Genomic DNA, 62,421 nt, shown 5'->3' on the forward strand with positions numbered 1-62,421 from the left:
GCGTTTCTGGGCAACCTGTGCCAGGACCTCACCACCCTCACAGGGAAGAATGTTTTGCAAATATCTAATCTAACCTCCTCTCTTTCAGTTTGGAGCCATTCTTCCTCTTCCTGTTGCTCCAGAACCTTGTCCAAAGTCCTTTTCCAGCTCTCTTGTAGCCTCTCTCAGCATGGGAAGGGGCTCTAAGGTTTCCCTGGAGCCTTTTCTTCTTCAGGCTGGACAGCTCCAACTCTCCCAACCTACCTCCATTGGAGAGGTGTTCATCCCTCTGAGCATCTTTGTGGCCTTCCTCTGGACTGGCTTCAAGAGGGTCACATAAACCTGTGGAAAACCAGGGAAACCCCTCATCTCTAGACCTGCACAGGTGGGAGGGTTGGTTAAACCCACGCCACTAATCTTTCCTCGCTCCAGTCTTGTGAGACAAAAGTATTCCCAAGCCCATGGCTCAACCCTCAAGCTGAGACGTGCTCTGTGAAATGTCAGGATTTGGGTGACCTCTTTCATTTCACCTTGGATGCTGCTGCAGTTCAGTGCTGCACCGAAACAGGAGAAGAGGAGGTGTCCAAGCAAGTGGCAGGGACAAACAGCTTTAAAAAAGCCCTGCCTTTGCAGAGTGCTGTTTCTTTTAACCTTTAAAGACTCTGCCTTGCTTCTTTTCAAATCTTCCTGCTTTGATTTCCCGTTCACAGTTGTCTTTCTGGCAGCCCGTGGTAGAAAGGAGACACGGATGAGGGTTAAAGAACAGCTGCAGGAACATAATTAATGCTTTGCAACATTTCTGAAGGCCTTTAGCACCTTGCCGTGACCCAGCCTGTAACATCTGTGCATTGGCAGCAGCCAGGCTGTAAAACTCCCCTCCTCCAAGTACTGCACAGAGCAACTGCGGCCCGCCCGAGGCGTGCAATCAGGGCAAAAACGTAACAAATCAGTACAAAAGGCAGGCTGCCACACAGATGGCAGCTCCTTGGCTGCTGGGCTTGGCAGTGCTAAGGGGCCTCCAGCTGTTGATCCTTGTTAGGTGTCCAAGGGGGGAGGTGGAAGGATGCTGCTGTTGCAGAGATTTGATAGGAGAAATAGGACACGGCCAAGTGTGAGCATCCCTGCTCTGTCCTGTGTTGTCCCCACAGAATGGGTGTGGGCCAGAGGCAGAGCCCCAGCCCTGTCAGGGACATTGCCTGTGCAGCTGGCACCTACCCCAGGGATGCTGAGTGTGTCCCCGTTTGGATGGTGTTTTATCAAGGTCTGTCTTTTGCAGCACTTTTCCCTTTATGTGGCTAAAGGGCACCTTCAGGGCTTGCCACCCTCATTTTTATGTGAGCTGTAAGTCAGTACAAAGAAGACACACAAGTGACTTCTAACCCAATTCCCTAGGGTCCCAGCTGGCATCCTCCTTTCTGTCCCAGACCCAAGGCACAGCTGGAGCTAACTTGGTGACCAAAGAGAAGATGAACAAAACCATTTTGGTTTTGAAGATTAACTTTTTTTTCTTCTTCCATATCTCCCTTTTCCTCCCAGTTTTGCTGCAGCCAGCCCTGCTGAGTTTCCAGCCTTCAAAGCCCCTCGTATCCAGCTGGACAGGAGCGAGCTTGCCAAGGGGAACTGTTCATCCTTTGCTCTTTTTGGTTCTCTGAGAGGCCTGGGACTCTAGTGGATGCCAAGCAGCCCTGACCTTCACCTGACTGGAGTTCCCAGCTGCTGCAGTGTTATTACAGCATCTCTGCCTGACAAAAATTCAGCTTTGTTCCTTGTACCTGGAAATTTTATATGACAAATGTGTCTAATTTCTAATTCTAGCCTCCTTTAGGTGGACCAGAATGTCTGCTGCCTGGGAGAGGTTTGTTGATCCGAAAGGCTGGAAGGAAGCACTACATTTCTCTCCTTTGCCTCCTGTTAGAAATGTGCCAGAGACACTAATCCAGCATTTGAATTTCAGCCAGGTAGCTGGAAGGGATTGCATCTCCTCAGCACCTTCCTCTGATGGACTGCCCAGCTCTGCTTCTCGTCACGCTTCCCTGTGCTTCTCTTCCTTGGGGCAGGAGGGAGGTGTTGCTGCAGAGACCGACTTTCCTTGAAGAAATCTCTTGCTTCACAAGTCAGATGGGGATGTTTTGCTGCATCTCTGATGAATTTTTCTCCCTTTTGGAAGGAAAAGTGGCTGGGTTTGCAGCAGGCTCCCTCCTGGTAATAAAAATGATGGGATTACTTCAGGGACTTCAGCTGGGGAATTAGGCCTGAGTAACAGCATATCCTAACATCTCAGACATCTTTGTTTATGCAGCTTAACCAATGCCCGAGCCACGACATCCCTGTGGGCCTGGTGAGCCCCATCAGCTCTGTGGGCACCAGGGCACCTTGGAGGCAGATCTCTGCTTTTGCAGCAGCTGTGGGTTTAACTCTGTGTCTGTAGCTACATGCCTATGCACTACTTTCCTTGGTGGGGAGGAATACAAATTACTGCCTCGCTGAGATGGCTTGGCTATGTTTAGATTTCTAGTGCTGGATTATTTTTCCTTTGGCTGGCATTCATAAGGAGGTACTGTGTGTTTTTTTCTTCCTGGTGTTAGTGCCCTAGGGTCCTAATTCTTGACCAGCTCCTTTTGCTGGATGCTGTGCAATCACCTCCTCACTCTGCAATCAGGGTGTTCTTTAAGGGAGCTGGAAGAAGCCATAGAGTATTATTTTCATTTGGGAATTGCAGCTGAAATAGAAGCTGCCTTGCTCTGTTGGTCAGTCCAGTATCAGATGTGTCCAGCTGTGCTGGCTGGAAAATGGTAAGCAAGTTGTTGCAGGTTACATGAAGGAGAAAAGGAGAGAGAATAATCATGGGGGAGCAAAAGCTGAAATGCTCTGAAGATCTGGTACCAACAGTCAGGAGTATGAGGGAACACTTTGGGCTCTGCAGCCACATCAAAGGCAAAAAGGAAATAAATGGCATGCCAGAGAGGAAAGGGCAGTGGATTAATAAGTTACACAAATAGAATTGCCATCACTCCTGCTCTTGGTTTTATTCCTCTCAGCTCCAAGACAGTGATTTAAAAAAAAAAATTAATGCCAAGACTGTGTGTGGAACATACATTAAATCCCAAGCATTTGGTTAGGAAGCTTCTTGTTTCTCTCAAGAATATTCTTTCTCTCTGTGCAAATGTATATGCTCTGGGCAAATCCCCTTAAAGTTACTCTGTGGTGAAGGCCCTTGAATACTGGTGGTTGAATGAGAGCATATTTCACTTTTGCACTGGAATTTCTAATTGTATGGGGAAAAACCTATGTTTCTACCCAATTCTCCTGAAGCAGGGAAGCGTTACGTTCTTCTGTTCTGCCTCTTATTAACAGAGCTTCTAGAGGTGCTGAGCTCCTGCAGTACCCAGTGACGTGAGCAGGGCAAAGCAACCTCGGAAACAAGATGTGAGAGCTCTCCAGAGAGAGCTTTCCTTGCAATCCCAGTGCATCCTGCAAGATCCCAGATGTGGGATGTGGTGCGTTTGCCTTAGGATTCTCACCTGCTTTATAGCCCTGTGTGCTGGGATACTCAAACCAGGGAATGATGGGACCTGATCTGAGCACTATTACTTTTGGGTGGTGGTTGTTTCCCTTTGATTGCTGGGCATAAATCACCTGGGGGTTTGTCATAAACATGTCAGTGAGACCCTGGCTGTAGAGTCAGTGTCTGAGGCACTGCCTGTGTGTTTGTCCCCAGTCCTGTTGATGTGGCAGGGTGCAAAGGACCAGTTAATCAAGCTGCAGAAATTAGGTGCCACCTGGCCATTTCTCAGTTGTCACCTGGTGATCAGACAGAGCAGCTGCTCCAACAGCCCCAAGCACTCAGCCTGTGGTGTTTGACAGTGAATTAAACAGCAGGACCAAACTTTCTGCTCCTTTGCTCTTACAAATGGGGACTGAGTCCTCAAAGCAACCGTTCACCTGTGGAGGGGAGGAGGAAGAACGGGGATTGTAAAATAAAACAGACCGGTCAAGTAATTTAATTCTTAAATCTAGTCTCCCTTGGGCTAATCTACTCCAAGCCATTCTTTGCTCAGGTCAACTGCTTTTAATTAGCAAGCTTCATTGATCAGGGCAGGAGTGGGAGCTGGTGGGTTGCTGTCCAGGTCTTTTTAATTAGAAGCTTTTCTTGCTTGCTGGAGGAATGGTATTACCCAGAGAGGAACCTGGCAAGAAGGCCTGCAATTGTTTGAAGAAGGCTGACCTACGACTGCCTCCACGGCATCTCTCCTGGCAGTGTCAGGGGTTAGCAAGTTTTCAAGTGGAGAAAGAGGGAGGAAAAAGAACCAAGCCTGAAAGAAAGTTGTGGTAGCACTGGGACTTACTGCAGAGATATAGTTGCAGGCGGGAGTGTGGGAGTGTGTTTTTTGTCCTTCCTAGGGAAAAGCAGAAAAAACCAAAGGTCATTGCAGACACCTCGAGTTTCTCCAGCATCTTCAGTCTGCTTTCTGAAATGTTGCTGCCCAGCAACAGGAGCAGTGGAGCACCTTTGTGGGAAGGAGAGTGAAGAATACTTGCTCCCTGCCTTGGGGAGGAATGCCCTGCAGTCCAACAAGGTAGAGGTTGCTAGCACAGTTTTCCCTCTCACAGTGGTTCTTTGGGGCACTAATAGTAGTGGGGTGGGGTTTTTTTGCCCTTTTACAGTGGTTCTCTGGGGCATTAATAGTAGGGATGGGGCTCACCATGTAACTGCAGCTTTGGGCAGGGGTGGTGATGCTGACTGGCTTCTCTAGCTCTTGTACCCTTCTTAAGGCACAAGACTGAAAGTGAACCCCTAAAATCTTCCATCTTCCTGAAGGATGACACTTTACTCCTCTTCCCTGTAAATGGGAAACAACTGATATTACCTGATTTTAATCCTTCTTTACTCCATTACCAGAAGTGGTAATTTCTATTAAGTGTAGATGCCCACACTTCAAGCATGTGGATGCACCTGTACCTCTGTGGTATGTGTCCTGAATTTTGGATTGATTCTGGCACAGGTGGTTGGCTGTGTGGTGACTGCAGGTGCAAATCTATGGGCTGTCATGATCTGGTTTCTGGGTGATAATGCTCTCAGCCTCTGGGCCTCTGCAATTCATGGTTAAGGAAAATACATCTAAAATTAATTAATTAGCACAAATTTGCTATTTTATGTATTTGATCAACTCAGCCATTAAAATTCTGAAATGCAGTTAAATCAAACAGAAAGGAAGTGGCTTTGTATCAGACGACTGAATTAATATAATTATCTTATTGATTAAATCATCAAATCAACCTGCAGCTCCTTTATCTGCTTTCCTTGGCCATTTGGGAAAGCATCAGCTCTCAGTCCCTGAAGCCCCATTCTCAGTGCCAATGCCTGCCTTTGTATTCCAGTCAGAGAGCTGATCTGCAGGTGATCCCCAGCTGAATCTCCCCTGGAGAGCAAGGCTCTGATGTCCATTACAGCTGTCAACCAAAATTATATATATTTCGGCAAGAGGTGATCGCTTGTATACCCTCTCTTGTGAATCATAGAATGGTTTGTGTTTCAAAGGACCTTAAATATCATCTAGTTTGTTGTTCCAGGGGTGGAAAGGCTGGTGAGCCATGACTTTTTTAGGGTTCTTTGTGCCATGGGAACACAGGTACTTGTCTTGCAGGCCAAGGGCTACTTCAGGGGCTGCTTTTGGAGCTGGGGAGGTGCCCTTGAAATGTCTTATCTGATACTTTGTGTGACTCTTTCTTGCAATGGGCTTCCTGTTCTTGCATCTTGAGGGACAAGTGCATGAGTGCAAAGGTATTGGTGTTAATATTAATAAATACTAACGTGGGCTAGCTTAGGGAGACCTCCCCACAGGACTGATGTTCTGCTGCAAGTAATTTTAGCCAGTGGGTATAGTTGCTCAGCTATTTAATGTATCACACTGGTTTCCTGGCTGGAGGTTGCTGTCTTAGTCCTGTCAACTACGAGACCTTGCTAATAGCCCTGATTCTTGGTGCCTCACCAGAAGTGTGAGAGGAAACAGCAATGTCATGAAGGAGTTATGTCAGGGAGAGCCTGGCAGCTGCAACTTGGAGCTGTAAAATGTGGGCTGAAATTTAAATGAGGGTCAGCTTCCCATTGGAGCAATCCAAGTTTTAACCAGGCAGCCAGCCAAGAGCTGGCAGTGATTAGTCAGAGCCATTATGATCTGTGAGCCCACTTCTGTTGACCCTGCAGGACTCCCAACTTGAAAACATTAAAAACTTGACACAATTTGGTCCTAAAATTATCATTGAGCCCCTCAAAGTTTTATCTTCCATAGACATGTGCAAGAGCCAGTCGCTGCCTCTGCAAGCAGATAAGTTTAAGTTGGTTTTAGGCTTTGAAGCAATGCTGAGCTTTGTGTAGGAGTTGGACAAAAGGTTAGGTCTTTTGAGGAAGTCCCTGCTTTGGGCTCCGTTTCCTAGTCCCAATCTGTGGCTGTCTCAGTGGTCCTGCAGCCACCTCATTGCTGATAAGCGATGCCATTTCATCCTGAATCATTCCAGCTGACAGCAGCGAGGATGACTCACGCACAGCGCTGTTGTTGGAGTGTGAGTTTAGCCTCCAGTTGTGCTCTGAGGAGAGAACAAGCAGGAAGGGCTCCCAAAGAGGCTCTGTTGTTCCTGCCAGCTCAGGGCTGCTGGCAGGGGGCTCAGGCACTGACAATATTGCTGGGCTCTCTGAAATTTCACTCCTGACACGCCTCAGTAGGGGGTGAAAGGGTAAAACAAAAAAAAAGGGGACACGATCCAGGTTTGGCTTTGTGCTGTGCTCAAACTTCTCCATGGTTCCTCCTTCTCCAGGAAACAGTCGCTCTGCAGGTGAGGCGTGAAATACATCCACTGAAGAAATTGAAAGAGACTGCCTCAGCAGGGGAGGGATTCGAATTCTGTCAGATTTGGGGGGGAGGTTTCCAGCCTTCCTTGGATGCAGATTTCCCAGGGGTGATGCTTTTTGTCCTGCATGTGATTTTTGCTTTTGGCAAGCTGCCCTTTGGCGCTGTGTGTTGCTTGAGATGAAAGGCTGGAGCGAAGCATGTTCTTAACACTTAGGAAACCAGCTGCGTTGTCAGATTCACCTTGAAATACTGATGAACAGCTTTGCAGGGGCCAGCCCTTGTGTTACCCTGCCTTGTCCAGGCTGCTGCCTTGGCTGGAATCCATAGATCTGAGGAAGACCATGGCCTCCCTTTCTGGTGGAGACAGCAGCAGGAGAGATGAGTTGATTCAGGACACAAAGAAGGAATGGTTTGGTTCTAGCCTCTGATTCTGGAAGTCTGGTTCAGCCTTTGAGCTTGCACCCTGTGCTGATGTCCCCTCTGTGATAAGCCAGTCCTACCTGGGCTGTCCATGAGCGACACCATTTGTCCTGGTTCCCTCCTGGAGAGCTGTCACATTCACCCATCAGTGTCAACTGATGGGACCTTCCTCTTGTTGTCAGGATTTGCTTTCTTCTGATAATGTTGAGACATGGGAGCTTCACCTTGGAGAGGTACTTTCAAGTGGATGGGATTAATAATTTCTAGGTGGATGGAAATAGCTGAAGAAGCATCACTTGGAAGTGTGTGCAGGTCAGGCACTGAGAGCATCCTTGGCCTGACATTAAAGTCAACATTTCTGGCTGTGTACAGCAAAGTGATGATGGGTTGTTATTACAAGTATCTGCAGTGCAAGGGAGACCCCTCTGCTGGAGAAGGTCACTCTGTAGCAGGTGTGTGTGATTCTGATGGTGCCTGGTGTGATCCATACAGTCACTCTGGTGTCAGTGCTCTGATGTATAACCCTTACAGTGCCATGGTGCCTGCACTGCAGTGTCAGAAACCTCACCTCCCCTTCTCCAATGCCTTGCTTGCTTTGTGCTGATAAATTTTAGGAGCAGCTCCTGTAGATTTGTGTAAGATCAGATGCCTTCTCTTCTTCCTCCTTCCTTCCAGTATGCCTGAACAGCGTGCATCTGACAGGTTGATGTGCCCCAGGAAGATCTGTCTGTTCCCTGTTGGACATCACAACCCTTTTCTCTCTTTGCTTCTCTCAACCAGTCAAGGTTTCTGACAGGGGAACTGTTTCTGACTGCTGGACCGTGCTGGTGTTTGAGCATCACTGGGCTATGCATGAGTTGCAGGTGGGAGGGTGCCCCAGGTGCTTGATGCCTTTGTTTTCCTTGTTTATCCAAGGAGGGTGCCATGGGGGTTTGCTCCCCTTCCCCCTCTGTATTCCCTCACCTGAGAGTAGATGCTCCAGCACAGGATTGGTGTCAGTGCTGGCACAGCTCACGACACTGCACATGGTAGCAATTCCAAACTGTTCCAGCCCTGCAGCATCTCCCTCCTCTCCTCTTTCCCTTCCTTGCCCTCCTTGGACTGCCCACATGTCTGCATAGGGCCATGGCCACTCACCCTGTGGACAACTCTGAGTCTGGACTACTCTTTTTTGGCAGAACAACAATCTGTGCTTAGGTCAGCTGTAAATGTAATCGAGCGGCACAAAGGATTTAGAGCACCTTGTGGATAAAAATTGCCTTGGGCTGGACAGAAGAAACGCACATGGCATTCCCTTTCTCTCTTCCTGTGGCTGCTTAGGCTGTGGTTGTTTTTTTCCCTTTTGTCTCCCACTCCATGACATACAACGCAGATGTTGTTTGCATCTTGGTGTGTCTCAAAACACTATGAGGCTTCTTACTAGCAATGATGAATTCAGTGTACGCAGCAGAGAGCTGTGATTTCCCTCAGGGTCCTTTGTAGTAATAATTTCTGTAAATAAAGGCTGGAATTGGGATCTCTGTTGTAATAGGATTTTATTTGTGCAAGGGCTGGTAGCCATGTCCCCCTGATGCTGCCCTGTATTAGGATTATGACAGCTTTGTGTGTGGGATGGGAAGGGTGGGCAGGCACAGAATACTCTTGAAGGGAGGGAGAGGAGTAGGATTCATCTGTGGGAAGTGCTGGGAAGTTTGTGGGCCAGAAACACAGTGCTTGAATTGCTGGATCTTACCAGACTGGCTTTCTGTAAAGACCCCATGGCCAGGGTAAAGTCTCCATCCTGCGTAAGGTGCCAAAGCCTGGGAGTCTTGGAGGAGAAGGAAGAACCAGAGAGGGTAAGGTCTGACAGGCTCCAGCAGCTCTTGCTGCTGCTGCTGTGGCTGCATTGATGTGTGGAGCAGAGCTGCAGCCTCTCAGTTTGTCTCTGGGCTCACAGAACTGGCGGTTCCGTGAGCCGGTGGCGGCGGTGACCCGCATCCCGAGGCAGCTGCCTTTCCGAGAAGCTCACCTCCATAAAACACTCACCAGTGCTGAGAGAGCAGTTTGTCATCCCCCCGGAATGGAGAGTGCAAGGAAAGGGTGCCTTTAATTATGGCTGCTTGGGAGGGAGGCGAGCGAGGAGCGCGTGCGATCGCAAGCCTTGGGGGCTGCTAGATTTTCTTCTCACCTGTTCTGTCAGCAAGAGGCGCATGGGGGAAGCACATGCCTGTTCACACATTCACTCTGCTACCCCTGCTGGGTGCAGTAACTCTTCCTGTGCTGCTGAAAGGATGCTGATGGAAACTTCTCTTCAGTGGGAGGACTGGTGGCTGTGCTGGAAGTGATGGGGGCTTTTGTGCCTGGGCTGCTGCAGCACTGCAGAGCATCGTTGCTGCAGGATCCTGAGCAGCTGTGGGCGAATGCAACATGCTTTGAACATACCTCAGACATGTTGGTTAATTAAGATTTCTATTCTTGTGCTGGCTGTATCTCATCCTGAATTGGTCCTGTACCCAGGTTAGGTGGGCTCAGTACACCCAGTGATGTGAAGCTGAGCTGTAGCTCTACTGCACTATGGAGGTGAGAGGCTTTTCCTCAGGCAATGATGGCAAAGGATGCGTGCCAGGTTCTGTGTCAGCAGCACAGAGTTGTGCTGTTCTCAAAAATAACCAGGTGCCAGAATTGTTTGTCACGTGCAAAGGTGTGCTGGCGCTTCATCCCTCCCTGGCATCACCCAGAAGGCTCAAGTGAGTTCTGACAAAGCCTGCACACCATTCACAGTGTAATTAGCACCACAAGTCTTGCTAATTGCTGAGGGTTATTTCTTTTCCCCCTCCCTTTTTCCAGCGCAAAATTTTTCTTGTTATCTGGGGTTATCATCATGGTAGACAGTGTGCTAAGCCTGGATGCTCCTTCTGAGGGCTGGTGTCAGGAATAATTACTGCCATAGTAAGCTGATCAGCCCTTCCTTATTAGCTGCTGTTGTTGTTACTCGACATTGATTAGTAATTTGTAGCTGCCAGTGCTTCCCTCTGCCCTCAAAGCCCAGGGTTTGCTGGTGCTGTTCTGCCAAGGAAAAATGAATGTTTTCCCCCCTTGCCACCCCGGAGCCTGCCTGTCTAGAGTGTGGTTTTTAAATCTCCAGCTCATGGCTGGGAGAGCAGCAGCAGCCCTGTCTGAATGCTGACTTTGCAGGTGAAAATTGCTGAAGGTCCCAGCTGGCTGCACTGGTGAGTGACTCAGTGGTGGGACACTGTTTGTAGTTTTAGGCTGAGAGCTTTGCAGAGATGCCCTCAAGTCCTGCATCATCCTGCTGGTTGGAGAGGTCAGTGGAGTTGCCACCTGAAATATCAAATGGCTCCAGAGAGATCTGTGATGTTTGTAGGTGGCTGCTCACACGTGTTCATGTCTGAGCTGGTGAGCCGTGGTGAGGGCAGGTTTTGGAGGGGAATGAGGAGAAAACACACCTGCAGCCTCTATCCTGTTGTGAGGTGTTCAGTTTGTTCTGAAGTGAGGCCACTTAGCAACTTGAAACTGCAAATGCTGGGAGAGGGGGAGCCTCCCAAGCAAGGCCTGGGGTCAGGGGTCCTTGCTCACAGTGCTGGCTCTCTCTGTGGCTGGCTCTGTCTCTCGTGTCTTTCAGCTGTTCCGTGCTAGCTCCGAGAGCCACGTGCCATCCCTTGTTTGTGTGACCTGCTGCTCTGTGGGCCAGCTGTGCCTGTCAAAGCAGGGTCAGGGAGCAGGAGGCAGGCCTGCAAGCCTTTGCTGGGATGGAGAGGGAACTTTGGGGAAAGGAATAAGGGAATGCAGGTGCCTTTTGTGTAATCTGTGTCTCTTGTGTCAGCATGTAGCCATCTCACATATTGTCTCAGGACCTCAGCAGCGAATCTTGTGAGCATTTTGGCTTGTCACCCTTGCAGAGTGACATCCCAGGAGATGCTCTCCCATGCAAACAGTAATCTACCCCGGGCAAGCCCTCTGCGGGGGGGACGTGGAGGAAGGCTGGTGCTGGCCTGGAGCAGAGCAGTGCCCCATCCATCTCTGCCAGCCGTGCCGCCAGCGCCGGGAGGCAGCGTGTGCCATCGCTGTCCGTCTGTCGCTGTCCGTCGGACGCAGCAGGTATAAATCACGCACGGGCAGCACAGGCGGCGGGGAACGCGCCTCCTCTCGCCGCTCCTCTGCCCAGCATCCCCGCGATGCCGCGGGGTGGCAGGGGGCAAAGCCTGATGTCACATCTTGGCACCGTGCGAGACGGTATTCAGAGAGACGCTGACCTCTCCTGGCACGCCGAGCGCCGCCGGGGACCTCGGGCCCCGCGTCTGCGGCAAATCAAATGATGTGCTGCGGGAGGGCAGGGCCGGCGCTCGCACATCCATCACCGGCCTCCCGACCGGGGAGGGGAGGGAGGGAGCTGCCACAAGCCTCCCCTCCATCACTCCTCGCGGCTTAAATCCCGGGCTGTCCTCTTACTCAGCCATTAGTGGGCACTGGCCACAGCTCCCGGTGCAAGCACCTTAATGGCTGCCTCATCTGGACAAGCCCTAATTAAGACTGAGGAGTGGTTTCTTTTGAAAATCCGTGCTCAAGTGTGTTTTGCTAGTTTCTCACCTTGCCAGATGAGATTTCCAGGGCTCAGGCTAGGTGATTTTTCTTTTCTTTAGTAGTTCCAGTGATTCACCAGTTTAAGAACGTGAGAGGACTGCAGGACACCCGATCAGGCTTCCCTTCTGATCACACATTCAGGGGATTTTATTATCTTTTCTTTTCCTCCCCAGAGAGCTCAAGCTCCGAGGTAGCTCAGGTAGAAACCTGCAAACCACAGAAATTAATCTTTGCTGACAAAAGCTTTCTGACTAAGCAGTGGTCTGGATTTGAGGATGTGCTGGATGCTCCCAGGTGAGCTTGCAAAGGTGGAGGGAGCAGTGGCATGTGGCAGTGGATCACAACAGGCTGTGCACTGACCATGGGGCAGAATCAGGGGTTCCAGGCCACTCTCTGTATGTGACAGTGACTGTGCAGTGCTGTTGCTGGGGATCTTGGAGGCTGAGACCAGTGAAGTGCTAGAGATCTGCATCTTGCTTGCAGGCTGCTCTGTAGGGCTGAGAGCTTTCTTCAGCTTGGAGGCTGCATGCTCCAGCTCCTGTTCTTCTAGACTGGTGCAACCCAGTCTACATCAGTGACTTCAATGGGCCAGCCTCAGTTTACCTAGCACGAGGATGTTACCTTTGAGCTCAGCTGCAACCCCTGGCTGATCCTCTCCCTTGTGATCTACCCAGCTTCTTGTCCAGCTTGTCCCTGCTGTGGAGGCCACCATGTCAGCCACAGGACCAATGCTGGGCCTTGGCTGCTGGTTCATGTACCACTGGAAAGGGTTGGGGCTGCTGTGCTCTCCCCCTTCCTTGGGCTTTGGGGTAGGTGTGGTTTCACAGCACTGAGCACACCAGTGGGGGACACTGCAGAGAGCCCTGTGAGTGTCCCATGTGTTCACGGCCTGAACCGTGCCTCTCTGTGGAGGACCAGCCTCCCTCTGCTGATGAGGAGGTGCTGGTGATGTGACACTCTGCTCCTGTGTGATAGAGGCAGCAGCATGTGAGAGGCTGTTGACTTGGAGAGCAGCATGGGCAAAACAATGCGGTGGAGAATGTGTGTGGTTTGAAGTGGTGTCTGCTGGGATCTGAGCTGAGACATCCCAGTGGTGTCTGCCTGGGGATCTGAGCTTTACAGAGCACTTTGGGTGGCTGGCACTTTATTGTGTGCAGAAAGAGTCTGAGATGCTCAGCTGAGCCAGCTGCTTTCAGACCCATTTCCATTTCTCAGGCACTGCAGAGGTGCTGCCTTGGTGTCTCCCCACAGCACAGTTCAGCCCCTCAGCATGGTCTGCCCAAGGGTGCAAAGACCCTTCTCCAGCTCACATCTCTCCAAGTGGCATGCTGAGGGCAAGACAAGCTTTCAAACACCCCAAAGCAGAAGGAACAATTGTTACCCAAGCCCTGGCCAAGCTCTCCTAAGGAGAAAAGAAAGACCCAAGTGTAGCAGCATCCCTTAAAGCTCTCTGAGCAATGACGGCTGCGATCTCCCGGAGCCTGGCCCCCGCTGTGCTCCCAAACGTCAGGCTCCTGTCCCTTCTGACAGCTCTCTGCCGCACAGGTGCCTGGGGAGTGTGGGAACTCCTGCCCGGTTTCCCCAAGCCCGTTCACAGGCCAGGCAGGGGCTCTAGATGGCAGTGTTTCTGTTCAGGAGCCCAGCAGCGGCTCCCAGGCCAGCTCCATGGATCCCTTTCGTGCCAGGCTCTGGAGAAGCTCCGGGATTAACGCTGGGCTCAAGTGGGCAGCTTAGCACCCCGCTGCCTCTTATCGCTCCCTCAGTGAGAGTGGCTGGAATTCTGTGCCCTTAGGGGACCAGCGGCTTTAGCAGGCTGGACAGCACGTCCTGGCTGTCCTTCCCCACCAGCTGATGAAATTGGCTCAGGGTTGATTGCTTGGACAACTGCCTGTTGGTCAGGGAGGTAGCAGGGATGGTGGTGGTGGTGAGTGTCCTTTGCTGTGACAAAGCCCAGGTAGTTTTCTGTGTGTGCTTGAGGATGCAGGCAGGGGGATGTGCTCTTCCCAGTGCCTGTGTGGGACTAGGGCCTTGTCTTTGGCTGGAGGAGAGCTGGGAGCTTAGGGAAGGAACATGTTGCTGGAGAGAGGACTGCAATTGCTCCTGCACACTTGGAGCTGTCACTTGCTGTCACCTCCTCCCTGCACTTGTCTCTGCTCGCTGCCTGAGTGATGGGGATGCTGGGCTCAGTACCCTCCTCCTTTCCTTTCCCTGTGATGCTGAATGGAGACCACACCTCAGAGGCTGTGCCTGTGTTCATCTCCTCTCCTGGATGCCAGGGTGACAGGTACTTTCTCTGTCCATTTAAGTGTCAAGGGAGAAAGATGGAGGGAGCCTGGAGGCTGCTGTCCCTCACTGGCTGCACTTGATAGCTTTGCTTCAAGCTTGGGGCTGATCTCACTTGGCTTCTGACCACGTTTTATCATGGATTCAACCCATTTAGGGTCAAGAAAAGGAGAGGAAGACTCAGAAGACCAGGGGTGTGTTTCTGTCCCTAGGCACAGTGAAATGCAGAAGATGTAGATTGGGGTCCTGTAACTCTTCCCAATTACAGCCCCCCTGCAGCTGGCAGCAAAACCCAGCCCTTGCCAGGGCCCCCAGAGAGCTGAGCAGAGGGGAAGGCAAGCACCATGTTCAGCAAAGGTCTGGGTCATTTTACTCATGGTGCTCCTTGAGGTTTTGTGTAAGTGTACCCTCCTTGTGGGACAACTTGGTTTACTCTGTGGACCAGAAATAGAGGCTAGACCCAGATCTGCTTGAACCTGGCTGCTGTGGTGACAACAGCTGACCTGGCATCTAGGGCAGTCTCCACTTCAGCTAATTCCTGCCATTTTCACTAAGGGAAGCATTGAGATGGGTGGGACAGTGTTTCTTTCCTGTATGGCAAGGATGGAGGAGCAAGCCCTGCTCCTGAAGCTCTCCTCTTGTACTCCATCCCCTCCTTCTCCCCTCTGCCTGCCTGGCCTGGCTGCTCATGCTCCCCTGCAGCACGGTGGAGAGCCTGGAGCTGCTCCTGAGCAGCAGAACAGTGCTGCTGCTGCAAAGTGTGGAAGGGATACTGGATTTCAGGGGCTGCAGGAGATGCCAGTCGTTTCCCAGCTCTGCTACAGCAGAGGAGAAATCATTCCTATCTCCCTGTGCATCATCTCCCTCTGCATAAAGCAGTCAGTGATCCTTTTCTTGCCTCCTTGAGTCGATGCCAAAGGAGGGAGATTGGTTCCTCCTTGTTTTTCTCCAGCACAGATGACAGTCTCTTTGGGGTTGGTGTGGTCATGCCTGGGCTTTCCAGTCCCCCAGGAGACCTTTGCAGGCATATGGCAGGAGAGATGAGCTGCCTGGCTGTCCCTCTGCCTCTCAAGGCCACGAGACAGCTCCTCCCAGCCCTTGCAGGAGCTTTCTCTGCCAGTCCTGCACCTGCAGCCTGGGAAAATGGCTCCAGTCATGCTGCAGCAGGCATGGACAATTGATTATAAGTGGTCATAGATTACCTGGAGCAATGCTATTAAATTTAATACACTTCTCCACCGGCTCTTGGGGCTCAGCCTTGGGTTGTGTAACTGACATCTTGTTGCAAAGCATTTTGGGCACATTGCAAGGGGCGGGAGGCAAAGAGATTCGACTGTAAAAAGAGTGAGAAGAAGATGAGTTTCTGTTGAGATTTATTTCCTGCCCTATAATTGCCCAGAAAAGCTGTGTAAACCTTCTCTGTTTGTGGAACAAATACTGCAAGAGTTACTGCTCTGACCTTTTTTTTTCTTTTCCACTGGACAATTGTCTGTGCCCTTGCTATTCTGAAGCCTTGATATGCTGCTGGCAGATTTATGCCATGTTGAAGCCCACTTCTTATTGCCTCAGAGTTGATTGGAAGAAAGGAAACTTGCTTGCTGGAAAAATAAACCCGCTGCCATGTGCCCTGCATGCCAAGCTGGGGTTGGAGTTTAGAAGCCCTTTTTTCCTTGTCAGCTCCTTGTCTCCTGCCACTGTGTCATCTCTGAAAGGTGAGGGACCATCTCCAAAGAGGATCACCACTGGATTTAGGCAAGAGTGAGGTACCTAATGAGCAACCCACACTGTGATGCAGCGAGGCCACTGCTTCCTCTTGAGGGAAGGGTTGTTCAGTGTGCAAGTCCTGCCCTGGCTTAACAAACGCTTGTGGCAAATCCCCATGTGAACTCTCACATTGATTTGGCAGCTGCTAAATTTGGGAATAAATCCACCTTCCATGGCAGCAGTAGTAAATCAGATGAGCCATGTCCGGAGAGGGTTTGGAGTCCACTGCAAAAATGCGCTGCTCTTGGTTTGTGTGTGGTTCAGAGCTTGCCTGTGCTGAAGAGGACTTGGTGCTAAAGCTCTCTGGAACAAACCCTGGAATTTTAATCCTGTCCTGGGTGAGATCCCAGGTGAGATCTCAGTTAGTGATTGTTGGAGTCTTCATCACTCTTCAAGCCTCTCATAATGATACTTTAGAGCCCCTTTTCCCTCTGTATCAGCACAGAACTGACAAGCCAACAGGGCTGTGCAGTAGCCAGACAGCCTAGAGAGGCTGCACAGCAAAGGCCACTTGGAATCAATCCTCCCCTGGAATGCCACACAAGAGCAGATGCCACTTGCCAGCCTCAGCTCCTCATAAGTGCTGGGTGGGTTTGAGGTCTTTTGCTGCTGGCCCTGTCCAAGCAGGGGTGGCTCTGTCTGTAAGTTTTATTCTGGCCAATACAGGCTCTGGTGGGAGCTGGCACATGTCAGCCCTCATTAGGGATGTGTATCTTCTCGGGGGTGTGTTTCTCCTTGTGTTAGAGGCTACTGGTGTTTCACTGAGTGTCTGAGGGGAGAATCAGGCCTGAATGTGTGTGTGTCTGAATGTCCCTGTGCAATTCCTCCTGCAGGTGACAGGAGAGCAGAGGGTGTGGGGTTTAATCCGTGTGTCTGTGTGGGCAGCTCTGTTTGTCAGCTGGGATCCCAGCTCAGGGCTCTGCAGCGTCAGCCCTGGCTTTCTTTTTGCCTTCTGTCACATTTGGAAGGAGGGAAGATGTAGCTGAGTCTTGCAATAGTAGGTCAAAACATACTGCAGCACTAAAGATCAGAGCAAAAGCTTTCTTGTACAAACACGTGGTTTTATTCATCCTGTTATTTTCTTTATCAAATGCTTACTTGCCTTTATGGAGCAGCTTTCAGCCCCAGGGGAAAAAAGTGTCTCTGGGAGGGAAGCGGGGCTAGTGACTGGAGTGGGTGACAGTTATGGAAAATGGGCAATCTGGACTTTTATTCCTGATTCCTGTCCTCTAGAGCTGCAAAAATGAAGTGCAGGGGCTGTCACTGCATGTGTACGTGGCACAGAGCGTGGTGGCACCCCCAGAGCACCCTGGGCACAGCAAGAAATGCCAGTCATGCTTGCAGCTGTTTCTGGCTGGAGAGCAGCCTGGTTAGGGTACAGCCTGGTTAGGGTGCTGGAACGAGCTCTTTTATCCAGGCAGAGCTTTGCCTGGGATTCTTCCACGTCCAGACATGCAGACAGCTTCTTTTTAAGGTCTCATTTGAAAGATGTCAGCTCCCCCTCCCTACTCTTCCCCAGGCAGCGAGAGCAGAAAACTAAATTTATCTGCATTGGGACAGAGAGAGCTGGAGTAAACCAGCCAGGCGCTGCTCCAGATCTGCTGGGTGGAACAGCTGGCACAGAGCTGTCTGTCTGTCTGTCCGAGCCAGAGGGGCTGGGGTGCAGCTGATGCTGGGCTGGCTGTGACACCTGCACAGCGTTTTCCATTCCTGTCCCCGGGGTTCAGAGTTTGCTGGAAAGTTTGCCTTGTGTAGGTGATGCTTTATCAGTCTCTGGGCTAAAATATTTCTTCTGTAGATGAGGCACAGCAGTCTCTCTGCTTGTTGGGAGACAGATGAGGAGCATCACTCCTTGACTTGCTTCCCAAGACCTTGTGAGAACCCCAGGGTGGAAACAGTGCTGGACAAGAGGTGAAGCCCTTGTTGCTCAGGAACTTTTGACTATCCTGTAGGTAATGCATAGGGATGGGAGCTCTGAAGGACTCAAGTATTTTCAAATTGAGGGTAGCTGCTCACAGAGCCTTTTTGGGGTCATTCTTGATTGGTGGAAGGGAACACAGGGCAGATGTTTGGATGGGTGTGTGCTGCACACTGCTGTGTGCCTGAGGTGAAGAAGAGACTCTTTACTGTGTTCCTTCCTGAGCCTGTCTGGGGCATGGGCAGGTGGGGAATCAGCAGGATCTGTTTTTGCTTTTCCCCTTCCTAAAACTGGAGCATCCTTCTCTGTCAGGCTACTGCTAATGAGTTAGTTAAACAGCATCTCCTTACTGGAAACTCTTTTCAGTCCAATTAAGATCTTGCAATATGTCAGTTGTGACAATAAAAGTGAATTAAGGCTCATTTCTCCTTTTTTTACTGTGTTTATTAGGAGATGGGAATGCTCATTTAGAGGAGCTAATCGTGGTTATTTATTTGTCAGTGGCACCAAGAAGGCCCTGCTCAGGCTAGAGACCCAGTGCCAGATGCTGTGTGTGGAAGGAGTGGGAGCCAGCCTTGGAGAAACATGCAGGAGGAGCCCAGGGGAGGTGGGGAGGCTCCTGTTGGCATTTAGCCCCAGCTGCAGGACCTGCTGCTGCCTGGGGATGCTGTGAGAGCCACTGGGGTCACAGAAGGCAAGAGGAGAATGTGTAATTCATCTGCCCTCTCGAGCTCCTTTGAATTCAGTGGCTTGGCCAAGACTTAAAGCAAGCAAGTTGGGCTGCTGGTGAAGATGCTTTCCAGCACACCTAACAGGGAAAAGGAGTTGTTTTATTGCTGTGAGGAAGCCGGGCAGGTGGATGAAATAGCAAAGGCCTGTAGGAAGGTTCTGTGCTTCACCTTGTTTTCAAGGGGAGCTTGGTTTGTGCTTCTCAAACTCTTACCCAATAAAATTAGAAGATCCAGTAATTAGGAGCAGAAATCCAAGGACATGGAGGCACAGAGACTGAGAAGTTGGCCAGGAAGGAAAAAGCCAAACTGATGATCCTCCCCTGCTGCCTGTCCTGCAGAGAACCAAGAAGAGTCAGCCCTCAGTGCCTCTCCCTGTGAGGGTGACCCTGTGCTGGAGGCAGGGCTAAGGGTCTGGCCCCCCTTTCCTGAGGCTGCCATGTGGAGAGGGGCAGAATTTACTGAATTTACTGAAGGCAGAGGCATTGAGCACACTGTACCCACAAATTGTCCTGTGGGCACTGCAGTCCCATGCTGGCAGCAATAGTCCCTGAGCTGTGGCTGCTGAGCTCTGTCCCTAGCCTGTGTTTTGGGCTTCCAGATTCTGTCCTTCAGTCTGTGCTCCTGCCTGGCTTGTGGGCTCCTTCCTCAGGACTTTTTGCTGTGTGCTGTTATGCTTATGAGTTCCATCCACACCCTGGGTCCAGCCCTGATGCCAGCCAGCCTCACAGAAACATGGGCTGGGCTCTGAGGGCTGCTGTGTGGAGGACAGAAGCTGAGGGCTTTGCAGATCATGCTGGACATGAGAATGGAGAAAGCTGAGGTAGATGAGGCTGCAGGATGTGCTGACTTGCTCCCAACCTCCTCGTCGGGGTTTCCAGGCCGGGGTGAGCCACAGCAGCTTGTGGGGAACTGAGATGGCCATATGAGTGCAATACACTGGGGCTCTTCCCCGTCCATGAACCCAGCCTGATGTGTTGTAGCAGGCCGAATCTCTGTCTTTAATGCTGTAAAAACGTCACTCTTCTTTCAGTCCTGCAGCTGTTGGTGTTTTGAAGTTACAAAAGCATTTAAATGATGAAAAAAAAAACAAACCAAACAACCCAGCCTTGGTTTATCAAGGGAACTTCTAATGAGGAGAAGGGGAGGGGGAACAGACCCAGGAAGGGCAGCAGAGACTAGCAGCCTGGCAGAGCACTTGTCATCCTGACAGCACAGCGAGTTTCAAACCGGGCTGGCTCCCGACGTTTGCCTGAAGGTACATTTACCTGGTGCGGGAGCAGCGCTGTGCCCCTCCGAGCCCAGGGAGCCTCCAGGGGCTGAGCCGGCTCTGGGCAGGGGGGAGACGGACTCCGAGTGGAAGTCGTGCCCCTTGCCTGCCTGTGTGTGTGTGTGTGTGTGTGCAGCCAGGCTGCGAGGCCGCAGAGAGAGGATGCCAATGAGGCGTGAACCGGCTGCGCTCCGAGCTTGCTGCCACCAGCCCTCCTCTTCCTCTCGCTGCTGCTCGGTCTGCACCTCGGGCTTGACGGATGGAAATGCATGCTTCTCTTTGAAGCAGGAGGGATGACAGGCAAACAGGATGGGAGCTCAAACTCTGCTTTCGCAGGGCTAGGCTGAATTGTCAGACGGTACACAAAGCTTCTAGGAGGGATTTGCATTGCGGCCTTTGGGACTGATGGAAGACTCTGGGTTTTGCAGGTTCAGTGAGGTGCAAAGAAGGGTCTTTCAGTGGCTCTGTACTGTGGCCAGAAATCTTTTACTGTAGTTTTTTGTCTTTTTTTTTCAGGCCCTGACTTAGAGTGCTCTGTGCTCCAGGGCTGCTGCTCCTCTGTGTGGAGCTCCAAACCCCCAACCCTTTTACTCCAAAACTTTCAAAGTGCACTTCCCACCTCCGTCAAACACCTTTCAGCTCTCCCTGCTGCAGCAGGACCCACTCCATCTCTCCTGTCCAGGTATTCCTGCCCTCTTCCCCACTGCCCCTGGCTCTTACCTCCCCTTCTTGCCCCCAGTTTTCCCTGTTTTACTCAATTTTCAGTCCCCAGAAGCTGTGCTATGGGATTTCAGAAACAGACACATGAACTGTGCCTCCAGAAATCCCAATATGGTGCTTACAGACCATAGGCTTGTGTTGAATCTGCATTACCAGCCCATGGGAGTGAAAAGTATCATCTCTCCTCAAACATGCCTGCAACCAAAATAATTGAATTTCTAAGGTTGGAAAAGACTTCTAAGATCATTGAGTCTGACTGGTAACCCAGCACTGCTGTGCTCACCTCTAAGCCATGTCCCCAGAATAATCCAGCCAGCCACAGGAGAGCAGGAGGCTTAATGTCTGCTCCTGTGTTGTGAGGAGGTTCTGTGGCACAGCTTAAGACTCATGCATTGACATTGGATGCTGCTGAAAAGAAATGTGATTGGTTTTTTCATAGTGAATGACTTTTTGGCATTTCTGAGAAGCAAACTCCCAACTAGGAGGCAGAACAAGCTGGGCATGTGAGATGGGAGTTGTGCCACGAGCCAGAGCATCTGCTGTATTGGAGGGTCTGAAGTGTCCTGTTGCTTTCATCACATCCCCAGGCATCCCATGGCACCTCCCTGCATGCAGAGAAACATCTGGAAGGGTGCAAATGCCAGTCTGTGTTTGTACTGGCCCTCTGTAACAAAGCCAGCCACCTCCCAGCATCAGGAAGAGATGGAAACTCAGTGTTAGACACTGGAGTGGGGGCCCTGCCTGGAGCCTTGCCTGGGAATGGGCTAAAATCAGGGATGTTAGTCCATGCTCTCTCTTGCAGCTGTATGGTTTTATCTTCCTTTCTAGATTGGCTTTAAGATATAGGAAAGCATTGAGATTCTTCCCACAGGAGAGATTTGCTGAGGTCCTTAGCTGGTACAAATCAATCAGGCTCTAACTCACAAAGCACCCTATGGGGACACAACTTCGATAGGAACCTTCCCTCTGAAGTTTGATGTGATTTCCTTTTCTTCCAGCCACACATTTTCCTCTTTTCACTGCAAAAATAGAAGCTGTGACAAAGCCTGGCACAGTCCCAGAGCTGGTCCCCACCTCCCCTGTCCCAGCCTTCGTGCCCTCCATCAGAAAACTCTGAGTCAACACCTCTTGGCTCCTCCAGCTTTGTAATGTTTTTTTTTTTCCTCCTCCCTGTTCCCCCATCCCAGCTGGGGTGAAGAAGCAAGAAAGCAAATAGGAATAAATACCTCCAGCCATAAAAGTGAAATAAATCAATACCTCTTCTCTGAAGCCAGAGATGCTTAATAGGCAAGGATCACTGCCAGATTGTAAAAAATGTGTTTAGTGTGCGGCTGGGGCAAGTTTAACCCTTGGACATAAACAGTGAGCAGCTTCTCTCACCTCTGAATTAAATAACTTTAACTGCAGAGGGCTGTGATTAATGGGGGCTCCTCTGCTTGGGATGCTGCAGGTATTTGGTGCCTATGGATTGTCTGGGAGTTTGGGATGGAGGAGTTGTGCCAGGTCCCTTCTGCAGACTCAGTGATGGTTTTTTTCATGAAGGTATGGCTCTATTCATGGGTGAGGGAGCTCCTGGGCACTGGGCTGAGTTGGTGAGACTTCAACTGCCTTTCCCAGGAATTAAGGACCTTTCCAGCTCTCTGTGGTAGGAAAGCAGAGGGGCAAAGCTTGGCTGAGACAGTAGTAGGACCTGAAGGAATGGCATGAATCTGTGTCAGGGGAGGTTTAGGCTGGATTTTAGGAAAATGTTCCTCATCCGGAGGGTGGTTGGGCAGTGGAACAGGCTTCCCAAGGAAGTGGTCACAGCCCCATGGCTGCCAGAATTCAAGGAGCATTTGGACATGCTCCCTGAAGTCTGGCAGCTGTGGTGGGGTTGCTGGGGATGTCCTGTGCAGGACCAGGAGCTGAACTCGATGATCCTGGAGGGTCCCTACTAACTCAGAATATTCTGATTCACTAAGATGACAAGACACAGCCAAGGCTGGAGTAACAGGGATTGTTGGAAGCCCCAGTAAGATGCTGCTGGGGAAAATATTAGCTAGACTGGTGAGACCACACCATGAATAATGGGGATACTGTGGCCAGTCTTTCTGAAGACCAATGAGGTGAAATGGGAGCAGGTAAATTCAGAATCACACAAGTCCTATCACACCCTGAGTTTGGCTTCACAAAATCAAGGCTAAGAGGTGATGCACTCTGGGGGAAGAACTGTTTAGAGTACACAGACGTTGGCACAGGGACAGGTATTTATGGGCTGCCCATGAGCTTGGGAGACTGGCAACAAGCAGAAAGACAGTGATCCCTTCCAGCAGCCGTGGAGCAGGGAAGCACTGGGACTGGTTTAAAGTGAAGCTGAGCAGGAGTGATTATTTGACATAACTCCAGCACTGCTCAGAGGCTGGATGTAGGGATGTGGGATTTCTTACAGCTCTTATTTATGATGGTGTGTGTGCCTTTTGCTGGGGCTAGGAGCTCAAAGATAGCCACGGCATTTCAGGAGAGGATTAGGGTCAGTTTCCCACAAAGCCTTCGTGCACCTGGATAAACTCGTTGTTCCCCTGGCACACAGTCTCACACTCAGTTAAGTGCTGCCTGACACTCATATGTTTTCCTGGACTGCTGAGGAGAGCCACATGATGGAAGTTAACTTAGTGTTGAGGAGCTGGCAGCATCTGACACAACTCAAAGCCAGCTGGTTTCTGTGCAAAAGGAAGACAGGTTCTGCTGAGGTGATCCTAGAAATACACTTGTATTGTTTTGCTGTTTATTTTCATGGGTAGAGGAAATTGCATATCTTGTTAACATAAGCTTACCACAGGTGTGGGAGTTATTAAAGTGGCAGTGGAACAGGCTATTCCAAATATGCCCTGATTTTGCTCTTCTCCCATGGAGAGTGTTGCTGTTAGTTGGGGCAGAACAAAGAGGTTGAGGTCATGGTTGGCATAAAATGAGCAGGATTTGTCCCATCACTTGTGCCAGACTTTCCTTATGGGAAGCAGCAGAGAAACCTGGGTCATACACAGAAAAAAAGGGCTTTGCTGACTTTTGATGCATTGCCTCTTCCTTGCTCTGCAGCCTGTCAGGCAGCTTCTACTCCTCCCTGCCAGATTCCAGGTGTTTGGACCTGAAAGTCTTTGTGATTAGACCAGGTGCTGTCACAGGTAGCTCTTTATACCTAAATCCACTTAATTAAGGTTAGAAAAGATTCCAAGGTCATCAAGTCCAACTATTAACCTAGCACTGGCTTTTTTCAGTCTCTTGATCCCTTCTTATATGAAGAGATAACAGCATTGCCTGTAAGAGTCTACTGCCTCCAGAACCCCAGTGTTTTGGATGAGGTGGTGTCCTGTGGGCATCCAACATCCCTGTGGCTTTGTGTGTGCCATTCCTTGCCTGCTCGTCCAAACGTGCGAGAAAATCCTCTTGGTGGTGCCTGCAGAGTTGTCTGCGAAAGGCCAGCCATGGAGGAGCTGGTGAGTTGTTTTTCTGCCCAAAGCAAAGGAAGTGCTCCTGGTGGGATAATCAATCTTCACAAGAGCTCCCCCAGCCGAATGCGAACGCCCTGACTTTATGGAGTGTGGAGCAGCTCCCCTGCAATGCCAGGAGTGCCCCTCCCAGGCAGGAGCTCACCTGTGGGATGGGGAGAGAGAGAGTGAGTGTGTGTGTTTTAAGGTCATAAAAGGCTCCGTGGAGCAAGGCTCTGGCTGTTACACGTGCTGACAGCAGAGCTCCCGGCACTTCAGCTTCCTTGGCGTAAAATCACAGCGGCGGATAAATCCTGGAGAAATAAAACCAACCCAATCGAATTAGCCCAGAACCGTGTGCAGGAGGTGGGAAATGTTTTCACAGGGTTTCATCCTCTCTTGCGGGTACTGAATCGCTGAGGGTAATTTCTCAGCTCGGTGCAGTTCAAACCAGCCAGGGCTCCTTGCTGGTTAATCCTGACGAGGGAGAGAGGCCCCTCCGTTGGTCTGACAGTACCACACTGCTCTTGTGCTGCCCAAAATGGTAAGGAAAGGCACTGGCAGTGGGCTTTGGGGTGCCCTTTTCCTTCCTCCTTGGACTTGCTGATGCTGTGCTTTGGGTTGGAGGGAAGGATGCTCCCTAATGTCAGCCAGCACTGGTACCCCAACCATACCATTAGGGTCTGGTCTGCCTTGCTGGCTGCCCCAGGGTGGGAGCCATCACCCAGGCTGGGATTCCTCCAGAGGCTGGGAAGTAGCTGCCAGGCTGGATCTGGGATGGGGGAAGGGAAAGACTTGGTTTCTTTCAGTTTCTGAGGGTGGATTAAGTGGAGCGTTCCTTGTTAGCTAATTGAAACAGTCAAAATGTCAAATGAGGCATTTCAATAATAGTGATGTTAGGAGCTTTACGTTTTTATTTCCTTCCCTCTCTCCTTTGTATCATGCCTTCAAGACATGAGGACCTAAGTCTGCTTTTACAGAAACCCTCTTAAAGAGGGGCTTCAGGGGGATGGGGCAAGGACTGAAGCTGTTTTAATCCCCTCCAATTCCAACATTATTGTGTTTCAGCAAATATTTTGCAAAAGGATTTTCAGGCTGAACTTCAAACAGGCAAATTCCTCACTCCAGTGACTCGGGTAGCTTTGCAAATTTAGAAAAGAAAATGAAGATTGTTTTAGCTGACATTTAAACCTCTTCTCTTTTCCCAGCCTGTCAGGAAGCTTCATACACTTTGGGTCAGACGCTCTTTCCCTGAAGAAGAAAAGGATATTTATAGCTGGGTAGGACCTTAAAGGGGAAATCTCTAGGCTGCAGTACCTGTCAGATGGAGTTACACATAGCCCCAGTAGGAACAGTCAACCTGGAACCCACTAGATGGAAGCAAAAAGGTGATGGTCCAACCCTGGGCCACACAGGAGGCTCTAGCCCAGGTAATTTGGCCAAATTCCAGGAGGGTAAAAGTAGGCTTGGCTGGAGTGTGGTATTTTTTGGGTTTTCTTTATGGCGCATTGTGTTTTGTTGCCCTTCTGAATCTTGGAGGGTGTTGACACACAGAGATATTGAAATGTGGTTTGGATCATTCCTGCTCCTTGGGGAGGTAGGAAAGGGATTGGTGAGAGAGGCGAACCCAAAGAAAGCCAGCTTGTCACACACAGAGGCTGTGCCTGGCCTGCCCTGGTTGGTGAGGAGCTCCTGAGGGGCTGATGGAGCACCTGGCTGCAGGTCTTGGTTGCTCCTTCAGCAGGGCAGGATCCAGGCTGGCAGTGCCAGGCACTGAGCAGCTGTCTGGGCTGTGCGTGGAGCAATTTACTCCCAGGGATTAGAGTGATTGGGGTTTCTTAAGGTAAAGACAGCTTGCAAAGAAAAGCAGCATGTCTGGGGACAGCAGAGCTCTGCCACAGCCTGCTCTTACCCACAGCTTTTTCTGCACAAGGAGTTTCTGTGGGCAGAAGTGGTCAGGAAGGAGGGGAGCTCACCCTTTGGGTCTAGGGAGTGCGGTTGGGGTTGTCTTCTGCAGCTGATGGGGCTGCACAGGAGGTTTTGGCATCAGCTTTTCTGCAGCCTGTGCCCTGGGGCTTGCTCTGAGGCCCCAGGTACGACACCAAGAGAATTTTGGTGTAGCCCAAGGTAGCTGGAATCTGGATGAAGGTTGGTGTCAGGCCAATGTGGCTCTGGGGCTGTTATTTCTGTGTGGTATTGGCTTATTGGGCTACAGTGTGGAAATCTCTGGTGAGCTTCAACTAGACCTGGGAGCATCTCCCACAGTGTAGGTCCAAGTGTTCTCCTTTTGGCCAGCATGGGCTGGGTGTTCTGTGCACTCTGGGATATTTTCCCATATCTCTTCAGATTTTAAGGGGAAGAAATCCAGATGCCGTGTCTGGAGAGGGAACCGTGATGTGTTCTGGCCAAGAATGCTGATTTAGCCATAAGTGTGTGGTGGCCCATTCTCTGTGCAATGGGCATGTAGGTACCACCCAGAGCTGTGTGGGGTCCTGCAGGCAGGATTTCCTTGTAGGAAAACCACCTGGGCTGAAGGAATAACCCAGAGGGATCTTCTCTGGTGGCTCTCAGCTGGTGCTGCCCCTGTGGGCTCTGCAGGAATGAGAGAGCCCAGGGCACTGTGCAGGATGTTCTGGGGGGTGTCAGGTTTGCTCTGGCCACGCTTGGTTCTGCTTCCATGCTCCTTCAGATACCAGCCCCACCAGTGCAGTCCTGGAGCTGAGCTGCCCATGCTTTCATGATCCCATAAAAAAAAGGAACAAATCTCTTACACACGGAGCTCTCCAACGGGGTTTTCCCACCTTCTGCCCACCCTGGTGGATGTTAACAAGCTAGTAGATCTAGACCTGCTGTGCCTTGATAGAAAGATTTATTTTTAGGGCCTTGATATTTAAAATGATCTGTTATAATTTCATGCTTAAATAACACTAAATAATGTTCCCTGTTTGCACAGTGTAATTGGAAGAGGCGAATAAACCAAACAAACCAGCTATGACTGAGCTTCCTTAGTATTTTCAGACTGAAACAAACAGCAAAAAACAAGGGCTTAGCCAATTTAACACTTTGGGGGTATTTTCTAGTTGGCATTTCACTTTTTCATTTTCACAGGCCAGGAAATATGAGAGTTCTAAAGAGCCAGTGGCTTCTTGCCAAAGAAAACTCAGTTGATCTTAGATTGCAAAAAAAAGGAAAAAAATCAGAAGTGAACTTATTGTTTGTTTTTTAGGAACTGGCAGAGCTAATGACTCTGCAAGTGCCATGGGATTTTATGCAAGTGCAGAAAAGACTTAGAAAATATTCAGCAAGTTCATTTAGGCTCCTTTCATGCTTCTCAAATCCTGAGGCTTCTTTATTGCTTCTTTATGTCAATTTGGCACTGCTTGATTTCGCTGCCGCCCTCAATGTTATATTGCAATGGCATTGCTGTGCTCCATGTGGAGCAGGTCCTGCTCTGATCACATCCCATGTAACCTGCCTGGGCTTTTAGGGGATTGAATTAAAACTCCAGCCTTTGGTTGACTCCTTTTGGGGACAGGGAGTTCAGGCCAAGCTGCCATTCCCTGTGTGCAAAGCCCTCGGTGTCATTATTTAGGCAAAGAGATTTTGTGATTAGTCATGAATAGGTTGTGTTCCCTTCTGGAAAACTGCCATTGGAGAGGGAATATAGCCTGGGCTGATGAAGCTGCTGCATATCAGCTCATTGCTGTGTCTTTATCTGGCAGGATCCCTCTCTCCAGTGTTCAAGAAGTGTTAGGACAACATTCGTAGGGCAGGGCCAGGATCTGGACACGAGGCTCCTTGTGGGTCACTATGATTTTATGATTCTCCTGTTAGATGGATGTGAGTAAGTCTTCCCTCTGTGTCCCTGTGCTGAGATGCCCCATGGAGCAATCTCCTGCAGGCTCAGGCTGTGGCAGTGATGATGCTGACCCTCCTGATGAGCGCTGCATCCTCCTCTTGGTCCTTCCCTTTCCTTGCAGTGCCCTGTCCTCCCTCTGCCCCGCCTGTCCTGAGGTGAGCAGGCTTCCCCCAGTGCCTCCCCTCCTTCCTGGCTGGTGAAATCCTTCTCCCTCCTCCCCTCCCTGTGCTCCACACGAGCCTCAGCTCTGTTTGTGTCCACATTAGCATTTCTGCTGACTGCAAGGATCGGTTTAATTTCATGGGTGTCATTTCCTTCAAGAAATCTCTCTCTGAGCAGCAGCCCGACGAATGCCTGATAAAACATATTTTCCTACGGTAATGATTTTATGGACCCATAAGTCATGAATTTATTATGATCTCAGCCCCTGCTGCTGATTGCTGTAAAATGCAAAGTAATTAACAGCGAGCGGTAGCAGCTATTCCCACCTGGTAGCGTGTTCTTGGGCACGCTGATGGCTTTGATTAAAGTAATGGCTAAAGTGTACAGCCTGGCTGTAAAATATTAGCATGATTAATACACTATCCTAAATAAGAAACAAAACTAATGGGCATGGTTTAAGGAATTAAATATATATATGTATATATACATATATATATACACATTCCTCTCCCACCCTCTAGCTATTGTTCTGGCTCATTTGTGCTTTCTTTTCTGTTAAATAATGTATGGGCTGGAGGACCGGGGGCCAGGCTACAGATGCATATTGCAGTTTCATAACATCTTAAGTGCTTGTGTTAATTTTTCACTCCTTCCTCCTCTTTCCCCTCAACTTGCCATCTCCTATCGCGTAGGGGGAGAAAGATAATCGAGTTTCCTGAACTTGGCCTGAAGTCAGATGTGATTTGATTTGGATTGCAGACAGCCTGGAGAAGTGGCTCTGAGGCTACTTGGAGAGTTGGACGTGGTTTGTGGCCTCTCAGAAGAGAAACTCTGGTGCTGTGTTCACATTCCCGTGGCTGGAGGTGATCTCTGAGCCATCTCAACAGCCGGCAGCCCAGAAGTTTCTCACACATGAAGAATAACCACATCTGTCCAAAAAGCTGCAGTGCTTCTGCTGGGAAAAGAATGCTTCTGATTTTCTTTTGCTGAACAGCCTAAGAAAGTCAATGACTGGATTTTAGTGGAAAATAAGACCCAAGTCAGATTTCTCCCTGCCACCCTTCCCAAAACCGTGATGAATTTGGTTTCTGGCATTTTCCAATGGGAAATTTTCCAATCAGAAATTACTTTGGCTTGGGTGTGAGACAAGGAAATACGCTTTTTTTAAAGACCAGCACTTGGAAATTTTTATTTGGAAATGGAGAAGAGATCTGATTGGGGAAAAAAAAAGAAGAAGACAAAAAAGGCTTTCTGACCCATGCATTTTGATCAGATCTTCTCTTCCTGTTTCTAAAGATGTGTACACCAATGTCATCTAATTCCCTCTGATCAGCCTCTACCTTTTCAGGTCTATTGATCTGCTCTAGTTTATGAAGCTCCCAACTATTGGAAAGAAGAGCTTATAAATAACTACAGAGAAATGGGATTCTGTATCACAGGAGTTCCAGCTGTGCTGCTTTTGTTTATCACACAACACACATTTTTTGGAACTTTTCTTAACCAGGAGGTTGCAAAAGGAAGCTCAGCATGCCAATGTCCCCGAGAACCATTGTGTTGTATTGTACTGTGCAAATGGTGTTTTCTCCCTCTTGGGATGGAAAGGTTTCTGGGTTTGTTTTTGTAGATAAGATATAAACTCGGTAGTGGTTCTGCTAGTAAATACAAGTAGCCTCAAGCTCTGGTATGTGTCTTGTTGGTCCCTCCAGTAATTTGACAAAGTACCCTTCCAACAATCTCCTGAAAAGTACAATATGAACAATTTTGTTCAGTATCCTCAGTATGTGGAATACCAGGAAGGGACACTTTGCCCACATTGGTGTGGGGTTTGGATGTCTCACCCACGTTCAGTGCTGGCCCATCCCAGGAATCAGATGTGTTACCAGGAGGGTGAGGAAAGTTCTCTCTCTAAAACTGCCACTTCTGGAATTTTGGCTACCTTTTGTGGGGAAAGGGGTAGGAAACCTCAAAGAGGTAGAGTCTGTAATTTACAGTACAGGGGAGCTTCCACACAAGGAGAGATTGATCAAACTGAGATGTGTTGTTGGACTAGAGAGGCAGCTGGGAGAGGGGGATGATCAAGCCAAGCACAGTCCAGAGAGGAGTAGGATGGTTTGCTGTATCTTGTGATGTGGGTTACCCAGTGAACTCATTAAGCAAAAAGTTTAAAGAAAATGAAGGTAAGTCCATTCTCCTGACATGCATAATTACATATATATTCCATCATCACCTGCTGCTGTGGAGTCCAAAAGAGGAGGATGAATAGATGTGAGGCAGCACTAGATCATCACGGAAGGCAGATCCCTGAGGATGCTGAATGTAATCAAAGGGTTTGCAGCAAGAAGAGAATCACAGATATCCTCATTTGCTTTCCCCCTTTTCCTCTTGGGAAGGCTGTGGCCATTTCTTATGCCTGCTTTGGCTTCTTGTCTGGTCTCAGAGGCTGAGTGCTGGAGGGTGTGGTGTGACTGACAGCACTTCCCTTCCTCAGGAATGGACATCCCCAGTGTTCTCCCACCATGTGAGACCCTGTGTGCTGGATGAGGAAGCACAGGGCAGGTGGTGAGGGAAGGGCAGTGATGCTGGAGCACATCATGATTCCCACCAGGACCATCTGGCCTGGGGGGTGTGGAGGACACCACAAGCCCGTGGGGCTGAGGCAGTGGCCTGGAGAGGTAAGAGCCAGGTGTGTGGACCTCATGGCAGCCCTGAGCTGTGACAGTGCCACAGCAAACCCTGTGAGGGTGCTGTGTGGTGCCTGGGCCAGGGGAGGGTGAGCCTTTTTGTCCCTCGTTTGGGCGCTGTTTGAGCCAGCTGCCACAGCCAGGCTGCAGGGTCATATTTGGAAGGCTTTCTCAGCAGTGCACACATGTTAATGATGTTTGAGGAGTAGTTTCTGTGGGAGACCTGGGAGCCAGGCAGCTCTGCAAATCAGCCCATTAGTATTTTTAAAAGAAAACCTCCATCCTATAGGAACTGCTTTGGCCTCTGGAGACGTGCCAGAACTGTATCCCAGACTGCACCGCATCCGCTTCTATTAGATCTTTCCCTCTCTCCTTTTATCCACCCCTTTTCCTTCCCTCCTGCCTAGAGCTTTCTCTTGCTTTTCTCTCCAAAACACACTTGAGCTGTTCCTTTGGAAGTTTGCACAAGGATAGGTTGGCGTTTATTTTTCCCCCTGCCGTCTCCTTTCTCCTTTTGGAGCTAATCACCCCGGCGAAATTGAGCTGTAATTCAGTTGGCAGTGGTCAAATTGAGCTGAACATGTGTGCTCCAGCACATCCCCAGATTCTCGCATCAACAAAAATGAGCACAGACAGGCACAAAGCAAAGGAGAGGTGGCGTGGCCTTGTTTAAAACACACTCGTGCAGCAGCGTCAGCCACCTGAACAAAAGCTGCCTGTCTGCTTTTTGGAGGTGGGTGAAAGCAGAGGTTATTTGGCTTGATGTGCACAGCAAGGAGGGGAGATGGTGCTTCCCCCTCCTCCCGCTGCCATCTGCAGCCTGGTGGCAGGTAGAGGAGGCTGCTTTGGTGGGGAGGATTTGTCGCTGCCGTGAGTCAGTCAGCGTGTCGGGGTAAATCAAGCCTGACGTTTTTAACATCTTCCCCACACAAAGAGGGGGGCAGGGGGGAACGGAGGAAGCAATTGTAATTTTATGTCTATATCCTGCTCGACTAATCAAGGTGAGCAAGAGACTTGCCAGCCAGAGGTTTTCCTCTTGTTAGCTTGTTCATTTCTCTGCTTTGCCTTTCTCCTTCCTTTCCTGGACTACTGTAGCAACGTCCTTTGTAGGGAAAGAAGGATCCAGGTGATCAATGCTAGAGGCTTGGAGACAAATGGCTCTTGCTCTTCCAGACTGTCTCTTGTAGTAGGTCTCTAATTAGGTAAGTGAAAACTCATGGAAAAACACATTTTGGCAGAGGTTTGACTACCTTTCACCCTGTGTCCTGTCTCCTCACTCCTGTTCAGACCCTAAACTTACTGTTAGCTCTGATGGCAGTGCTGTGGTGCACCACATCCTCTCCTGCCCCTCTTGGGAGCACCTTGTTCAGGTTGGACAGGCCTACAGGTGAGCTATGGAAAGAAAGAATATCTGCATCATGAGGGGAAGGTAATTCCAGGAGATTTCCATCAGCAGCCTGGCTTTAGAGCTGTGCTTGGTACGCCTCTTGTCTTGCCTCAGGCACGTGCTGCTGCAAAGCCTCCCTGTGCCTTTTTCCTTGCTGCCAGCACAGGCTGCCTGCTCTAGTCCCAGGTGGACTAATTCCCTCTGGAGAGCAAGGAGAGGAGGGAGGCAGAGTAAATTCATAGATAGGTGTCACTCTTCCCTTGCCACAGCCCAGAGTATGGGTGTAACACATGAGGCGCATCATGGTGTGAATACTGGGATTAACAGGATGCTCTTCCTTGTGCTGGGAGCCCTAATCCATGGGATACCTGGTGGCAGTGAGAAGGCTTGTGCTCCAGGGGAACAGCCTGGCAGCTTCAGGCCTGTCTTCCAGCCCATGGCATGGGCTGTTCTGAAGGTGAGTGAGGTGGATCCTCATGGCCTGCACTGGAGCTGTTGAGCAGCATTAACTCTGGCCTCTCTCTGCTGTTCTACCCAAGCAATCAACAACAGATTTTGACTTTTGAGCCAAAGCTGACAATCTCAAGCCTGACTTGCCCAGTTCCCTTTTGTGCTGCCCAACTTAATGCAGATGGAATGTATTAAATTGGTAAAAAAGCCCAAAAGCTGCACGCTGGGTCCATGTGCTGGCAGGGCAGGGCAGCATTGTAAAATTCCTGGTGTGCACAGAAGTGGACTAAGTCATCAGCACAGGGCAGGGAGCCTCCGAGTCCTGAGTGCTCGTGCTGATTTACACCAGCTGGGGAACTGGGCCAAATCTGTCTCGTTCAATGAATGATCATTCAATTTTTCTCTCTGCTATCAAGCCCTTAAACAAAAGCCAATTGAAATCAATGGGAGACTTTCATCATTTTCAGGGTTATAGGCCTAAAAAATTGGATGCTTGGGGAAAAAGCAGGCAGGGGAAGAGAAAGGGAAGAAGGAATAAATGCTGCTGTAACATTATGGCTTACAACAGAAACAGATGGAAGTGAGAAATGCTTTAGTTACGATTCTCTGGCAGCAACAATTCAGCAAAGCTGTACATGGAGATGTGTACATTGAAGAGCATCCTTCCTTATGCAGACTGCTCTGTGGGTGCAAAGGGAGCCTGTCCCTCTGTGAATCCCATCTCTGCGTGTCCTATTTCTATATGTGATTAAGTTCTCCACTCTTCCATTGCAGTTAAAGTTATTATTAGTGGTAAGCACATGCTCCACAGCTGGCTGTTCCACACAGAAATGCAGGAAGAAGTGCTGCCTTCTGCTCCCAGAAATCAGCAGGATTTTTTTTTCCTTTTTTTTTCCTTTTTTTTTCCTTTTTTTTTTTTTTTTTTTGCAGTAGCTGGAAGAGGGGGAGGTTAATATCTCATCCAGCCTCTGGCTGTATTTTGATAAAATCCTTTGTCCAATGACTGCAAAGCATTTTGCACATACAGCAGGATAAATCCCCTTCAGACAGGTATTATCTGGCCTATTTTTACAGCTGAGAATTTGCAGCCTTCGGAGCCATCCGAAGGCGCTGCCTGCACCTTGTGATCTCCCTGGCTGAGTGAATGTGTCAGGATGGGTGCTTCAAACCCAGCCCCAGTTCCAACACAGCCCTCCAGAGTGCCTGGGTACCTTAGATCCTTCCTCCTCAGCCTCCCCATCCCTATCACAGGTATGACAATCATCCCTTCCCCTGGGTAAACATTTCATTACGCGCTGCTGCCGAAGCACCTCGGAGGGGAGAAGACCTACAGATAAGTCTGCATTCTCATTTTGGCTGTATTTGTGTGCCTGTTTTCTGCTTTAACTGCTCTTCCCTTTCTTTGCCTGCTCATTAGTTCTGCCTGAGTGCAGGACCTCTCCAAAAAATGCAGTGTTGGCAGTGGGCATGAATTCTTAACGACTCCTGTCTCTAATGACAGAATCCAGGGCCAGGCAGGCAGTCTGCTTGCTGGGAGAAGGAGAGGCAGATGAGACTGTGGCTCTTCCCCTTGTCACGGGGGTGAGTTTGCAAATTCACGGGAGGATCTGCAAAATATGCTCAGGTCTTGGACTGCTTCTCATGCTGCAAGGAGAATTGCTGGAGATGGCAGATGGAAAGAGATGCCTCTCGGGCTGTGGAAGGTGTTGGGTTTGTTTTTAAAGCTCAGTCTGGCCTCTCTCTGCTGTTCTACCCAAGCAATCAACAACAAGATTTTGACTTTTGAGCCAAAGCTGAAAATCTCGAGTCTGACTTGCCCAGTGCCCTTTTGTGCTGCCCACAACTTGATGCAGATGGAATGTATTAAATTGGTAAAAAAGCCCAAACAAAACAATACAACAATCAATTCACAGGAAAAAAACAACTGCCAAGGGTTCAATTTTACTGAACAGGAGAAGGACTTTTAATAATGGAGAGATTAAAACTTATTTTTAGTAGTGTTTTTGTTGTCTTCCATTGTTATTCTGTCCTTGATGCAAAGTTTCCTTCGCTTTTTTTGCAGATGCAGCTTTTAATGTGAGTTTGCTTTTCTTTCACAGGCCATTTTATTTTGTTTAAAGAAGAAGGAACTCTTCACAAGTTAGAAGAGGTGATAAGAGAAAGGTGAATCCTGCATGGGTGCCATTCTTTCTGTTTCATTTAATGCCAGGAATAAGAAGGAAAAAACCCATTAAAAACCTTTGATTTTTGATTTTTAAAAGCCAAACCAAGGAAAATTACAATTTTCATACTGGTGATGAAATCCTAGATTTTTAGTTTGGTGGATTTGTGCTGAAACGTCATTTGGTGGAATTGCTCTGTTTCTGATGAAATCTCAGTAGGCACTGAGAAAATTTCAAGTTGATTGTGGGATGACCAATCCCTCTTGAGGTTCTGGTTATTTCTTTTGATTTGTCCTGGTCTCTCCTTCCCACTTCCATCCTTGCTGATGCATTTTTCCACTCCTATTCCTGTTGCACTGAAATTGCCAGCTCCAAGACCATTAAAATGCCCATGAGGTGTTTCCATCCTGGATGGACTAGTTGGGTTAAGATCTTTGTGAATCCCAGAGATGTCGTTTATACTGAGGTGCCTTCATTTCACACACTGTTGATGGAAAACTTTTCATTTTTATGCTCAGAGTGCTTCACTTCTGCTATAAGGAAAGGCAGATTCTGGCACTGGGATATTCCACGTGGCCTATGGAGGTTGGCCAGGTAGGCTGCATCTCTACCTGTGTTGAATGCAGAGTTAATTCTGGCTTTGCAAAAACTGAAGTTCGGCTTTTTTGCTGGTTTGTTGTTCCTCAGTACCTCAGATCTGTTAAATAAATAAGTAAATAACAAATAAGTAAATAAATAAAAATTCATTTGGGGAATCTTCAGAACCATAGGTAAGCCTTTGATTTGGAGGAAAGAGAAAGTTGGGAAGTATCTTGTCCAGGGATTCTCCTTCCTCCCTCAGTCCCATCTGTGTCCATGGGCCCAGGAAATGAGCTGGGGTTCACCCAGTTCTGCCAGATGAGTGCACGCTGAAACACCAGTGTCTTGCACCTCTGGCAGTGCTCTTGGCAGAGTAATCTGAAAACCAAAGGATCTCTGGAGCTCTCCTCCGAGCTCTGTGAAAGCTTCTTCTGCATGAAGCCTCTGCCATGGCTCTGGAGATGAGGCCTGGCCATCTCAAGAGCAGAGTGTTCTGCAGAAATGTGGAGCCACCACCCTTTGTGGCACCCTGACGTTCTCTCCATGAAATATCCAAAATCCACTTGTGATGAGGTCTTTGGGACTCTCTTCTCCATGTGTTGCTGGCAGGAAGTTCCAGCTTCTGTGTGTGCCTCCATCCCCTCAAGCAGGCGTGTTGATTCCACATTGCTCTTGCTCTCGAGGGCAGGTTTTGAAATCCTGTCGTAATTATTCACAAGCTTTGATTGGAGCCCACGCTCAGAAACACTATTTGCATCCAGGGAGGATCTGATTATAATTGCTGCAGAGAAGTTTGTTTGAGGCTGATTCTGTGTCAGCTTGAGATTTCTTGATGATGCCCTTTGGGCATGAGAACTGTGCAGGCTCAAGGTCCAGAGAAGGGCAGTGGAAGGGACTTGGGGTGTCAGGCTTGGGGATGCAAATTGATTTTTCTTCATAGAAGATGGCTATGGAAGGAATGCTGAGCTGGAGAAAGAGCAGAGCAGCAAGAACTGGAATTACCTGACTGATCTTTGGGGCACCACTGTCTTCTCCACCCTAAAGACTTGAGGAGGAAGCCTGTTTTCTTCAGGGTGGTTGATTTGAATTACCCATTTTAATCATGATTTAAATCAACAAGCAGGAAATCTTGATTTTAAAACCACGTTTTAATCTTGTATTTTAAAGTTCATTTCCTAATGAAACGTGGTTTTTCATTGGTTGGCATAATTTGGAACTATTTTTGGCGAAGCAAAAGGGGATGCGACATCCATACATATTTATTGGTGTGACTGTATAGCTCAATAAATATCTGTTCTAACTTTTACATCTTTTTATTACATTGAAGGAATGGAAAGCATGTAATTTCTGATATAATAGCCGTGGCTTTGTTTTTTACACTTGTCTCAAGCTATATGAGGACAAAAATTAAAGTGCAATTAAAAATGCATGAAGAAAGCAGTTAAAAAGTTTGTTGTTGGTATCGCAGAGGGCTGGAACAAACCTCTGCAGATAATCTACTCCATGTGTTGCCACCAAGGCAAGATCAATTACACCTTTCCCCTCCACACAGGTGTTTGTTTAACCTTTCCATAGAAGTCTCTAGTGAAAAATTCTGCAACTTCCCTGTGTCTGTTCTAGGTAGAAAGTTTTAAATCTTTTTTTTTTTTAGATGTCTAAACTTAAGCTTTCTTTGCTCCAAGTTAAATTATTTCTTCTTCTGTCACTGAACACAGAGAACAATCGACTGCTGTCTTAATAACCTGCAAGCTACTGGAAGATTGTTATGCCTCTGTGCCTTAGTCTTCTCCTTTTTTTTTCTAGGTTGAATGAACCTAGTTCGTTTAACCTTTCCTTGCCAGCTCTTCCTAAAGCTGTGACGGTTTAATTTCTTCTCCTCCAGACTGCCTCCTGCTTTTTCATCTCTTTCTGCATCTGCAGTGAAATTACTTTGGGGGTGCTTCAAGAGGAGAAATTGCTTGCCATGCCGTGTAGGTAAACTGTGGAACTCATTGCTGTGGGATACTGTGGAGGCTAAAGATTAAATAGGTTTGGAAAGGGTTTAAACAAAGTAATGAAAGCTGTTCCTGAGCTGTGCATTGCTGGAAGGCCTTGGGAGATTGGGATAAACAAAGGGTGAAATGCTCTGTCTTCAGGTTTCATTGCTGGCTTTGGGAAGTTACCAACCCTGCCAGGGATCATATTGCCATGCACTGCCCTGCATCCATGCCCTTGTGATGTACTGAGAGCTTGTCCCACTGCTGTCTTTCAGGGAAGTTCTGCAATGTGTCCACATCTTCCCCCAGAGCTTGTCTGTCCAGCCTTTCCAGCAGCTGCCTTCCAACTGACTGGAAAAACAGAGTCCAGCACGTTGGGAATCAGAGCCTCAGAGAGCCTGGATGGCAGCAGGGGGGGTGTGAATTTCCTGGTATTTGAATGTTAACCAGATGCTGTTTGGGTGATGCTCTGCTCCTCTGGCAAGCAGGATTGTGGGGTGGTGCTGGTGACTTTGTGGGGCACCAGGGTGGTTAATGACCCCCAGCCAGGCTGCACCAGTCTGGAAACAGCCGCCAGGAAGCAGAAATCTCTCTCTTCTCCAGAACCGCTGCATTCGACAGCTCCCCTTTCATCTGCTCAGAAAGTGCTGAAGTGTTTCTAGCTCCTCTTCAAAAGCAATCCTGCACTGCCCAGAGGGGGCTGTAATTCACATGGGGAGCCAGGAAAAAATGGTACTCCCATCTCAGCAGATGAGCAAAAACCATGTAAATTCTGACTTCAGCTCCTCAGTGAGATTTAAATGTGAGGGTGGGAATGTGGTGACAAGGACTCTGAGGGTCATCAGCAGGATAAAGGTACACCAGGAAGCCATTATTTCTGGAAAGGCAGGGTTTGAGGGCAGCAATGCTTAGCCCTGGAGCATCTTCAGGGGTGTTTAGAAAGGTAATGGGAGTCTGACTTTCCTGTTTGCCAAGCCTCATGCTGCTCTGTGGTTTTTGTAAGAATACCCTGTTATTGAAGGTCTTTATAGAGCAGTCCCTCTTTGTTCCCATCTGCTCTTGGGCTTCCAAATCCCTTTTTGCTTTTCAGTTCCCCTTATGGAGGGGAGCACTTTCTCAAAAGACCCTGCCTGATTTTAACTCTGCTGAAGCACAGCAAGGATTGGGTAGATTCACCATTCCTTGGGGGGAGAAAGAGGCCAATTCAACGTTTAAAGGGAAAGCGGGGATGTGGCTTTTGGTGGGCTGGGGATCACAGAATCCTAGGATATTTTGGGTTGCGAGGCACTTAGAGATCATGTGAGGCTGTGTGGAGGTGGAATTAGGCACAAGTGAAACGGTGCTGATCGTGTTTCCCTCACCGTGGTGGGGAGGCAGAGGGGACACTGGGATGGGCAAAGTGAAAAGCTGCTCATCATCTCCCAGGTGATGGTCCCAAAAGGAGTGTGGATGTGTCTGAAAGGGACTCATGGCAGTTATTGTGTCTCTTGCACCTCCTGAAAAACATTTGCACCAAGAGATGTCTTTGTTTTAAGAAATAATAAAGCTGGGCAGCTTGCAAGCCACGTGCTTGCCTTCCCCCTGGTGTTCCCGTGCTTGGCAGTGCCTTTGCTTTTGCAGAAGAAGTGTGGATTTGTTTTTTAACTCCTGCTGCTCTGGGAAAGAGAGCAGCCAGAGAATGAACAGTTTGGGATTTTGCAGGTAGGCAGGGGGTGGGCACCAGTCCTCTTTAATCTTGGGTGCTGAAGGTGATCAGAGCTTTTTATATAGACCTTTATCTGTTGGCAACTTAATTAACTAATGGTCCCAGAAAGCTCTTACAGAACAATTGATTGCATTCACTTCAATATCGTTATCTCTGTCCTATTGGCACCCAGGCAGTTGTGCAGACTTTTTTGGGTGCTGAAAGCTGGTCATGGCTTCCTTTCCCAACCCTGTTTTTATTTTTTTTTATTTTTTTTATTTTTTTTTTTTTTTATCCATAGGTTTTTGGATTAGAGATTCAGCTTCCGAGAGAATCAAATCCTCTGTGGCTGTGTGGGGAGCACATGGCTGCAGCTGTAACAGCCTTAGAGCGTGAATGGCACAGGGCAGAGGAAACATGATCAGCATTGTTTCATTGCTGCCTTGCCTCGCTGTCTGTGCTCCCCCCCTGACCCCAGGACACACGTGAGAGCAATGCAAGATATCCAGCCCCTCAGCACGTTGTGTCTTGTCTCTGCCTCTGGCCTCAACCCAGGTCTTCTGGTTACCAGCTCTTGCAATTGTGCTGGTAGCCCTCCTGGTGATACATGTCACGTTGAACTCCCGTGTCGTGGGTGCATGTGACAGAGAGAATCACAGCCCTTATTTTAATAAAGCTTAATTCCTCTGCCTCCATAAGAAATATCTATGTAAGAAGACACAGCTGAGCCCTTGGGTCTGGATATGAGAAGGTAAAGGGAAGATCTCCCCTCAGGCTCTGTGTGTGTGTATTTAAAGTGCTTTCCCAGTGCAGGGGTGTGGACTCCTGGGCTTGTTGGATTCCCTGAGTTCTGTGACAGGGATTGCTGGGGTGAACTGGGATTTGATGAGAATTGAAGCTGGCTGTGAAAAAAAAATTACCTGGGTCCTTCTCCAGCTTCATCCTGGGTTGGATTTTGCATCATCTTTGCCAAGGTCAGAAGAAATTCATAATGGCAGCTAGGGCCAGAACAAACAGCTTTAAGACTTAAGGGAAGTCTTCCCCTTTTCCCATCCCTCCAGCTTCCTTGTCCCCATTCTGTCCCTCTGTCCCCATGCCCATCCTAAGGCATCCTGACCCTACTGGCATTGTGGCAGGCTCCTTTCTGGAGCTGAGGGTGGTTGGGTCAGCCCTTCCTGGGTGTGGTGCTCTGCAATAGAGGGAGCTACTTCTCTTTTTATTAAAACATAATCAAATAGGCCAGCACATATCTCCATACAGATAAGATTGTGATCCTTCAGACCTGGAAGTGAGAACCATCCAGATCCTGGGACAACCAAATTTTACTTTCTTATATATTTTAGTCCCTTAGTGGGGTCTTCTGGGCTGCTGGTGGCTGGGGAGATGATGTAGCTTTGTTTGAAACCCACAAAAGGTAATTTAATCAGTTTGGCTTCCTGTATGGCTGGGTGAGAGCACCCCAGAAATGTAATGGGCTGCTTCCACGGGCAGCAGCTCATGCTTGATATTTATAGAGAAATGGTGCTTTGAAAAGACCCCGTTTTTCAGCCTCTCCTGCTGTTCTCTAGCTAGGGCTGAGCCTTGCTGTTAATAAGGGAAATGCAGACATTTCTTCACAGTAAAGACAAAAAACCCTCCCCTTTGCTTTCCTTCCCATCTTGTCAGGAGCACCCTGCTGTGCCCCTCTGCTTTCTTCCCATATCACAGAGGGAATGGATTCTCTCTCTCAGTTGTACTCCTCACCAGAGCCCTGGCTGCTGAGTGTGTGTCCATGCAGCCATATCCCTTCAGCTGGCTTTTATTAGCAAGCAGAAAGCAAAGTGCAATGGTTTGGGGAGGGGGGAGAGGAGGGGTTTGGGAGACCTGAGGTTAAGTCTCAGTTGCGTTTTGGATTTACCGTACAGCTTTGGAAAAGTCATTTGTGTGCATCAGCTCTCTACCTGTAAGCATCAGTGTGGTCTGACCGACTTCTGCAGCATTAAATGGTAGTTATGTGTTGCTTTTAACCATATTCCAGCCACAGAAGAAAAGAAGTGGGTGTTGAAGCAAGGGTCACTTTGAAGCTGAGCCTCAGCCGTTTGTGTTTCTCGGCTACTTTCAGTAATGTGACCCATGCTTTATGTTACAGGCTGCAAATGCTGCAAAAGGCTATTTTGAGCCCTGGTAGATTTAATTGAGATCCAGGCTCCTAGGAGTCCTTGCAAAATGAGCGTGACACTCTGTTGTTCTAGTGAAAAAATGGGTTTCTTAAGCTTCTTGGCTGTGCTTTGGATAGACATTTGTGGTCTGAGGTGTCACCGAGAGAACTGGGGCTCAGGCTCTGCAGGACTCTTCAGATGTGTCAGAATTCTGATTTCATTTTCTCTCTGGAAAATCACTGGCCATACAAGAAACTCAGATGAGAAAAAATGCTTGGTTAAAAACTCAAGGGACACTCCATGGCAAACCCATGGGAGGATCCATTTCCCAAGTTTCCTCCTGTCTGCAGGGGCTATTAGGAGATTCATTTATTCTGCTTGAAGCCTGTAGATTTATAAAGATAGGCTTTTCTCTTCAGCTGAGCTGATAAGAACAACATTTGAATTCTTTTGGGCCAGGAGCTGTCTGTCTCTACCATTCAGGTTAGGAGTGTAGCAGAGAGAAGTGGGGAAAGCCAGGGGAGCACCAAAGGGTCTTGGTTTGTGCTGGACTAGGAAAACCTGCATCATGGTGAGGATGGGTAAAAAATGTCCCAATTAAACTTGTGCTGCTGCAGCATAGAAGGATTAGAGCTCCTAGTGCAGCATCCCTGGTGTAGGTGTGTGGATGAGGATGGGCCTGAGGACATGACTGGGCTTTTAGGCTTAGCTAAACTAATTGGCTTTTGGAAGGTGGGGCAACGGGCAGCTTTCCCTGGGCTGTGGCAACACTCAAAAGGACATGGTGGCATTTCTGGGGTTGGAATGTCACTGGTACGTTGCAGATGGCTTTGGGCTCATGGCTGAGAGATGCTATCACAGGGAAACCCACCGTGTCTGAGAGCTTGCAGAGCTGAGGCTGGAGAAAACATGTGGGATGGCTTCTCTGTCTGTTTTCATTTTCCTGTGCCACACTCAGGAAGACTCAAATATCCAGAGACCTGCTCAGTTCTGAGGCCTCAGCCAGTCTGTAGCTGCTGGGGTCACTTTCACCCTGTGGGTGGATTGGAGGGCTCTCACTCCTTCCTGCACACGGATCGAAGGGTTCTGCTCCTTGCCTTGTGAGACAGAATGACTGCAGCTGCTGTGAGAGAGCAGGAAATCATCTCTGTAAAGCTGTCCAGAAAGCCTTGAATTCAGGTACAAGCCTCATGTTTATAGGAACATAAAAGGAACCATGGAAACTAAATATGGGTCAGGGCACCCGCAAATAGAAAAAACAGAGGGATTGCAGAGTTACACTAATTTCTCTGCCTTTTGATTTGCTGTGGTGGTTTCAAACCTGACAGGGGTCCTAGGCTCTGGAGGAGGCTTTGGGATCCATAGGAATAAGGAATATTTTTGGGAAGGCAGAGAGCAGAAGACTTCATTGAAGTGTCTTCTTTAAGTCCATTTAAGGCTTCATTTAAGGGTCATGCTGCTCAGTGGTATGTAAGATGTGCTGGCTGTGACATTCCCATTGAGCCCCAAGGGAGATCAGGTACCTGGAGAGCAATGAAGGACTTCTCAGGCATTGTTGACATGGAACTTAAACTTTGCTTCCCTCTGTTCCCTTGTTTAGAGGATTACCCTGTGGAGCTCTGCATGCCCTCCTGGGCCTGTCGCAATGATTCAGCTGCTCTGCAGTCCTCAGCTTCATCACGGGGAAACTTCCTCACCTAGCTGCTGCCAGCATGCTTTTGGCGACCCTGGGTGTCCTGTCAGCTGTTACAGGCCATTAAAGGATTTGTTTCTCGGTGTATGAAAAGGCTTAATTCAATTCTCATTCTCTCCTGGCATTCCTCGGAGGTGAGTGCGTCCCCTCAGCATGAATCCTCCAATGCCGCTAATTGACTTGAAAGTAGCTCGTGTCTCCTTGGAAATGTCACCCAGCCCTTTTCAAGTGCAATTCCAGGCAATCAGGATCAATATGTTTCTTTAGCTAAGGGTATTAGCACATGAGTGACAGCCCTGCGGCATTAGCTTATTCATATGGACTTTCAGATGCTCATTTTTCTTCCCTGTCTCAGCTCCAGTCCCAGTTAGGAGAGCTTGGAGCAGAGCCATGCTCTGAGCTGCAGCTGTTCCCAGAGAAATGGGGGGTACTGGGCTGGCTCTGCCATCCCTGCCCCAAATCCATGGATTGCTCTCATTCCCTGTCTCTCAGGTGAGTCAAACTGCATTACTCCACCCCCTTGCTCATCACATCGTGGCCTCGAGGTGTCCCAGAAAGGATGGGGCTGGATTTCTCTGCCCCTGTTAATCAGCCTGGTGCTCCTTTGATGGAAGAAAAGGTGTCAGCATGTTTTGGCAGCACCTTTGCCCAGAGAATGCTGTCAGTGTAGCTGTCCCTCCTCAGGTCCCTGCCCCTTTGTGCTCCCAGGGAGGCTGCAGCAGCAGCAGAGGATTTCCCTTGCTTTCCTCATCTTGTGGCAATTGTGGGGTGGTCCTGGTGCCCAAAACATTTGGGGTTTTCGTTATGTCTTCCATCAACTGGACATTCTTCTGCTTCCTTGCCTCAAAAATGTTCCTGAATTCATCTTCCCAGCACCCTGTGAGGAAGGGGCATGCTGCTCTCTCTGCTCAGGGACAGGGGTGAAAGCACTGGGAAGTGAATTTAGAGGAGCTTACAAAAGCACTTGAGACAGTGAATTTAATCTGAGCCCAGGTGCCCTCTGCCTTCCTTGCCTCTCCTTTAATAAGGCTGCCACAGCTGATGCATCCCCTCTGCTCCCCTGGAGAGAACTCCCATCCCTTCTGCACCCCAGCTCTGCCTCTGTCCTTGGGAAGCAGAGGGGAACTCACCCCCTACTTTGGGAAACACTCAGAAGTCTTACAAGCAACAACTCAGGAACAGATCATAGAATATTCAATGTTTTCAAAGGCAGAAGCTGAGTTGCTGAGAGACCAAGAGCCATGTCCTAGGTGAGATGACATTTCTCAGGCTTGGTTCTTCTGGGTCCCTGCTAGCAGGCAGTGCTCCCAGCTCTCCAAGAGCTCCTCCCTGGCATGCTGGAGCTGCAGGGAAAATGAAGCTAGCTCCCAAGCAGCAAGCATTAATATACAGAAGGATGAGGTGTGCTGCACTGGAGTATTAGGAAAACTTTGAGGACTTCTCTGCCATGCTGTGACTTTGAGTGCAGGGCACATCATCTGCCCCCACCTGGAATCTGTAACTGCTGCCAAGGCAGAGGTGGGGAATCTGTCAGGGAGCTGCAGAGAGCACGATCCCCAAAGGCACACCAAGAGAGAAGCAAGAAATCCTGGAAGTTTTAATCTCTCTGGATACCTGCAGGTGTGTTAGCTTTCCATGCCCTCTGGAATTAGGCAGCAAGGAGTTAAGGTGTGTGCCCTGTGAGACAGCCAGAGAGCTCATCCCAAACTCCAGCAATCAGAGCAAAGCAACAATTATTAACGCCTCGGCGTTTAATAATTAATTTAATTGTGGCAGGTCGCTTACGCCCCCGGTTATATTGTGAGCTCAATTCCAGAGCCCTCAGAATTGTCAGTCAGCAGGTCCATAGATCATGGCAACCTTAGCATCATGTCAAGGGGCCTCACTCCATCAGGGATAATGAGCATCTCCCACCGGTTCCTTCCCATCATTCATCTGACATCCAGAAGTTCATCATGCAAATGACAAACAGTGTTAATTTTCTGCAAATAATTCCTCCAGATGTCCGCAGGATTCCAGCACTCCTTGCCCAGAACAGTAAAATATGTTTGTCTTCCTCCCTTATAATTCATCACCAGGCCCACAAATCTCCCCAAAGTCTCTATAAACAAAGCAGGATGCAGAGTGCAGAGGGTAATAGTTCACTGCAATCATGTCTCTGGGTGCCTCTGTGCTCCACACAAGAAGAGGAGTGGTGGAAGAGGTCCAGTAGTTTCTTCTCATGTGAGCTGTGTTTGACTGCATTTATCTTGCAAATACTGTGAGTGGGATGGTCTGAGCCAAGCCTCACACAAGCGAAGTCATTGCGGGAGGAGAAACTCAGGAGGAATTTTTATGGGTTTGAAATTCAGGTCTGTCATTCTGAAATGGTTCAGTCTGGAGTGAAACCTCCTGCAAAACATCTGCATCACTAGGGGCCTCTCCAGGAGATCCATGCTTTATCATGGATCTGCATCATGCTGTGTTTCCTGATGAATACTAAAGCAATTAGCCAGAGTTTGGTTTCTCCAAGCCTCTCTCAGCTTACTGGATTCCACATCCAACCAAAAATACATGAAGAGCTGAATTTCAGGGAGATTTGGGCCACAGAGACCAAGTTTTGAATGGATTTGAAGCTTGGATGAATTTGAAGATATGATGCAGGAATTGGCTCCAGCCAGTGTATCTGACTGGGAATAGGGCAGACCCATGATGAGGCAGACAGAAAAATGACTGTATTTTTGACTCACACAACAGGTCATCAGGCAGCTAGGACTCAAATCCAAGGAGGGTGGTGCAAATCCTGGACTCCTTCCCATGTTCCAAGTAAAGTTCAGAAGAATTTGAGGGTACCCAGCTTGGCCACAGGCTTGAAAAGCTTCTGTACTTGAGATCTATTTGATCGGATATGTACAAATGTATTGTTTTATTTAGTTGGACATGGACAAAAACAAGGACATCCCAAAACTCTTCCTCCTCTGGCTGCTGAGGACACCCAACCATGTGCTCCTGCCTTACCTTGGCACCCATCAAGTGCTAGAGCCAGCCTGGGGGCTCAGTCCTGAGCTCCAGCATGGAAATGGCCTGACCTGGAGACACATTAGGGATGGAGCCACCAGCTCAGTGAGGCTTGTGTGTGCAGGAGGAGAGAGCATTCCAAGCCTCTAGAAGGTCCTGTGAGGGTCCTGTGTCCCTCTTGCCAATGGCACAGTGGGGCAGTGTGAGGTGGGTGTGTCACCTCACAGAGAGCAGGTAGGCATTGTTCTCTGCTCTTCTCTTCTGTTTCCCACCACACTTAACAGGCCCAGCTTTGCTGTGGATTTTTCCTCTCCATTCACCAGCTCCTGCCAGCCCTGGAAGCTGCTGCACCCTCTCCCTCCCTCCCTGGCCTTTTCACACTGGAAGGGTTTTTAAAGGTCCTTCTAAGCAGCAGCTGCTGTGTGGCTTTTTGTTTTTTTCTGGTGTTTTTTATGATGGGCTGGAAATTAATTTCTTTTTCACTGGCGTTGGACTATCCATTCCCCACGTCACAGTGCAGAATGAGCTCGTAACTCTCCTGACTGCCTCGTGGCTGAGTTATGGGGTCTTCTGCAGGGTAACCCAAAGGGTTTAATTTAACAGTGGATGGTGGAGGAAAGCAATGGAGTTCTGACAACTGTCTAGTGCTTTTGCTGTCAGTGCACTTGGAAAATTTTCCTTAATATCTGACTGAAAGGTTCCTTGTTTTAAATCAAGCTCAGGACTTGTCCTTTTCATAGATGGGGAAAGGTAGATGTTGTTTTTTTTCCCCTCCCTTCTCTTTTTGTTTGTCTGAAGAGTGTAACCATGTCTCCATCCTCTCTAGACTGAGCATCACCAGTGCTTTCCACCCCTCCTTGCCAACTGTCTCCTATAGATTTCCAGTCACTGCTGTCTGTTTCCCTTGGACTGTCTCCAGTTGCTCACACCGTCTGGAAGATCAGCATCCCAAACTGGACAACAAATTCCAGCTGGGCCTGGAACAGCACAGAGACACACGAGGGTGACTTGGACCACTTGCGCCTGACATCTTTCTGTGCTCTGATCCTGGCTGCCCTTGGCATGATCTTGAACCTATTTTGGGGCAAGTGGGGTGAAGTGCTTTGGTCTCTGTCTGGGCCACCTGTGGTGGTCTCCTTGTCACCACACAGGGACACTAATAAGGCCATCTGCTGTAGGAGCCTGTGTCTCGGATCAGGGATGCTCGGGTGAGCTAATGGGAAAGGACAAAAGATGCCTGCTGCTTGCAGGAGCTGGAGCTTGTTAACCCCTCTACTTTCCTTCATGAGACTGTTCACAGCCTGGTTTAATGTGCCTGCTAATGGTGAAATTGGTGGGGTTGTGTCCACTGGAGCGCTCTTCTCCTCACAGAACTGTGGAACAGCCATGGGGAAAGAAACAAAGCCCTTGGTTTTTCTCCATCCCTAGTTCTGCTTTTCTGTAATTTATCCTTACAACCATCAGCAGACTTCATGTTTTTCTAAGGCCCAGCTCATTTTTGGTCCCCTTACTGAGTAATAACATCTTAAGGGCACTGTGCCATGGCTTTGTCTCTCTCAAGGCAGCACCTAATCCGGCAGTATTTGCTCGGCAGAATGGTCACTGCTTTTCCTGGACTTGCATGGAGGACATGGTATGGATCCAAGTGCAGTTCAGCAGCTGGGCTGTTGCATGAGGCTGATTATAAACTAGTAGAACTCATTATGTTGGAAAAGACCTCTTAGATCATCAAGTCAAGCTGTTAACCCAGCAGTTAAAAGCCCCCAAGTGTCTTGTGGACTAATATATGTCCCCAGGTGCCACATCCACAGGTTTTTTGAACATATCTAAGGATGGTGATTCCACCATTTTCCTGGTTTGCCTGTTCCAGTGCTTGAACACCCTTTCAGTGAAGAAATTTCTCCAAATATCCAATCTTCACCTCCCTTGGCACAGCTTGAGGCCACTTCCTCTTGTCCCATCCTTATTCCCTGGGGGCAGAGCTTGACCCCTACCTGGCTAATTGGGGAATTGTGGAGAGTGAGCAGATCCCCCCAAGGGCTCTTTTTCTCCTGGTTAAAGAGCCCCGGCTCCCTCAGCTGCTCCTCATTGGTCTTGTTCCTCCTTCTTGACTTTGGGGTGTGGAGGGCAAAGCTGAGGCATTGCTTGTGAAGCAGGATGGCAAATGAGAGTCATGAACAAGAGAGAATTTGTTATGGTTGCTTGTAGGCCAGCCTGGCTGGAGGGGGAAGGAAGAGGGGTCCAGCCAGCAGCTGGAAAAGCAGCCCTGAACCTCCTGAGGGAAGGAAGGACTGGGATCCTTGAGTTGTTCTCCTCCTGTTCAGGACTGGGCATGGATCTGACACACCCTAGAGACCTTACAGCATTCTAGCAGTAGGCATGGAAATGCAGATGTATTCTGAGGGTCTGGAGTTACAACTCCTCAGGTGATGCTTGTGTAACACCTGTCTCAGAGAACCTGAGAAATCCCTCTTGTTTCTGAGGAGCTCACCCCCAGCTGGGTAAGGAAATCAGGATAACTGGCTTGTCTTGCTTTCAGCAGTGTATTTGAGGCAATAATCTATTTCTGGCACCACTTGGGCACCACAAGTTCTGTGGGACAGCCCCTGTCTGTATGTCAAACTCATCTCCTGGAGCCAGGCGATTAGATGAGGCTCTTTTTCATCTAAGTGCTTTTTGTTTTGCTTTCTAATCTGTGGAGGGAAGCTGGCAGATGTCATCTTTAAAGGTGAGGAAAATGGAGCCAACATTTTGTATTCCAGAAATCTCATTATTTTCCAACTAATATACTGATTTTGGATGCTTGGGGTTTGGCAGAGGTGCAAGGGTCATTGCTGAACAAAGCAGAAGCAGGCCCATCCTGGAGAAAGCCTGCCTGGGTAAAATAAGCATTTGCTAAGAGTGGAAAACATGAATTCTCTGGGTCATGTCAAGGAATGAGGCCTTGTGGGTAATTTCCCTTTGGCTCTGACTTGATGAAAGCTTTTATAAAAGGAAAAAGTGTGTTTTAAGAAGTTACTTGATACTTATCTGTCCGGAGTGCTTTTCCCAGGCTGGATTTGGGGAGGGATTATCTCAGATTTTCATTTAGTTCTGAAATCCTGGGTATTGGTTTTATAAACTAAAACCCCTTCGCAGCAGGTTGCTTGTTCTGTCTTGTTGTTTTAGCTTGATGCCTGGGAAGGAATTTAAATTTCCTGAACGGATGGAGCCTGCGCCTCGCTGGGGTAAATCAGCATCGTTCAAATATTTAAAGGCAGATGCATCAATACTGGCAGCTGAGGATCTGGCTTACTTTGATTAAAATCTGATCAAGATTACTCAGCCTTGCCAAGGGACTTGGATTACCAGTCTATAAAAAGAAGAGGAGGAGAGGAGAGGACATTAAATATAAAAATAATCCAATGAAGGACGTTAAGCTAAACTCACTGCAAATTGAACAATAATGAAAACATCCTCCTTAAGCAGGTGGAGGGCAGCAGGGCTTGCAGGCAAGCAGGAGGCTTGGAGGTGGGGTTGAGGTAGAAATATTGCCCTGGGGTTTCTCATGGGCATGGCCTCATCTTTTAAAGGCAGATTTTTTTTCAAAAGAGGGCCTTGCTCATTAAAAAAATCCCAAGGAAGCGCTGTGGGAGGAGATGTGGGTGACAAATCCTTCGGAAAATCCTTGCCTCTGCTTCCTCAGGAGACCTGGGCTAGTGCCAAATCTCACTAGCAAAGAGGTGATTGAAGCTGAGGAACAGAAAATCAACTCTCTTACAGATTGCAGAATGTGAAATGTGCTTTTGTCTTTAGGGCTTCTTACAGGGGTTGAATTTCAACTCTTCCCTTCCATCACAGCCTTTTTTCCACCCTGGTTCTTCATTACTTTTTAAATGTAAAGCATACCCAAGGAATGTTATTATGCCATGGGATTAGGCTTGATAGCCAGTGACTGATGGGGACATTGCACCAAGCTCATTGCTTGCTGAGCCATTTCAGGAGCCTGTCCAGCCATTTGGCACACGTCGAGATTTCCCAAAATTTCTTATTCTTATGGTCTCTAAACCCTGGTCTAATAGAAACTATCCCTACCCACAGCTTGGGCTTGAAACTAGATGATCTTTAAGGTCCCTTCCAACCCAAACCATGATTCCCTGTGCTCCTGTGAAGTGCTGTAGCTGTTAGCAGGTCAGGCACACTTGGGGCCTAAACTTGTTGGGTTTTGAAGCCCCCAAATACCACTGAGATCAGGAGATTTTCCCATCCTCTTTATGGATGTCCTGAACCAGGACAATGGAGCATGCTGGCTAGCGGGAATGGGAAGGAAGCACATCCCTAGGTGATCTCTGTGGAAGGCATGTGGGTGCAAGGAGATCTGTGGGGGTGCAGGACTTGAGTGTCCTTCTGACAGGCCATGTAGGGGGACAGAATATAAGAAAATAAAGATAGTGTAGAAAGTAATCTTACCCCTAAGGAGTTGCTGCTGGGCCAGTTATCAAAGATCAGGAACAGGCCTGACTTTAACAGGCCACAGCTGTAAGCAATGAGAAGAAGATGCTATGAAAGAGTGGGATGGCTGGGTGAGAGGGGGACTGGAGTCATTTGGCTGCTTTGTGAAGAAGAGTCAGTGCTCTGAGGAGCTGCCCACAAGAAACACCAAGGTATGAGACTCTTGTGATAAGGAGACAGCAGTATGGAACCCCTGCAATAAGATGACAAGAGGGCACAGTGAGCTGGCTGGTCAGGACTGGGAGATGCTCTGACTGTGTCAGAGGACTCTGGGAGCCTGGAGAGTTAAAACCAACCATAGAATCCTCAAATGGTTTGGGTTGGAAGGGACCCCAAAGACCCTCCCTGCCATGGCTGGGGGGGGGTGACTTAAAGTGACACATCCCAGGCTGCTGGAGGGAAGGTGACAAGGTGGCTGTGGGAGCTCCTGGGCAATTATCTACAGGATGGTCAGTGACATTGCCTGGGTGCCCCAGCAGTGATGGCAGCCTGTCCCTTTTTCTTTAACCAGAATGAGGGTCGGATGAAGATAAGATTGTGTTTTAATAAATATTTGTTAGCAAGTGCCTTCCTCTCCCCTCTAATATTGCTCATTCTCCTTGCAGGAACACGTGCATTGTTCAGCTTCTGTTGCTCCATGTGTCGTGCTCCATTACTCCATCTCACAGAGCAGGAGGAACACTGCCAAGGCTTTTTCTGGGAATTTGCTCTGGTCCTGCTACTTCCCTGGTGGTGCTCAGCTGATGTGGTTTGTTTGCAGGGGGAATAAAAGGCTCAGCTGTCAGAGACCAGGGCAAGGACCAGCCCCTCCCTCAGCTCTGTGTTACACAGCCATGGTAAGTTTTGGGCCATGACTTTTGGAAGAGAAAAGTTGCTTAGCAATAAATGTGACCTTCTCACTGTGTTTTAAAAGATGTGAGACTTTGCTTAAGGCATCCTTAGGATAAAGGTTCTTCCCCCCCAGCCTTTCCCCGGTGCAAAAACAGGGTCTGTTGCAAAAAACAGAGTGGCTGTGATACCCTGTGAAGAGGCAGCCCTGTCTGAGGTGTGATTGTACTCTCATGGAGTGTGAAACAGTGTTTAAAAACGTGGATAATTGAAATGCACTGGTGAGCATGTTTTTCAAACCCTTGCTTTCTTGCTGGAAACAAGATTATCCTTACCCAGACCGAGTGGCTGCAGGGAAGGTGGAGCTGCAGCAGTGCCTGGGCTGTGCCTTGGTTTAACTTGAGGCTGAATTTCTGATGGCTCAGAAGGGATCCCAGCAGCCCCTCAGCTGTTTGCAGGTCTGAGGATCAGTGGTACTGTGCTTGTGAACACAGGGCTGGCCCCAGAAGCCACCTCAGTCTCAAACTGCCTATGAAATGAAGCAGCCGAGGGCTCCCAAGTGTCAGGTTTGCACTCACAGGCAAGTTCCAGAGAAATAATAAGGTAGATGCTTATTATTTAATAAGAAGGTTCTCGCTGCTTGCTTCAGTTTCTTTCAGGCCATGGGAGGGAGCAGGGGAAATTTGAACCATCAGATGTACATTAGTAATGAGATATTAATGTTGTGCATGGACCAGGGGCTTTATTACTGCAGGAGCTGGTGGGACTGAGTGTCTTATACTTTCTGATTTATAATTCCTTCCTGATCTGGAGCCTTTGGTCAAACATCTTTGCACACAAAGCCTGAGGAATGGGATGGGAAAGCCCCTTTTTTCATGGGACATGCCTGCAAACCTCTGCTGCCAGGTCACAGCAGCTTCAGAGCATTTGGTAAGCAGTGGTCAGTGGTTTGTGTAGCTCCACAACTCACACCTGTGCCTGCAGCGTTCCTGGCCTGCAGAGCCTCTGTGCTTGCTCAAGAGGTGTTTCCCCTCAGCCCTGGCTCTTCAGGTTGTTCTCTGAGCTGTGCTTAAACCCTCTGTCCCACCTGGATTTCTTCTCTCCAAGAGCTGGACAGGGCAGCTGCCCGCACTCGGTTATAGCACCCTTCCTTCTTGCCTTTTTTCCCTGAGAAAAGAGGGTTAATGTGGTTTTGGCTCCTTTTTGCCCACCCCTAATCACTTTCCACCCTGATGGCTGATTGCAGCTCTGTATGTCAGAGACCTTCAAGATAACGAGCTCCTACCAGCTTGATATAAATAGATGGCCAGGGAGAAGATTTTATCTTTGCCCCTCTGTGCCAAAGGACTTCAATCCTTATCAGTGCAAGAGCATCTGTGTGTGAGAGAATGAGGAACAGAGATGTCATGAATGCCTCTGGGGAAAACTGTTCTTGGAGACAGTCCCCTACTGCATCCTGCAGAATCCCACTGGGATGTGTAACTCCATGGGAAATGGAAGTATTGCTGGCCCTGCTAGAGGCTGAGCACTGTGTGAGGCTTTCTGTTGTTTGTTTTCCCTGCATCCTTTAATCAGAGGCTAGAAAAAGTGATGTGTGTGGTGTTGCCAGCCTGACTGTGAGCAGGAAGCACAGGGACAGGAGCCTGGTACTGGAGCAGAGGATTGCAGCCTGATTCCCAGGGGGATGAGGCTGTTTTAGCCTCTGGCTGGTTGATGGGGCATCTTTCTCCTCCAGCAGCACTTGTTTTCCCTGGGGAATAGCCCCTGTTTCTAGGATGGTCCTCCAGCTCATCACCCAGCTCCCTTCCTGCCCTCTTTGCCTTTTGCAGAAAGCTGTTTAATCAAGGGTGTATCAAAATCCATCTGTCTACGCTGGTGTCAACAACTTGGCTTCAGGGACATTTTAAATCATTTTCTAACTGAATTCTGTAATGGATTTTATTGCTGAGAGAATGGAAAGCAGGGCAGCAAAGGTGTTTTAATTACATCTGATTGTGGCATCTTGCAGGCTTGCCCTGTCAGTCCTTCTGGCACGGCACCATTCGGAGCCTGCTTCTGCCAGCATGGGCACGTTAGCTGGAGGGGGGTTACTGATCACAGAGGAAATCATTGATATTTCACTACTGACATGATCTTGGAGCTGTGTCGTCTTTTTCTACCTTGCTTTTGTGGCATCAGCTTCTCCTGCTTTAGAGGATTCCAGTCCTGTATCATGTCATTTGGGGGCAGGGAAAACCAGCCACCTGCCCTGATATTGTGTGGGCATCACACTGGGGTGGAGCAGAAGTGCTTTGCTTGCTCTGGAGAGAAGCTGTGTTCTGCAAGGGAGACGTCTCTCTGAACCCTTTCCCCAGCTCACAGCTTGGTTTCACAGCCTGCTAACATGCAAACAGCTCCCCTTTTTCTGGGTCAAGCAGGAGAAGATTGAAATGCTGTCTCCAGCAAGACTGTTTGGGGAAAGAAGGAGAGAATGTGACAGGGAAAGGCTGAGGGTCTCACTAGGCTGAAACACCCTTGTCAGACCCATGGGATGGGCTCAGCAGGTGGAGCAAGTCCTGGACAGGCAGGGGTGGAGTAAATGCAATAAAGCACATTTTTGGAAGTGCCTGCTCACCACACAAGAGGAGCTCCAGCTGGGTTCGTGTGGGAATGCTAAGAACTATTGTATCTGTACACATTTAAGGTGTATTTTCACTGACACTCGGGGCTCATGGTCTCTGCAGTGATGCCTGTGTTTTCTGGAGCATTCAGCAGGTAGCAGCTCCCAGTGCCCATACTTTAAGTTGCCATTTCAAACTGCCTAACAGGTTTGAATCTAACCTGGGGTCTGGAGGAATGAGAGTCCCAGGAGGAGGAGGGCAGAGCTAATATAATTTTTCTTCATGACTGCTAATACTGCCTCCATTCTTTCCAAAGCTTTTGGCTATGATTTAACAGGTAGCCCAATCCTCAATATCCACAATTTTTCAATGTTGGAATGTGTCTGTGTTCCTGACAACACTCATCTGTGTCATTTCCTCCTCTTAATGGTTGTAAGCTCAGCTGCAGATGACAAGTGCTTTGTTTGTGACTCCTGGGTGCTCTGCACTTGATGCATCTCCCAACAGATGCAGGGCAAGCTCTGCTCCTCCTGTCTGGCCTGGCTTGCAGTGATGGATTAAGTGGGTAAGTAATAGAGTGGTAATGAGATAACCACTGACATCAAGCATTAACGTGGGAATAAATGAAGTTATCAGCCAGAACTAATGGCCTGAACTATCACTGGGTTGTAATTAATGAGTGTGGTGGCTGAGATTTACAAGGATATTTTAGGATGCTCCTTGCATGCAGCTTTGGGTTTTATGGCTTGCTTGGAGAGAAATTGGTTAATGCCAAGAACTTAATGAATGGGCAGAAGCTGTTCTTTGTCAGCTGGAAGTGGCCTTCTTGTGGAAGAGGCCAGAATGGCACATGTGGAAGATCTGCCTTTTCATTGTCTCAGGGACTGCAGGAGGGTAGGATGCTGTGGCCTCTCAATCTTGAAACCTCTCAGTGCAAAGTATCTTGCAGCTCTTGTTTCTTCTGTTTTATTAGGTCAGAGTAGGAGGAGTCCAGGTGGAAGCAGTGCCTCTGAAGTGAACCTATGGACAAGTTCACTTGTCTGTAGAAGAGATTGCCATTGATGTGAATTCTCTACCCTGAACTGAGCAATGGCAAGCTGCCCTGCTCTGCCCCATGAAGGTGGGACTTCTAGTTTCTTTTTCAGCTCTTCTCCTTCTTGCTGCTCTGATGTCCATCCAACTGCCTGTCCCTCGTGCAGGAGTTTCCTGGAGCAGGAAATGAGGTGTCCATGCCCAGAGGGCTTTGCCTGCAGACCCAGCCCTCCCTGCTCCTGCAGCTTTCTGGGTGTGTGACCCTGCTTAAGGCTTCTCTGACATGCAAGAAACACTTCAGGGGTGGTTGCTAGGCTGTTGCAGGAAACACAGCAGAGCAGTCAAAATTCTTCATAATTGGTGGGAATACTCCAGCCACCTCACTGCTGCCTTCCTCATCTTTCCATGGCAACCCTCCCTCTACAGCAGCCCAGGTGCTTGTGCTTGGATGGAGTAGGAGTTTCTGAGTCCTCTGTCTTCCAAATCACCCCTTGGAGCATGGAGGGAACATCTGTACTTTTAAAGTATGGGCATCATGTGACACAACAAATAACTTCACTTGCTCTAGCCATATTCCTTTTTTATGCTGGCAGAGACAGAAAATTTTGAAAAGATGCCTGAATCAGACCCTAGCATTTTTTTGGTGGAGAGATCTGTTAGCTTGTTTTTTCATGGGGAGAGAAAGGTGCAGAAAGACCTGAGTGTTTCTTTTCCTTCCTTAACCTTCTTTTCCATGGTCAGAGCCACCACACCTCTCTGTGCTGGAGAGAGGAGTGAGACCACACTCAGCATCTGGTGAGCAGAGGGAAGGACAATCTTTCTTTCTCTGTCAGAGACAGCCTGGATGGAGTTGTGATGTCTCCTACAGGATGGTGGCTGCAAGGAACAGAGATGAGAGAGGGGTCAGGCACTGCCTCATCCTCATTTCTGCTCCCTGCTGTACACAAGGGACGCACAGAGAAACTGTCTGTTGGATGGTGCCCAGCTCTGCCAGCATGGGCAGAGTTGGGCATTGCAGAGCAGAGGCATCTTCCTGCTCCCCAATTCTCTGAAACATTCTCCATGCATGTTCTAGTGCCGTTATCTTTCCCCAGACTGTTTTACAGGCATTTTTAGTGATTCCCAGGGAAAATGAGACTCAACTGGCTGCTGGCAAACCCAGCCCAAAGCTGCCCAGACTTGGGGAGGTTGCCACTTTGTCTGGAAGCTTTGGTGCAGGCTCTGTAGCTCCCTTCCATGTTGAAAAGGAGGAGGAAGAAATTTCCATCAGGCTCAGAAAGTTCCTTTCCATGCTGAACAGGAGGAAGGAATTTCCACTTGCTGGGCCAGCACAAGCCAAGACCCAGAGTGAGCAAAGAAGGGGCAGTGTGTTCAGGGATATGTAAATGCTCCTCCCCCAGCCTTGGGGAGTTTATTGCCCTCCAGTGTGGCTGTCATTCCTGAGCAGCCCAGGCAGGCTGTTAAATGACAAGGGAAAATTACCCAGTCTGTTCTCCAGAAGGCAAGTGAGCAGGAATTTTCCTCCAACTGGTTCAGGACAAAGTTAATGTAGGGAAAGCCATTAAAATTAATGCTGGTAAACAAGAATAAAAACCAGCAGGGTTGTAACAAAATTTGGACCAGATTGGGTTTCCCAGCTGTCGTGCTGCACGCTGTCTTAAAGGCAGGGGGCAGAGGGAGGGGGTAAGCTGAGCTCAGGAAAGTTGCTGGAGAGGGCTCTAGGGTTGGGGCTGGGGCATCTGGGCTCATTTGGCACCAGCTTTACTGTCCAGCCCTCCAATCCCCTCAGGCTGCCTGTCTTTTTCTGGGAAGCAGTGATGCTGGTTTCTCCAACAGCCACTACATATTTTATATATTCTTGTTATTCATCCGCTCTTCTCCAGAGGCTGCCCTCCCCATCCAAGCCCTGCTGCAGGGCTCTGGCAATGTGAGCACACAGTTGCTGGCTGCAGGTGTTTTGTGTGAGCTGCTTTGGGAGCAGATCTTGGGCTGTTGGGGCAGTGACTTGCTCCAAAAAACTTATCCTCCGTTCAGGTAGGAAAGGTGTAAAGAGGCACAGCTGCGTGTTACTGCTCTCTTCTAGGTAAACAGCTTTTTCCAACCCCTCAGCATGCTAACACGAGCCAGGCAACTTCTCCAGAATGTTTGGCACTGGATATTCAGCTGACTTGACACACTTTGGAGTCAGTCAAATCTAGTATAACCAATCCAGAATTGCTAGCCCCAGACTAGAAGTAATGCCCCATATTTTCAGGTGACTGGTGGTGGTGAGAAGGGAGAGGCACAAAAGCAGTCAGCCACTTTCTTGCAGTGTCTGAGGGAGTTGGATTGTATGTTTGGAAAAAAATAAGGCAAGAGTCTGAGCACCTTCAGCACAGATACCAACATCCATAGAAAACTTTCTGCTCTACAGGTCAGTGAAAACAACAGCAAAAATATCTTTTAATTCCTAAAAACATATAATATCCCTTGTATATCTTCCTAATGAGGCTGTGTTTGCTCAGAGCTCCGTGGTTTTGATGGTCAGGTTCTGCAGGTTGGGTGGGTTCTGGAATGTCCATGCAGCAGCTCACAGAGCCAAGGGGAGCTGCTGAGATAAGGAGCTGTGATGCCCCCAGCCCAGGGCAGGGAACTAGAGGTGGATGTCTGAAATGATCCTCTGTGAAGAGAAGGAGCAGAGTCTGGACAGGTCAGGCCTCGTGCTGGAACAGAAAGCAGCATGCAGAGAGGCCCAACACACAAATCCTCTTTTGGAGCCCTGTGGGGAGGCATCAGCCCCTTTTCAGCAGTCAAGCTGCTGTCAGGTTGGTGTCTCAGAGGTGGAGAGATTTTCTTTTGTTTTTCATGCGACATCACCAAAGAATAGAGGTGACAGAATTATTTTTGTGGAAGTAACTATGTGAACCATTTTTTTCTTTATTTGGATTATTTGAAAGCTAAAACTGTTCATGGGTTTTAAAATGCATGTCCCCTCCAGGTTGCTTTACTTTGTTTTGTTTCTTATTCCCTCTCCCTTATTCCTCAGAGGGAACCATCCAAACCCACACAGTGTGTTATTTCTTTGAGAAATGCAATAGTTTTGCAGTCAAACCCAGGCTGGAAATGCTGCTGGTGATTCATTTGTCTGAGAAATTTAAAAAGGCTTGGATGGAACAGAAACCAGGCTGGTTCAGGGAGAGTTTTCTTGTGTGTGAAGACCCACTTCAGCGGGGGAGTTCTTTTTTTATTGGAAAAAGAAGTTTTTATAGGCTTTGTTGGGGAGACTTGGGCTCCAGCCATTCTTCTGTATGGTACCAAGATCTGGAGCCTCACTGCCCCAGTTCCTGCTTCCCACACCTGCTGCATTGCAGAGCTCCATGATTCCAGCGCCAGTTCCATGATTCCTTTGTTCTCTAGGGTCACTGCTTCTGCAGGGTGGGATGGATGTGATGCCATTTTTTGCCTTGACTTCACTTTGTCTCACAAGTTTTTCCCAAACACAAGTATCATAAGGATGCACATGCTGAGGGGTCCAGGCCCTACATTCATCTTTAGGGTCTGCTCTAGCTCCTCCTCACCAAGAACCTCTGTCTGAAGTTCCCAGCATCCCATAAGGCTCAGAGCTAGGCAGGAAGGCAGATTCATGGCTGGTAACCACCACAAATCCCGACACCTTTGTGGCTCCCAGTTTCCCCATCTATAAGCCAGGCATTTTTTAATGGTGTGCTCTTTGAGACATGGCTTTCTGTTCCTTCAGACAGCAGGGACTTGTGGAAAACCTCCAGGCAGTGGCTGAAATCAGATGAGCTGATCTCAGGTTTCTGTGGTTGAAGTGACTCTTGAGGTATTAGAGAGTCTTTTTCTCAGCCCTGTGACCAAAGAAGTCTTTGAAATTCATCAGTTCTGCTTTTCAAGGTTGTTTGTTTTCTCTGATCTGTTCCATTCTTTCTCTGACCTGTTAATATCTGTCCAGCAGGTCGAATCGTGGCACAGTGACCACCCTTGGGTGGTGTTAGCTTTTTATACTAAGAACTACATGCACTTTATTTACAATAATTCTCCAACACCTATCACCTAAGTTAGACAGTCTGTCTCTACCCTAAACCAATCCGTAAGTGCCACCATCACAGCAGAGGAAGAAGGACGACAGGGCATGCTCAGATTCCTCCATCTTGCCTCTTGAACCCCCATTCTAAATCCCCAAAATTCTACTTTTTCACCCTGTGACAAATTGCCTATTATTCTACTCAAACTCTTGTGGCTTGTAAATCTTCACACAAAGTTGGTAATTGTTTCCATGGGCTTAAATCAAAGGCACAGGTGTTTTTGACTCTGTGCCAGGGTCTCAAATCACCCAGGGCAGCCAGAGCAATGTCCTGGGTTCTGACAAGCTGATATGTCACATGCCAAGAGTAACCCCAGTTTTTGGGGGGCTGTTCCTAACATCTCCATGGATGTCCTAGAGTTAGCTTGATAGGAGGCAAGGAGTGCCATGGAAACAGGACTGGGTGAGAGGCTCGGGCAGTGGGGAGCCTTGGCAGGGGTCGGGAGTGGTGACAAGCGTGACAGTGTTCACAGGGGTCTGAGGATGAGGGGAGGATCTGACTCCATGTTTCAGAAGGCTTGATTTATTATTTTAATATATATATATTATATTAAAACTATATTAAAAGAACAGAACAAAGGATTTCATCAGAAGGCTAGCTAGAATACAAAAGGAAGAATGACAACAAAAGCTTGTGTCTCGGACAGAGTGTCTGAGCCAGCTGACTGTGATTGGCCATTAATTAGAAACAACCACATGAGACCAATCACAGATGCACCTGTTGCATTCCACAGCAGCAGATAACCATTGTTTATGTTTTGTTCCTGAGGCCTCTCAGCTTCTCAGGAGGAAAAATCCCAAGGAAAGGATTTTTCAGAAAATATCATGGCTACAGACAAGTGCCAGTCTGCCTGGAAACAGAGCAAGAAATGGGCAGGATGGAGGAGACCACCACTCCTTGAATGACTGCTGAGAGAGCTGCTGCCTTTCCTGCCTGTTGCTGGCCAGACCATGGTGTGGCTGCTCATCCCCAGTGCCCTGTGCCCCTCCCATGCTGCTGCTCCCATAAATATCCCGGGGGGAAGCGGAGCATGGAGCCGCCACAGATGGCCCCCAGTTCCACGTGCAGCGGCGTGTGAGATCCCAGAGAGGAGCTGTCAATACTGTGCCTCGAGCCAGCCATGAAACCTCATTAGAAATGGTGTCCTCTTCCTTCACCCCCCTCACCCCCTGGCTCCCCGCTCTGCCTCGCCTGCGTTCCGGCTCCCTTATTAAACATGCACTCCCAAGCAAGGAGCGCTGACTTTCCCCTAATTGAGGCATAATAATTAGAGCATTAACACATTAGGAGGGTGAAACAGCGTGTTTAGCTTTTGTGATTAATTATCTGAGGATTGTAATAAGTTGTTAAGACATTAATTACTCTGGCATGTTTATTGCTCTTTATTGCAGAACAGACACTTGGTAGCAGCAAGTGCTGGCTCGTCTGGAAATAAGAGTGAGAAGTGGTCTGGTGGGAGCAGACCACCTACCCATCCTCCAAACTGTGAGCTGCTGCTGCTGGCAATGAGGTGGGGAAATCCCTCTGGCTGTGCCTTGGTGACCAAACAGGTTTATTTCCCACAGATGGATATAGAAATGGTACCCAAGTCTCTTAGGACAGTCCAGGACCTGGAGAGTCCTTTCTGATCTTTTCATCTGGATTTTTCTCCTCTTTCAAATGAAGTGTTTCCTTCCTGGTGCTTTGAGCTTCCCCTGATTTGGATCATTGTGTTGCTAAGTTTGATTAGCGAGGCTCAGTCTTTATCTGCATCTTACCAGGAAGGTGTTCTGTATTAAAGACAGGCTGAGGTTTGGAGCATCAGCAGAGGCCAGGGACTGAACCAGGACTCCACTCGCCTCCCTCACCCTGCCATTGGACTAGTTTTCCTTCGGAGATTGGGGCAGGAGGTTAGGGGAGAGGTTGGAGAAGTTTGCACTGCTGTAGCCTCCTGTTTGCCCAGCAAGCTCCTCTGTGTACCCTGGACAGCTCCATGTGGGTTGGTCACGCTGGGGCTGAGGGCAGAGTGCAGGCCTGGAGGATGAGTGGTTCTTGTGTGTCCCTGAAACTCTGAGAAAGAGAAAACACAATGAAAAAACCCTGTTATCAAACCAGCAGGGTGACATGGTGGACCTGTTCCCAGTCTTCTGCCCTTCCCATGGAATGATGATAGTGTCTTCCCTACTCATGCTGATGGACCCTCCCTGCCCAACCTCTCCTTGCAGTTATCTGGCTGGGAGGGACACAGGAGACGTGATGGCAGCCCCAACACCTGCCACAGATAGAGAAATTTGGGAATATTATGAAAAACAGAGGAACACAGGAGACATGATGGCAGCCTCAACACCTGCCACAGACAGAGAAATTTGGGAATATTATGAAAAACAAGAGGGTGAGGAAGCCATAGGAGCAGTGTGTTGATATCCATTTCCTTTGGGACTCCTGGAACCCAATGTTTCCTGTCTCTGGGCTGTTGTGTATCCTTATTGCAGCACAGGGGGATCCTCTGTCGCCTCTTTTTAGAGTTAAAACGCAAGATGATCCTGACAGGTCTTTGTCCTTCCAGCACTGTCCCAGTGGTCACTTTCCCTGTGGCTCCCACCAGCTCAAGCCAGTGTCACTGTCACTCAGTTGTGTGAATGGCTGTGGAGGAGAATTCCCTTCCCTGTGCATAATCTGGGCTCTGTCCTGTGTCAGCTGAATGTGATTTGCTGCCTTCAGCCCCTCAGAGCCCATCCTGGGACTGGCATTCCCTGTCAGGGTGCTGCTCTCTGCATTCAGAGTGTGGGACGTGCCAGCCTGGCACTCCCTGCTCTGCCTGGGGACAAGGCAGGTCATGACTTATGCATTTTATCATTACAAAGAGAATTTCCTCTAGGTGTGTGCAATAAGGCAGTGGGGCTGACCTGTGATCCTGGCACTGAGCAGCGTTAATGGCTCCCCTTTGCAGGTAATAAGCAGCAAATGTACACATTTTGGGGAGATCTGAATATTTTTTTTTCTCTTTTTAAGACTGCTGTCTTCCTAGGCCAGACTTAATTAGCGGACCTCATTATTTCCTGAAATGTAACTTGACTTCTATTGAATGAGAATTGTTCAGTGGATGGGAAGCAGCAGAGCAGTGCTGCAATATTCATATTGTTTTAATTGCAACATTAACATTTCATGCCGCTCTTGGCACACTTTCAGGTGCGGCCCTTCAGCTCAGTGCCACACTCTGAAAGGCTGGATCAGAACAATTAGGATAGAGTGACTGGATTTCTGGGTTTTCTTTTTTTTTTTTTTCCTTCTATTTTAATGAATATAAGCTTGAATTCAGTCCCCCTCCCTTTGTTGGGCAGAACAGGGAGTGTAAATCCTTCTTCTTTTTTTTTTTTTTTTTTTTGTGTGTGTAGAGGATGTGCTGTAGCACATGTTTAAATTGCCGTTTTGAGGAGCTGAAGCCCCACAGGTACAAGTGATACGTGATCCACCAGGCTGAAGGTGTCTCCTGGGATTTGACCTTTACCAGGTGAATCAGAGAAGTCCCAAAATGTGTCTGGCCAGCTGGGATAGTGTCACGAATGAGCTGGAGGGAAAAAGGTTATTTCTCACTTCTCAGTTTCTGCCAGGGCTCTGGAATGCCTGAGGCTGGAAATGACACTCAGAACAGGTAAGGACTGG

At 48.7% G+C, this 62,421-nt stretch overlaps 1 long non-coding RNA gene across 1 annotated transcript; it reads left to right on the top strand.

Annotated features, from left to right (window-relative positions):
• Positions 1 to 54,077: 54,077 nt before the first annotated feature.
• LOC134422765 (uncharacterized) lies at positions 54,078 to 60,466 on the top strand. Its single transcript, XR_010028925.1, has 3 exons — positions 54,078 to 54,227; positions 54,636 to 54,782; positions 60,176 to 60,466. It is a non-coding gene; the product is annotated as an uncharacterized LOC134422765 (long non-coding RNA).
• Positions 60,467 to 62,421: the final 1,955 nt, after the last annotated feature.

Source organism: Melospiza melodia, chromosome 11 (genome assembly GCF_035770615.1).
Source record: "Melospiza melodia melodia isolate bMelMel2 chromosome 11, bMelMel2.pri, whole genome shotgun sequence".
Classification (NCBI taxonomy): domain Eukaryota; kingdom Metazoa; phylum Chordata; class Aves; order Passeriformes; family Passerellidae; genus Melospiza; species Melospiza melodia.